The 72,089-nt window shown below is 45.7% G+C and overlaps 3 protein-coding genes, 1 long non-coding RNA gene and 3 other non-coding genes across 7 annotated transcripts; 3 read left to right on the top strand and 4 right to left on the bottom strand.

The window, feature by feature from the left end:
* Positions 1-17,675: 17,675 nt before the first annotated feature.
* On the bottom strand, positions 17,676-19,699 carry LOC121859177 (collagen alpha-1(I) chain-like). Its single transcript, XM_042355927.1, has 3 exons — positions 19,539-19,699; positions 18,710-19,061; positions 17,676-18,620 (listed from the first exon to the last, which is right to left on the bottom strand). Exons 1-3 carry the CDS (start codon positions 19,697-19,699, stop codon positions 17,676-17,678), a joined length of 1,458 nt encoding a protein of 485 aa, XP_042211861.1.
* Positions 19,700-19,812: 113 nt separating this feature from the next.
* Positions 19,813-20,265, bottom strand: LOC121859176 (basic salivary proline-rich protein 2-like). The gene has a single exon (XM_042355926.1). The coding sequence runs from the start codon at positions 20,263-20,265 to the stop codon at positions 19,813-19,815; it is 453 nt and encodes a 150-aa protein (XP_042211860.1).
* Positions 20,266-29,710: 9,445 nt separating this feature from the next.
* On the bottom strand, positions 29,711-40,553 carry LOC121859108. Its single transcript, XR_006087607.1, has 3 exons — positions 40,453-40,553; positions 30,978-31,044; positions 29,711-30,338 (listed from the first exon to the last, which is right to left on the bottom strand). It is a non-coding gene; the product is annotated as an uncharacterized LOC121859108 (long non-coding RNA).
* Positions 36,555-36,627, top strand: Trnar-acg. Its single transcript has one exon. It is a non-coding gene; the product is annotated as a tRNA-Arg (tRNA).
* On the bottom strand, positions 38,593-38,665 carry Trnar-acg. Its single transcript has one exon. It is a non-coding gene; the product is annotated as a tRNA-Arg (tRNA).
* Positions 39,092-39,164, top strand: Trnar-acg. The gene has a single exon. It is a non-coding gene; the product is annotated as a tRNA-Arg (tRNA).
* Positions 39,553-44,474, top strand: LOC121859107. Its single transcript, XM_042355798.1, has 3 exons — positions 39,553-41,188; positions 42,875-43,066; positions 43,908-44,474. Exons 1-3 carry the CDS (start codon positions 39,923-39,925, stop codon positions 44,091-44,093), a joined length of 1,644 nt encoding a protein of 547 aa, XP_042211732.1. The 5' UTR covers positions 39,553-39,922; the 3' UTR covers positions 44,094-44,474.
* The last annotated feature ends 27,615 nt before the right edge of the window (positions 44,475-72,089 follow it).

Genomic DNA, 72,089 nt, shown 5'->3' with positions numbered 1-72,089 from the left:
TTGAAATGCCCTGTAGTATGACCTTCTCCCCACCTAGTTATTATATATCATATTTGTATCATTTATGTTACTTGTATATTATTTGTCAATCAAGAGACCCATTCACCAATTATTTAACTGTATATTTTCAGCCTTCCGGCTGCCATGCTCTTTCAATAAACCGTTTATTATTATTGTTATTATGATTATTATTATTATTATTATTATTATTATTATTATTATTATTATTATTATTATTATTATTATTATTATTATTATTATTATTATTATTATTATTATTACACACACTTATATTGCCTCCCAAGCTCACCTATGCCTCCCCCACCTGGTCTTCCTCCCTAAATGCCGCACAACGTAAACACGTAGAAAATGTGCAAAAAAGGGCATGCAAGATTATTCTCTCCCCTTCCTACTCCACATATCAAGAAGCGCTCAACACACTGACCCTTTCGACTCTCACTGACCATCTCCACGACCTCATCTGCAAATTTGGTAAGAAGCTTCTACACCATCCTCGACACCGGCTCCTACTACCACCTGAGATCCCTAGCCCGAGAATTGCTGTTGGACACGACAACCGCATCCAGCCCATACGTGCACGAACTGATCGCTATAAGAACAGCCCAGTCCCAAACATTGTAAAAATTATCAATAACTTGTAATAAACCAGTGTATTCACTCCCAGTAAACACTACTCCTTGCATTGTCACTATGTTGAAATGCCCTGTAGTTTGAGCTTTTCCCCATCTAGTTATTATATATCTTATTTGTGTCACTTATGTTACTTGTATATTACTTGTAATTCGAAACCCATTCCCCAGATATATAACTGTATATTTTCAGCCTTCTGGCTGCCAAGCTCTTTCAATAAACCGTGAATTATTATTATTATTTTTATTATTAAGTTACCCTTTATGTGTAGAACTAAACAAAGAGTTTATCTAAAATACTGTGTAACATTTAATGCCATAATATCCTGGCCACGGGGGTTAGTTATACTGACCCGTTGTAAACTCTACTCTGTAATCCTTTTGTGCTACCGCTCACAGGATGAGTGTGGGGTGTACAATAAACTAGCTGCTTTAAGTGGCAAAATAAAATTAAAGAACTCAAAGCTCAATTTGCAGCTCGATCTGATATGTTAAAGAGCTACTGTGATACACTACAGAAAAAGAACACCACTAACACAGTGCAGCAGCTATGGAAAGATTACAATCAAACTGAAGACATTCAAACGTCAGTACCAGATGTGGAACTCAAGGTCCACCAGGAACTAGTAACCACACAGAGGAGAACAATAATACTGGAAGCAGTTTTACTGATGCTCCTGTGATCATAGTCAGTGAAGGTAAACAGATAATACCAGACAATTGTGATGATGTAGAGTGCGACAATAACTAGTGTGCGAGTCTTGTGGTGAAATAAATCAATTGTTGATTAGTATACAGTATGTTCCAGAGCTGTTACAGGAAAACTAAGACTCCTTCTGCCTAAGATGGGGACAGACAGCACATAAAATGATGCCATCTTAAAGTGTCATCCTTTCACATGATGACCAGTGTTAATACGAGATAGACATATAGAGACCATTATTGGCACTGTACAATATGAGTCATGCCGAGGGCCAACTACCCACATCATGGACCAGCAGTATTGTTGTACCAATACCGAAACCAGGACAGCCTGATGCTTTTCGTCCCATATCACTAACCAGCTGCCTGTGTAAAACCTTTGAGAGGATGGTTCTTGGCAGACTCTTATATAGAATCAGAGAACACATGTCTCCTAACATAAATGGCTTCACCCATGGTAAAGGTGTACATAATTGCATCACCACATTCCTAACTGTGCATGGTGATGAAAGGCACAGATACACCACATTTCTTGACCTAAAAGTTACATTTGATATTGCCAATAGGCAACTGATATTGTACGATCTAGCCAAAATGGATCAAGGAGGTCGACTGTTACACTGGATAAGTGGTTACCTCACTAACAGAAGAGCTTCTGCACAAAAGCGAAGTTATAGATATGCAACTTGCCACCCCGAAGGTTGAATACTTGGTCCCACTTTGTTCAATGTTCTTATGAATGCATTATTAAATTCAATCCCAGACAACCCCAGCAATATCACAATCAGCTATGCTGATGATATTCTTATACATACTAAAACTCGTCTTGAAATGCACACCGCCCTAAACCATGTATACGCAGCCTGTGAGAACCTCGGTCTTATTATCTCCACTGATAAAACTAAGGTGTTCAACAAACAAGCTGGTAACCGCAAACGCGGCCCCGCCAGGTTCAAGATAGGTAACAACACTATTGACTATGTTTCTTCTTTTAAATATCTTGGTGTTTCCGTCCCTTGTACCCTACCTGCCATACAACAGCTAACCCGCCAATGTACTGACAGACTGAGACCTCTTAGAAGTGTAGCGGGGTACAGCCCGCACTATGGTGCTAATATTATAATTGTTAAAACAATGTACCTAGGCTATATAAGATCTCTGATAGATTACCACGCACCAGCCCTGGTCATTCGTGACAGGAAAGGCGTTGACAAGCTCGAGAAAATGCAAAATAAAGCCCTCAGAATTATCCTAGGATGTCCCATGAGAACTAAAGTACTTAATATGAGGAAAGAACTAGGTATACCCAGTAGGGTGTGTCATAGGAGGGAAGATCAGCTAAAACTAATGGCCCATCACTTTTTTGGTAGATTTTAGTGTATATAAACAGAAAATAATTTCAGTTTCAATATTTTGCAACCTTTTGCTAGGTAAATTTTAGCGTGAAATTTATCGAAAATCTAACATACAGCTGCATTAGTGCATTACAATTAAATAGTGAACATTGCTTTCTGACTTCATTCTTTAACAACCCAACTAACAATATTTTTTCTGTTTCAGATTCTGATGCATTTATAAGTTGATAATATTTGCGATGGCTGCTTGTGTCAGGACGAGGAACCAAAAATCCAGCCATCTCAGTCACTATCTTGGGTCTGGGAGAGAGCTCCTGAAGTCGGAGTTGCCTACATTGAGAGATGCTTTGAGATACGGTGTTTTAATCAGGCAAATCAGTGAAAAGAACCAAAGAACTTACACAAACAAAGACATTGCCAGTGATATGACCAAAGCTGTCTTGGCACAGTACACTCTGGCTAACGCTCAGTTCAAGCCTCCAGTCATAACAAGTCAGAAGAAGATTAGTGAGAGACTGCTAGCCAGTTGGGAAAAGGCAAGAGATATCTCTTGGGAGAGGAAAACTTGCAGTTAAGGACAGCTTTGCCAAGCAACTGGACCAGTTATTTGACATAATTACTTGCAAGTGCCCAATTGTTCTCTGTCCTGAGTTTGGATGCGATCGTGACTGTAAATCCGAGGCCCACATCTCTGTATTTGCAAGCGTGAACTGAAGATTCCTGTGATCGAACTGGCATTTGTCAAAGCACAGAGAGAGAAGACTGGCAGTATAGGGGGCTCTCATGATTTCTAGCCAAGATATTCCGGAGTCCAAGAGACAGGAGGCTGCCACAGAGAGACAGAAGAGGAGAAGAGTTGCCGAGGAAAAGAGACTTGAGAAGGCCCAGGGTGAGGTAAAAAAGGCCGATGATTGGAGTCAAGCTGATTCAGAGTTTAATGACTTCCCCATGGCTGATCCGAGTGCTGACCAGGAGAATGGTGACTTTGTCCCTAACCCAGAAAATAATGATCCCAAACCTTCCAGGCATAAGATTCGAAATAGGAAAGATATCCTGAGCATAGCTCTGGCCAGCATGCGACACCACACTGCTCTCAGAGAAACTGCAGAGATAGCAACAGCTGCCTGGGTTGACGGTGGTTTGATAACACCTGTTGATGTTCACCTGGTGATAGATCATAACAAAGTAAGGAGAGCTCAGGAGAAACTTGTCAGTAACCTAGAAGAGGAGTTTGATAAGGGGATAAGAGAAAATGGAATCAATTGTTTGTTCTTTGATGGGAGATGGGATGACACTAAAGTGTTCATGAAAGTTGGAGATTCTGACAAGTTGTTCCCTGCCATGGTGAAGGAGGCAGAACACTACCCTGCTGCAGTGAACCAGGAGGGAAGTATTTGTGGCATTTCACTCAGAGAAAGATGACATCAGGAAACCAGCTGAGATAGTGGCAGATAACATTGTGAACTGGCTCAGAGAGAGAGGAACGTGGGAGACCAGACCCTGCAGGCCATTGAGGACAGCACCAACACGAACACAGGGTGGCAGCAATACAGTGGTATAGAGCGGAAGATTGGGAGGAAGCTGGTCTGGATTGTTTGTGACCTCCACACCAACGAGCGCTGCCACTCAGACATCTGGATCCAGGTGTTGGATGGCAAGACTCTTCTCAAACAACAGATGGTCTGGTCCTCTTGGCAATATGCTGGACTCTGCCATTGAGTTAGAAATAAATCCGAGCTTTGGAAAAAATCACAGTTGGCCCTCCACTCGTTGAGTTTGCACATACTGTCATTGACGACCTGAGTACTGACCAGTACCATGGTTACATGATTTGCAGTGCCATCAAAACTGGGGTCATGCCTGATAGACTTGCTTACCTGCAGATAGGTCCAGTCTCACATTCTAGGTGGCTCACAACGGCTCTCAGGTTCTGCAGAATTTGGGTCGCTCATCATAAACTGAAAGGGAACCAGCTTCACAACCTGAGACTTATTGTCCAATTCATCGTGAGTGTCTACTTGCCAAATTGGTTCAACACCAAGGTCAAGTCATCATCGTTCTCCGAAGGTCCAAGGCATGTTCTCTTCCAGCTTGAGCTCCTGAGGAGTCAGCCAAGGAAGGTTGTTCAGATTGTGGAGCAGACTGTGAGGAGATCTTCCTGGTATGCTCATCCCGAGGCAGTTCTGCAGACAATGCTCTGCAGTAAGGATGAGGAGGAGAAAAGAGTGGCAATCAAAAAGATCTTGGATATGAGACTTATGAGAGGATCTGGGCATGACGAATCAGTTGGTGACGATTCCTTCAGGGTCAGGAAGACTCCTGAAGTCAATCTAGATGCCAAGACCCTCACTGATCTCATAGATCTGGATAACATCCAGGCTGGCAGTGAGCCCCCTCTTACCTGCAGCCTCACCAATGTTCAAGTCAGAGCTTTCCTGGACAACCCCATGCATGTCCCTGCCTGGCCCTCGCACACCCAGAGTATAGAGCGTTGTGTACAGCAAGTGAGCGAGGCCAGCAGTCACGTGTACAGCCAGGAGAGGAGGGAAGGCTACATCCGAGCTCAGGTGGTCAGCAGGGAGGTGATGAGTAGAAACAGAAGCAAGAAAGACATGTTCTCTATGGTGTGCAGCAACACCGGGTCGTAGTAGTAAAACCGGTTTTTGTATTTGATGATTTTGTTTTCTAAAGGAATATTAAATTTAATAAATGTGTCAAGATCATTCGTTTCACTATTCTGGATCATTTTCATCCTAATAAATTAACCTGATACATTTACTTTACTTTAAATAAGCTATTTAGTGGTGTTGGTAAAAGGGTGGGAATACTGAATTTTCATAAGATTTCAAGTTAAAATTTACCTAGCAAAAAATGAAAACTTTTCAAATCTGAAGATATCACATGATTCTGCACATAGAACTACATCATTAATACCATGGGCCGATTTTTCAAACTAAAAAAAAAAAAATTCGCCTCCGTATGACACACCCTAATACCCAGTGTTAAAGATAGAATAATTGAAGTCAACCTCATAATAGCCCTGAGGCTTCTGCGTGGTGATCCTGATAACATTGTTTCCTTAAAATTGCTAGAATGTATGAACCATGGGACTAATGAGTCTAAATGGATCCAAACTACAGCTACACATATGAAGATATTTGGACTAGACCACCTGTACAAAGTTGAGACACAACAGCGCTTCCTGCCACCCTGGCGGACAATTCCCTTCGATGCAATACCGACGTATCCGCCTAAAAAATTAATTATATAAAGCATTTATCTCCAACACACTGTCAAAGTGAGAGCTCTTGAACACATACACACTCTACAGACTGATGATAATATCACACAGACCATCTACACTGATGGATCTCTAAACACCGCCTGTGGGAAGGCTGGAAGTGCTATTGTTATGACTCAACCTGACGGTAATGTAATGAGAAAGGAGTTAAAATTAACAACTGGGCATCCACTCTACAAACTGAATAAAAATTATTTAAACCACTGTCACTGTCACTGTCTCATCATTACTGATTTTCTGTCCTCACTACTTGCCCTTGACACTCTTAACTTAAGTTGTCACGCGCTTGTCTCTGAAGCCAGACACAAATATGCGTACCTTGTTGACCGGGGTGTCAAGGTCAAACTGTTGTGGATCCCCTCTCACATAGGCCTCATAAAACATGACAGAGTTTATCCCCTCTCCAGACCCGCTGGCGCTTGTCTGCCTCGGTATGCAGTCGGACTAACTCGAAATTATTGACACCTTGTGTGGTGCTCCTCCAAGCGTTACGGTGTGGAGTGATCGTCTCCCAGGTGAGGGGGTCGATTTGGCACTTTTTCGGGTCTGTCTTAAGACTATCCTTATACCTTTTTCGTTACCTGCCGGTGTTACGTTTACCATTCGTTAGGTGACTGTCAAGTAGCTCCTTTGGCAGTCTACATGCCGGTTCTACCATTTATCCTCTTGCCCTCCAGGTGGACTCGGGGTGAAACGTAGACAACATTGGTGTAAGTTTTCAAGTGTCTTGAGGTGCCTCCTGTATGTGACCCATGTCTCCCTGTATAAAGATAATTTCCTGTTTGATAGAAAACTATCAGTTATTGTGATATTTTTTCAAGATTTTATCCCAATTCATCTGTACAGTGAGTTCATCACTGTCATAACAAAATTATAATACCTAATGCTGTACTTTGGTATATTCTACTGACTTCATCCACAGAACAGGCCATAGTTCTCTTTATTACACTCACCCAACCCCAAGTTCATGACAAACTTATTACTTTATTGTTAGATTTAATAAGGATAAAGAAGAAAGGAACAGATATTACACTCAATTCCTACGTTTTTATGGTTGTCACAGGCTTTATTTACCTATATTCACTGTAAATGATCGAATTTTATTCCCAGAATTGGCTTATAATCCAAGAAAATAGGAAAATGAGGAGCACCTTAGCTTGGGATTCAAGTTTTTTATGCTCGTAAATCGTGTAGCAAGAGCAAACGTTTCGTGCCACTGACAACGTTTTCAGGGTGCAAGCATACCAAGCCCCAAGTCTTCCGCCATTGTATTACCACCGCCGGGATACCATGGCATGGTGTACACCACGGCTGATCTTGCATTTGGGCCTAAATCTGACGACTACTCCGCAAAACTACAGGAAGATCTAAACACATTTTTCGAATGGTCTGAAAAATGGCAGATGAAATTCAATGTGGACAAATGTAAAGTACTCAGTGTAGGAGATGTAAACAGGGACACCAGATACCAGATGAACAACGATGTTATAGAAAAATCCGATTGTGAGAAAGATTTAGGAGTAATGATAAGTAGGAATCTTAAGCCAAGTATACAATGTGTATTTGCTTGAGACAAGGCTCATAAAGTACTTGCGTTCATGCAACGGAGTGTTAGTTACAAGACTAGCGAGGTCATCCTAAAACTATATCTTGCGCTGTGAGACCTCACCTGGATTACGCAGTTCAATTCTGGTCACCGTCCTAACAGACCCAGTCCTAACAGACCCCAGTCCTAACAGACCCCAGTCCTAACAGACCCCAGTGCTAACAGACCCCAGTGCTAACAGACCCCAGTGCAAACGGGCCCCAGTGCTTCAACAGACCCAGTCCTAACAGACCCCAATTTCTTAGACCCCAGTGCTAACAGACCCCAGTCCTAACAAGGAGCCATAAAGACATACAGGTGAGCTAATGACAGGCAGGTAAGTTAATGACAGACAGGTGAGTTAATGACAGGCAGGCCAGGTTAATGACAGACAGGTGAGTTAATGACAGATTGGGTGAGTTAATGACAGACAGGTGAGTTAAAGACAGGCAGGTGAGTTAATGACCGACTGGTGAGTTAATGACAGACAGGTGAGTTAATGACAGGCAGGTGAGTTAATGACAGACAGGTGAGTTAATGACAGACAAGTGAGTTAATGACAGACAGGTGAGTTAATGACAGACAGGTGAGTTAATGACAGACAGGTGAGTTAATGACCGACTGGTCGGTCAATGACAGACAGGTGAGTTAATGACCGAATGGTGAGTTAATGACAGACAGGTGAGTTAATGACAGACAGGTGAGTTAATGATAGACAGTGAGTAAGTGACAGGCAGGTGAGTTAATGTCAGACTGGCGAGTTAATGACCGACTGGTGAGTTAATGACAGACAGGTGAGTTAATGACAGACAGGTGATTAATGAGGCAAGGTGGTTAATGACCGACTGGTGAGTTAACTGACAGACAGGTGAGTTAATGACAGACAGGTGAGTTAATGACAGACAGTGAGTTAATGACAGGCAGGTGAGTTAATGACAGACAGGTGAGTTAATGACCGACTGGTGAGTTAATGACAGACAGGTGAGTTAATGAGCAGACAGGTGAGTTAATGACAGACAGTGAGAGTTAATGACAAACAGGTGACTTAATGACAGACAGGTGAGTTAATGACAGACAGGTGAGTTAATGACCGACAAGTGAGTTAATGACAGGCAAGGTGAGTTAATGACAGGCAGGTGAGTTGGCTTGACCGACAGGTGAGTTAATGACCGACAGGAAAGTTAGTGACAGACAGGTGAGTTAATGACAGACAGGTGAGTTAATGACAGGCAGGTGAGTTAATGGCAGACAGGTGAGTCTATGACAGGCAGGTGAGTTAATGACAGGCAGGTGAGTTAATGACAGACAGGTGAGTCTATGACAGGCAGGTGAGTTAATGACAGACAGGTGAGTTAATGACCGACTGGTGAGTTAATGACCGACTGGGGAGTTTATGACAGACAGGTGAGTTAATGACCGACAGGTGAGTTAGTGACAGGCAGGTGAGTTAATGACCGACAGGTGAGTTAATGACCGACTGGTGAGTTTATGACAGACAGGTGAGTTAATGACAGACAGGTGAGTTAATGACAGACAGGTGAGTTAATGACAGGCAGGAGAGTTAATGACAGACAGGTGAGTTAATGACCGACAGGTGAGTTAATGACAGACAGGTGAGTTAATGACAGACTGGTGGCTGTGACGAACAGGTGAGTTAATGACAAACAGGTGAGTAAATGACGAGCAGGTGAGTTAATGACCGACTGGTGAGTTAATCAGAGACAGGTGAGTTAATGACCGACTGGTGAGTTAATGACAGGCAGGTGAGTTAATAACGAACAGGTAGAGTTAATGACAGGCAGGTGAGTTAATGACAGACAGGTGAGTTAGCGTGACAGACAGGTGAGTTAATGGCTGACAGGTGAGTTATGACGAGCAGGTGAGTTAATGACGAACGGGTGAGTTAATGACCGACAGGTGAGTTAATGACAAACTGGTGAGTTAATGGCCGAACAGGTGAGTTAAAGGGCAGGTGAGTTAATGACCGACAGGAAGATTTGGTGACAGACAGGTGAATTAATGACAGACAGGTGAGTTAATGACAGGCAAGGTGAGTTAATGACAGACCGGTGAGTTAATGACGAACCAGATGAATTAATGACGAACAGGTGAGTTAATGACAGGCAGGTGAGTTGAAGCCGACAGGTGAGTTAATGACAAACTGGTGAGTTAATCACAGGCAATGGGTTAATGACAGTCAGGTGAGTTAATGACCGACTGCTGGAGTTAATGACAGACAGGTGAGTTAATGACAGACAGGTGAGTTAATGACCGACAGGTGAGTTAATGACAGGCAGGTGAGTTAATGACAGGCAGGTGAGTTAATGACCGACAGGTGAGTTAATGTCCGACTGGTGAGTTAATGACAGACAGGTGAGTTAATGACAGACAGGTGAGTTAATGAGACAGGTGATTTACTGACCGACAGGAAAGTTAGTGACAGACGGTGAGTAATGACAGGCAGGTGAGAGTTAATGACAAGACAGGTGAATTAATGACAGACAGGTGAGTTAATGACAGGCAGGTGAGTTAATGACGAACCGGGTGTGAATTAATGACGAACAGGTGAGTTAATGACAGACAGGAGCGGAGTTAATGACAGGCAGGTGAGTTAATGACAGACCGGTGAGTTAATGACGAACAGGTGAATTGGCGACAGACAGGTGAGTTAATGACAGGCAGGTGAGTTAATGATAGACGGGTGGAGTTAATGACCGACAGGTGAGTTAATGACCGACTGGTGAGTTAATGACAGGCAGGTGAGTTAATGACAGACAGGTGAGTTAATGACCGACTGGTGAGTTAATGACGAACGGGTGAGTTAATGACCGACTGGTGGAGTTAATGATGACGAGCAGGTATTGAGGTTAATGATAAGCAGACAGGTGAGTTAATGATCGACTGGTGAGTTAATGATCTCGACTGGTGAGTTAATGACAGACAGGTAGCGGAGTTTAATGACAGGCAGATGAGTTAAAGACAGACAGTGAGTTAATGACGAACCAGGTGAGTTAATGACAGACAGGTGAGTTAATGATCGACTGGTGATTAATGATCGACTGGTGAGTTAATGACAGACAGGTGAGTTAATGACGGGCAGGTGAGTTAATGACAGACAGTGAGTTAATGACAGACAGGGTAGGATAATGACAGAGCAGGTGAGTTAATGACTTGAACAGGTGAATTAATGACAGACAGGTGAGTTAATGACATGCAGGTGAGTTAATGACGAACGGTGATTAATGACAGACAGGTGAGTTAATGAAGACAGGTGAGTTAATGACAAGTGAGTTAATGACAGGCAGGTGAGTTAATGATGACAGGCAGGTGAGTTAATGACCGACCAGTGAGTTGAAGTGACAGGCAGGTGAGTTCGCGAGCAGGCAGGTGAGTTAATGACCGACAGGTGAGGTTTGCACTTGACCGACTGGTGAGTTTATGACAGACAGGCGAGTTAATGACAGACAGGTGAGTTAATTAGACAGGTGAGTTAATGACCGACAGGAAGTTAGTGACAGACAAGGTGAGTTAGTGACAGACGGTGAGTGAATGACAGGCAGGAGAGTTAATGACAGACAGGTGAGTTAATGACCGACTGGTGAGTTAACCGAACAGGTGAGTTAATGACAGACGGAATTGAGTTAATGACGAATGGGTGAGTTAATGACAGACAGGTAAGTTAATGACCGACTGGTGAGTTAATGACAGACAGGTGAGTTTATGACAGACGGGTGAGTAAATGACGAACAGGTGATTAATGACCGGCTGTTGAGTTAATGACAGACAGGTGAGTTAATGAGACAGGTGAGTTAATTAGAGACAGGTGAGTTAATGACAGGAAGGGTGGGTTAATGATAGACAGGTGAGTTATTGTTGACAGGCAGGTATGATTCAATGACAGACAGGTGAATTAATGACAGACAGGTGAGTTAATGGCTGACAAGTGAGGTTATGACAGACAGATGGAGTTGATGACAGGGTTGTGAGGTTAATGATAATGCAGTTGAGTTAATGACAGGCAGGTGAGTTAATGGCAGACAGGTGAGTCTATGAAGCAGGCAGGTGGAGTTAATGACAGACAGGTGAGTTAATGACATACAGGTGAGTCTATGATGACAGGCAGGTGAGTTAATGGCAGACAGGTTGAGTCTATGAAGGCAGGTGAGTTAATGACAGGGGTGTGTGTTAATGACAGACAGGTGAGTCTATGACAGGCAGGTGAGTTAATGACAGACAGGTGAGTTAATGACTGACTGGTGAGTAATGACCGACTGGGGAGTTGTTGACAGACAGGTGGGTTAGTTATGACACAGGTGAGTTAGTGACAGGCAGGTGAGTTAATGACCGACAGGTGAGTTAATGACCGACTGGTGAGTTTATGAATGTGAGTTAATGACAGAAGGTGAGTTAATGACAGACAGGTGAGTTAATGACAGGCAGTGAGAGTTAATGACAGACAGGTGAGTTAATGACTGACTGGTGAGTTAATGACAGACAGGTGAGTTAATGATTGACAGGTGGACAGGTGAGTTAATGACAGGCAGGTGAGTTAATGACAGAAAGGTGAGTCTATGACAGGCAGGAGTTAATGACAGGCAGGTCAATTAATGAGAGACAGGATGAGTTAATGAGAGACAGGTGAGTCTATGACAGGCAGGTGAGTTAATGACAGGCAGGTGAGTTAATGAGAGACAGGTGAGTTAATGAGAGACAGGTGAGTTATGACAGACAGGTGAGTTAATGACAGGCAGGTGAGTTAATGACAGAGAGGTGAGTTGTTGACAGACAGGTGAGTTAATGACAGACAGTGAGTTAATGACAGGCAGGTGAGTTAATGAGAGACAGGTGAGATGACAGACAGGTGAGTTAATGACAGGGTTGAGTTAATGACAGACAGGTGAGGTAATGACCGACAGGTGAGTTAATGACAGGCAGGTGAGTTAATGACAGACAGGTGAGTTAATGACAGACAGGTGAGTTAACGATAGGCAGGTGAGTTAATGACAGACATGTGAGTTAATGACCGACTGGTGAGTTAATGACAGACAGGTGAGTTAATGACAGACAGGTGAGTAAATGACAGAAAGTGAGTTAATGACAGACAGGTGAGTTAATGGCTGACAGGTGAGTGATGACAGACAGGTGAGTTAATGACAGGGTGGTGAGTTAATGATAATGCAGTTGAGTTAATGACAGGCAGGTGAGTTAATGGCAGACAGGTGAGTCTATGACAGGCAGGTGAGTTAATGACAGACAGGTGAGTTAATGACAGACAGGTGAGTCTATGACAGGCAGGTGAGTTAATGGCAGACAGGTGAGTCTAGTGACGGGCAGGTGAGTTTAGCAATAGTGAAATTAATGACGAACAAGTAGAGTCTATGAGCAGGTAGGTGTAACGAACAAGTGAGTTAACCGACTACTAGGACAACCAAACTGAAGTGTATGACAGACAGCAGGTGAGTTAATGACCGACCGGTGTGAGTTAGTGACAGGCAGGTGAGTTAATGACCGACGGGTGAGTTATTGACCGACTGGTGAGTTTATGACAGACGGGCGGAGTTAATGACAGACGGGTGAGGTTAATGACAGACAGGTGAGGTTATTGACGGGCGGGAGGTTAATGACCAGACAGGTGAGTTGATGACCGACTGGTGAGTTAATGACAGAAAGGTGAGTTAATGACAGACAGGTGAGTTAATGACAGATGGTGGTGTGACGGGCGGGTGAGTTAATGACAGACAGGTGAGTTGGCAGGCGGGTGGAGTTGTGACAGAAGGTGGAGTCTGTGACAGGAGGCAGGTGGGTTAATGACGAGGCCCAGGTGGAGTGTGAGAGACAGGATGAGTTAATGAGAGACAGGTGAGTCTATGACGGGTAGGTGAGTTAATGACAGGCCAGGTGGGTTAATGAGAGACAGGTGAGTTAATGAGACTGGGTGAGTTGTGACAGACAGGTGAGATTAATGACGGGCAGGTGAGTTAATGACAGAGGTGAGTTATTGACAGACAGGTGAGTTAATGACAGACAGTGAAAGGTTAATAAAGGCAAGGTGAGTTAATGAGGGGAGCAATTGAGTTATGACAGACAGGTGAGTTAATGACAGGGTGGCGAGTTATTGATGGACAGGTGAGAATGTGGCAAACAGGTGTTGAGGTTAATGACGAGGCAGGGTGAGTTGACGAAGGCAGACGGGTGAGGTTAATGACGAAGACAGGTGAGGTTAACGACGAACTGAATTGAGTTAATGACGGACATGTGGAGTTATTGAAATGGGCTGGTGAGGTTAATGACAGTTAGGTGAGTTAATGACCAGACGGGTGGTGAAATGACAGACAGGTGAGTTAATGACAGACGGGTGAGGTTAATGGCGACCCAGGTGAGTGATGACAGACAGGTGAGTTATTGTGAAGAGCAGAATTGGTGAGGTTAATGATAATGCAGTTGAGGTTAATGACGGGCAAGGGTGGAGTTAATGGCAGACAGGTGGCAGGTCTGTGACGGGCAGGTGAGTTAATATGACAGACAGGTGAGTTAATGACAGGCAGGTGAGTCTGTGGGCAGGTGAGTTAATGGCGAACAGGTGGAGTCTGTGACGGGCAGGTAAGTTAATGACAGGCAGGTGAGTTATTGACGGGCAGGTGGAGTTAATGAGGAGACGGGTGAGTTGACCGACAGGTGAGGAGTTGGTGACGGGCGGGTGAGTTAATGACCCGACAGGTGAGTTAATGACAGGCAGGTGAGTTAATGACAGACAGGTGAGTTAATGACAGACGGTGAGTTAATGACGGGCGGGTGGAGTTGACTGGCAGACGGGTGAGGTCTGTGACGGGCAGGTGAGTTAATGACGGGCTTGTGAGTTAATGACAGACCCAGGTGAGTTAATGACAGGCAGGTGAGTTAATGACGAACTTGTGGAGTTAATGACAGGCAGGTGGATAATGCCAGACAGGTGAGTTAATGAACGGCGGGTTAATGAGAGGCAGGTGAGTTGTGAGCAGACTTGTGAAAGGTTAATGACAGGCAGGTGAGTTAATGACAGACAGGTGGAGTTAATGACAGACTTGTGAGTTAATGACAGGCAGGTGAGTTAATGACAGACAGGTGAGTTAATGACAGACTTGTGAAAGGTTATTGACAGGCAGGTGAGGTTAATGACAGACTTGTGAGTTAATGACGGGCGGGTGAGGTTAATGACAGACAGGTGAGTTAATGACAGACAGGTGAGTTAATATGGCTGACGGGTAAGTTATGACGAACAGGTGAGTTAATGACAGGGAGGTGGAGTTGAAAGCGAAGCAATGCAGTTGAGTTAATGACAGGCGGGTGAGTTAATGACAGACGGGTGAATTTATGACAGACAGGTGGTGTGACAGACGGTGAGTTAATGACGGGTAGGTGAGTTAATGACAGACAGGTGAGTTATTGAGAGACTGGTGAGTTAATGACGAACCAGGTGAGTTAATGACCGACAGGTGAGTTAATGACAGACAGGTAGGATTGTTGACAGACAGATGAGTTATTGACCGACTGGTGAGTAAATGACAGACGGGTGAGTTAATGACACACGGGTGAGTTAATGACAGACGGGTGAGTTAATGACAGGCAGGTAAGGTTAATGACAGGCAGGTGAGTTAATGACGGGCGGCTGGAGTTAAGCCAGAGAGACGGGTGAGTTAATGACAGACGGGTGAGTTAATGACAGACGGTGAGTTAATGACGGGCAGGTGAGTTACTGAGAGACAGGTGAGTTATGACGAACCCAGGTGAGTTAATGACAGAAGGGTGGCGATTGTGACAGACGGGTGAGTTGTGAGAGACAGGATGGCAGGTTAATGACAGGCAGGTGAGGAGTTGATGACCCAGACGGTACAGGTTAATTACCAGATGACCGTTGAGTTAATGACAGGCAGGTGAGTTATTGACCAAACGGGTGAGGTTAATGACAGACACGTTGGTTAATGACGAACGGGTGAGTTAATGACCGACCGGTGAGGTTAATGACAGACGGGTGAGTTAATGACGAGCAGGTGGGTTAATGACCGACAGGTGAGGTTATTGACAGACCCGTTGGTGGCAAACAGACAGGTGAGTTAATGACCAAACCATTGAGTTAATGACAGACAGGTGAGTTAATGACAGACCGGTGAGTTAATGACAGACAGGTGAGTTAATGACGAACACGTGAGTGTGACCGACCGGTGAGTTAATGACGAACAGGTGAGTTAATGACGAACCAGGTGAGTTAATGACAGACAGGTGGTGAGTTAATGACGGGCGGGTGAGTTAATGACCGACAGGTGAGGTTAATGACCGACCCGGTGAGTTAATGACCGACAGGTGAGTTAATGACGAACAGGTGAGTTAACCCAGACCGGTGAGTTAATGACAGACAGGTGAGTTAATGACGAACGGGTAAAGGTTAATGACGGGCGGGTGAGTTAATGACAGCAGACAGGTGAGGAGTTGACGGGCAGGTGAGTTAATGACCGACAGGTGAGTTAATGACGAACCGGTGAGTTAATGACGAACAGGTGAGTTAATGACAGACGGGTGAGTTAATGACCGACCGATGAGTTAATGACAGACAGGTGAGTTAATGACGAACAGGTGAGTTGACAGACGGGTGAGTTGACGGCGGGCAGGTGAGTTGTGGCCGACCCGGTGAGTTGTGACCCGACAGGTAGGTTAATGACGAACAGGTGAGTTAATGACAGACAGGTAAGTTAATGACGAAGCAGACAGGTGAGTTAATGACATACCCAGGTGAGTTAACTGACCGACCGGTGAGTTAATGACAGACAGGTGAGTTAATGACAGACAGGTGAGTTAATGACAGACAGGTAGGTTATTGACGGGCAGGTGAGTTAATGACCGACGGGTGAAGGTTAATGACCAAACCGGTGAGTTAATGACAGACAGGTGAGTTAATGACGAAGACGGGTAAGGTTAATGACCGACCGGTGAGTTATTGACGAACGGGTGAGTTGACGATGACGAATTGGTGAGTTAATGACAGACAGGTGAGTTAATGACAGACAGGTGAGTTAATGACAGGCAGGTGAGTTAATGACCGACAGGTGAGTTAATGACCGACAGGTGAGTTAATGACCGACAGGTGAGTTAATGACCGACAGGTGAGTTAATGACAGACAGGTGAGTTAATGACCGACAGGTGAGTTAATGACAGACAGGTGAGTTAATGACAGACAGGTGAGTTAATGACAGACAGGTGAGTTAATGACAGACAGGTAAGTTAATTACCGTAAACCTGTCGTCGCTGGTGTAGGTGAAGATGCCGACCGTCAGGATGTGGAGGTCACGCTTCCTGATCCATGACACCTGAAGAAGCAACAGGTATTTAACATTACTCCCTGACCAACACAACACACACACACACCACGTCAGGCCCCTCATAACACCTTCTGTGAAGGAGTTACTACACTACGTGTCTGCTGTTCAACACATCAGCGCACAAGATATATGTGACCTCCGCTGTAAACATTAATCTGTATGTTCACTGTATGTTCCTTTACCTTTCTCTAATGAAGGCTTTGTTAAACCACCAATGCATGCAAAAAGTCATTTATGTCCAATGTATATTTTCAGCCTTCGGGCTGCAGAACTTTTTCAATACACCGTTAATTATTATTATTATCATTATTTCCTTACGGCCAGCAATACACATATGTTTAAGGACGAGATAGACAGACAGACAGACAGACAGTTAAACTTAGGAGAATATAAAGAAAGGTTTCCTTGGGTGTAACTAGAAGTAGGAAGGATTAACTATGATTTTGGTCTGTTAACCAAGGCTGTTATTTCAGAATATGTTGAGGCGCTGCTGCTATAGTAGTGGCCGTCACACAACACAGTCCTAACCACCACACCAATAAAATAACTATTTGACTTTTGGTTAGGTTAGTTTCAGTTTGGTTCGGTTAAGTTAGGTTATGTTAGGTTAGGGGCGCCGCCGTCCCTTGCAGGGCCCTTGGGAGCGCCGCCGTCCCTGGGAGGACCCCTGGCGTCGCCGCTGGAGGCACCCCTAGGCTCGCCGCTGGAGGCTTCAACGCCCCTGTCAGGGGCTACTGGGGGCGCTGCCGTCCCTGGGAAGGCCCCTGATAGCTGTCCATAGGGGAACCCTGGTGGTGGCAGCGCCTCTGGCAGGGCTCCTGAAGGCGCCGCTGTCGTTGGGAGGGCCCCTGGAAGTGCTGCTGTTCCAGGGAGAGCCGCTGTCTCTGGGAAAGCCCCTGAAGTGCCAGAGCCCCTGGCAGGGCCCTCTGGGGGCGCCGCCGTCCCTGGGGGCCGTCTCCATCCTTAGGAGAGCCCCTGGGGCCGTCGATGTCCCTGGAAGGGCCCCAGGTGGCGTCACCGTCCCTGTGGTAGTCGCCGTCCCTGAGAGGAACCGCTGGAGGTAACAGCGGCCCTGACTGGGCCCCTGGGGGCGCAGCCATCCCTGAAAAGGACTCTGGGAGCTCCACTGTCCCTGGGAGAGCCCCCGGGGGAGTCAGCGTTCCTGGAAGGGCTCCTGGGAGGGGCCCAGACCCTGGGAGGGGCCCTGGGGTCGCCGCCAACCCTAAGAGGGCTCCTAGGAGCACCGCTGTCCCCGGAAGAGCCCCTAGGGGCGGCACCGCCCATGCCAGGGTCCCTGGGCGCGTCGTCATCCCTGGGGACCCCTGGGAGTGCCGCTGTCCCTGGCATAGCTCCTGAAATCGCCGCTGTCCCTGCGAGATCCCCTGGGGGCGCGGCTGTCCCTGGGAGGGACCTTGGGGCTCTAGAGCCTCTAGCAGGGCCCTTGGGGTCACCACCACCTCTGGCAGGCCCCTTGGGGCGCCATCGCTCCTGGCAAAACCCCTGGGGTTGCCGGCGTCCCTGGGAGAGCCCCTGAAGGGCCACCGTTGCTGTATGGGCCCCTGAGGGCACCGCCGGCCGTGGCACGGCCTCTGGGAGCGCTGCCATGCCTCAGAAAATTCCTGGGGGCGCCACCGTCCCCGGGAGGGCACCTGGAAGCAAACGCCCTTGGCTGGCTCCTGGAGGCGCAAGCGAACTTGTCTGGCCCTTGGGGGCGCTGTTGTAACCGCGAGAGACCCTGGGGGAGCCAGCGCTCAAGGTAGTGCACCTGAGGTGCCACTGCCCCTTGCAGGGCCCCTGGGGGCACCAATGCCCCTGTCACGGCCCCAGGGGGTGCCGCTGTCCCTGGCATGAACCTTGTGGGCGCCGCCGTCCTTCGGAGGGCCTCTGGGGATGCTTCGATTCCTAAGAGGGCTCTTAGGATCACCACTGTCCCTGAGAGAGCCACTGGGGTCGCCAGCGCCGCTAGCAGGTCATCTGACAGGGCACTTGGGGGCGTAAGCGCCGTTGGATGAGTCCCTGGGGGCACCGCCGACCGTGGGATGGCCATTGGGAGCGCGAGTGTCCTTGGGAGAGCCCCTGGATGGCCTCTGTGGGCGCCACCGACCCTCGGAGGGCCCCTGGTAAAGTGGTTATCCCTGGAAGTGCCGCTTGCCCGCACTACAACAACCCAACCCGCGACCCATCTATGTCCGCCACAGTGATCCACCTTAGATTAAAACTTAGATGATATAAATTCACATTTAACAAGTCACAATCAAGTGAGTCCATAACGTAATACAGCATAAGATGTTAATAAACTTGTAATTGTAAAATCAATCTAGTCATTGTCTACTAAAATAACCATTTTGCAACCTCATTCTAAATCCTAGGTTAGCTTAGTTAGCCAACAAACTCTGTAATATGTAAATCAAGGGGTGTCGTCCTCCCGCTGTTTAACTCATTAAACTTCTTTTCCAACCTTTCCCCCCACGACTATATGTTGTGACTTCTCCGTCCCTCATGTCTGGCTGTGCCTTGAGCCCCAGCATGCCTTCCATTCTTTCCCCACCTTAACCTAAAAAAAAAAAAAAAAAAAGTGCGTTGGAAGCCAGCGCCCTGGTAAAGCTCCTGGGGACGCTGTCCCTAGCAGGGCCTTTGGGGGCGCCGCCGTCCCTCGGAGGGCCCCTGGGAGGGCCACTGGCATCGCCGCTGTCCCCAGCAGGGCCTTTGGGGGCGCCGCCGTCCCTCGGAGGGCCCCTGGGAGGGCCACTGGCATCGCCGCTGTCCCTAGAATAACCCCTGAGAAGGACTCTAGGGGCACCAGCGCTCCTGGAACGGCTCCTGGGAGACCCGCCGTCCCTACGAGAGCCCCTGGGGACGCCAATGCCCCTAACAGGGCCCCTGGGAGCACCGCCGTCTCTGTGAGGGCCCCTGGGGGCGTCGAAGTTCCTGGGATGTCCCCTGGGGGCGCTTCCGCCCGTGGGTGGGCCCCTGGCAGCACCGCTGTTCCTGGGAGGTCCCGTGGGGGCACTGCCGTCCCTTGGAGGGCCCCTGGGGGTGCCACCGCCCCTGGGACGGCCCCTGGGAAGGCTCCTGGAGCGCCACTGTTCCTGGCATGGCCTCTGGGGACGCCGCCTTCCTTGGGAGGGCCCTGGGAGAGCCCTTGGGGGCGCCGCTGTCACTGGGAGGGCTCCTGGAGCACCACTGTTCCTTGCAGGGCTCCTGGGAGTGCTGCTGTTCCTGCGAGGGCCCCTGGGGGGGGAGGGAGCCACCGCTGTCCCTGGGAGGGCCCTTGGGGGCGCTACCGTCCCTGGGAGCACCGCTGTCCCTGGGAGAGAACATGGGTTCGCCATCGCCCGTGGTACGACACCTTGGGTGTCAGGGGTCCTGGCACGGCACCTGGGGGCCCCATGGACCCTGGGAGGGACCCTGGGATCCCTACCGCCCCTGGGAGGGACCCTGGGGGCGTCTCCGCTCTTGTCAGGGTACCCCTGGGAGATGCATTGGGAGCGCCAGTGCCCCTGGCAGGGATCCTGGGGTCGGCAGCGCAGCTGGTAAGTCCCCTAGCAGGGCAGTCTCTGGGAGGGCCCCTGGGAGCACTGCTATCCTTGAGAGAGCCTTGGGGGCGCCAGCGTGCCAGGCAGGGCTCCTGGGAGCGCTGCCGTCCCTGGGAGGGCCCCTGGGGTTACTTCCGTACGTGGGAGGGCCACTGGGAGCCCCGGTGTCCCTGGAAGAGCCCCTGGAGGCGCCAGCGCCTCTGTCAGGGCACGTGGGGGCGTCCCATCCCTAAGAGGGCAGGGTCTCTGGGGGCGCCATCGCCCCTGTCAGGGCAGTTGGGAGCGTCGCCGTCCATGGGAGGGCCCGTGGGAGTGCCTCTTTCCTTGGCATGGACCTTGGGGGTGCCACCGCCCCTGAGAGGGCCCCTGGGAGCACCCCTGTCCCTCGGAGGGCACCTAGTAGCGCGGCTGTCCCTGGCATGGCCCCTGGGGGCTCCAACACTACTAAAAGTGATCCTGAGAGCGCTGCTGTCCCTGGGAGAGCCCCTGGAGGTGCAGCCGTCCCTGGGAGGGACTATGGGGGCGCCAGAGCCTCTGGCAGGGCCCCTGGGAGCGCCACCACCTCTGGCAGCGCCCCTATAACCGCCACCGCCCCTGGCAGGGCCCATAGAGGCGAGATCCGTAACTGTGACGGTCTCTGGGGGCGGCACCGCCCCTGGCAGAGTCCATGGGTCGCTGCCATCCATGGGAGGGACACTGAGGGCGCCACCGTCCATGGGAGCACCGATGTCCCTAAGAGAGTTCCTGGGGTCGCCAGCGCCTTCGACTGACCCCTGCGGGTGACACTTCCCCTGGCAGGGTACCCGGGGGCGCCTCGTTTCGCTGGGAAAGACCCTGGGTGCGACCCTGGGGGTGCCACCGCCCTTTCACTGCCTCTGGAAGTGCCCCTGGGGGCGCCAATGCCCATGGCAGGGCCTCTGGGGTCGCCAGCGCCGCTGGAAGGGACTCTGGGAGGGCCCTTAGGAGCGCCGCTGTCCTTGGGAGGGCCCCTGTAGGCACCAGAGACGCCGCCGTCCCTAGGAGGTCCCGTAGATGCGCCAGCGCCCGTGGCAGCGCCCTTGAGGACTCCGGCGTCCCTCGGAGGGCTCCTGGGGCGCTTTTTATCCCTGGGACGGCACATCTGTCCCTAGGAGAGTACCTGGGGAGCTGCTGGCCCTGAGAGCACATCTGACCCTGAGAGACCACTTGGGCGCTGCCGTCCCCGGGAGGGTCTCTGGGAGCACCGGTGTCCCTAGGAGATCCCCTGCCGGAGTCAGCGTACTTGGAAGAGCTCCTGGAAGAGACCCCGTCCCTTGGAGGGGCCCTGGGGGGCGCTTCTATCCCTGGGAGGGCTCTTAGGAGGACTACTGTCCCTAGGATAGCCCTTGAAAGCGCCAGCGCCCTTGGCAGGGTCCCTGGGAGCGCTACCGTCCCTAGGAGCGCCCCTGGCGACTCCGCCGTCTCTGGGAGCTCCTCTGGCGGCGCCACCGACCCTTCAAGGGCCCCAGAGAGCGCCGCCGTCCATATCATGGCCCCAGTGGATGTCACCGTTCCTGTGAGAGCCCCGGGGAGCGCCGCCGTCTGTGGGAGAATAGGGTAGGAGTCCGACCTCGAAGATGGTAGGTGTATGTATATTATGTATGTGCTCCATTTGTGTATTATTTGTTCAGCCTAGCTAGCAGTGTGTGGCAATGTTATTACCATATCCCACATGCTTAATTAATGTGCTTGGCGACGTATGGAAGCTGCTAATGTATCACTTGCCATACGTCGTCTATAGCAGTTGACCAGGAGCCTAGCTAGGGAGGAGTGCTACCCCCCCTCTGTGTACATACTCTTATCCAGTAAACCGAACCTACAAAACTATACAGGTGTTTGTGTTCTCTCCTGTATATAGAACTTATTACCCAGAACACCTAACATGGCGCAGTGCGTAATCTTACTGGATAATTACGAGTGATTAGTGCAAGTTTGTGAAAGCCGGCTTATGGACTCCTTCCCTGTGTCTACCAACCGCCGCCCGTCATCCCTCCTCGAAGAATTTAGCAACTTTGAGCAGTGTCAGTGACAGTGATTTTCTGTGAAGTGTTTAGTGCATTGTGTGTTTCGTGCCATTCATGTGTGACCTTGTTCGAACGGATTCCCAAGGTATACGGCATGTTCTGGGCATTTGTTGGGAGTAGAGTTCAGTGCACCCTTCTCTAACCGCGTCCTGAGGGTAACTGGACGGACTGAGAGTCGCCGCACTCCCCAACCCCCCCTCACAGCGCCGCCTCCACCCCCCCTCACAGCTGGGGCGAGACGCTTTGCCCGCCCGACACACACACACACATACATGCACTAACACTTGCTGACCGCGCGGCTTCATTATATATATTTTATATATATAACCTACTTATCTGTGTATTTAATTAAATTTTTTTGTCTGAAATCTTGTTGATACGACGGGCTGACCGGTCAACACTGATTTAAGACACAGTACACAGAGGAAGTAGTTATGTCTCATGCCTTACGTAGCCGTGGACCCAGCGCCTGGATGAGTCAAGCGGATGATAGTCCCACAGAGATGGATGACCAGGCCGGCCACGACGCTCCAGCTCCCACAACATCGCGCAGCCCTTCACCTCAACATTCAGCGTTTGGCGGATGAGCACAGAAGGCAAGCAGAGGCAGAACGAGACCACCAACGGAGAGTGGAAGACAGTGCACGGTTTGAAGCCTTGATATCTCGCCTCACTGTTAACCAAGCCCCTGGCTCTAACACTGCCTCGGTACTGACTGGTTCAGATACCTCATCCATGCTTCCTTCACGCCCCCCAGCCCCACCTAAAGCAGCAGCTCAAACACCGCCCATCTTGAAGCCTGATGTGAATTTCCAGACTTTTCGTGAATGGCGGCGGCGGTGGGCTGATTATTCTACAATGGTGGATCTCCAGAGTTTGTCACAGCCTAAACAACTCATCCAGCTGCGTATGTGCCTGTCCTTGGAAGTTCAGCGTGTCTTAGAACATACGTTGCAGGTACCCCCAACCTCTTTGCTGTCTGTAGAGGAGGTACTGGACATTCTACAACGGCACATCAAAGGACAGCAGAATGAAGCTCTGCGCAGGAGGGAACTGTTTAGCTGCAGACAGATGGAAGGTGAGACTTTTGACGCCTTTTATGTACGTCTTAAGAGAGCCTCGGAAGAGGTAGATATATGTTTAGGCCACCACCAGCAGTGCGAGGAGACCCAGTTGAAGCAGGTGATCTTGATGGGTGTTAAGGACGAGGAACTTGTCCAACGCCTCACCTCCCTCGACTCTTCCTCTTCTCTTCAGGATGTGTTGACGATATGTCGCTCCTATGAGGCTGCCAGGTGTGCCACCTCTGCCATCCGAGCTCCCCCTACAGCTGTACGCGCTGTGTCCCGGTACAAGAAGGACAAGAAGTCTGCTCCTACGCCTTCGCCCACCACGTCCACGCCCGGTTCATTTTGCAACAACTGTGGTAAGCAGCACGGAACACAGGTGTGTCCAGCTGCTGAGTCTACCTGCAACAGTTGTGACCGTAAGGGCCACTGGTCACTCACAGTGCGGTGCCCAGCTAAGTACGTCCAGTGCAATGTGTGCGGTCGCCTGGGCCACTATGACAAGTGTTGCCCTTCCAACAAACCCAAGGGACAGCGTCGGCGGAAGCTTCAGCGCCCTTCCACCAGAGAGGGCCGCCCACAGTCTTCCAATCAGAGGCACGACGACCCTGGACAACGCCCGACCCATTTTAGGAGGGTGTACTCCTCGCATCCCAGGACCAAAGTTCCCCAGTACATCAGTGTCATCGTGACCTACGGCGGTGTGTCATCCCGTCTTCAGATGTTGCCCGACACCGGCGCTGATGCTACAGTCATCGGTCCCCAGCATTTGCGATGCTTGGGGCTCTCTCCAAGCGATCTAGGACCGCCTCCCGAGGACCTCTGCGTCACGGCAGATGGTTCACAGATGGCCCCAGCCCTGGGTTCACTCTATGCACATGTCACCTTTGGCAACAGGTCGTGTCAGGCCTGGATTGACGTGCATAATGGTGTCCCGACTCCTTTGCTGTCCTACAGACATTGTCAAGAGTTGGCCATCATCTCCCAGGACTTCCCAACACCGATTCTCGAGGTAAAATACGCCAACAGGGTGCACGAAGGGAGCAGCAACTACCCTGCTGCCACCCTACCCCTACCTCTGGCCAGTGACACCTCTCCTTCGGTAGTTGTCCCTGCTGCTTCACGTCCCCACGCCTTGGCTCGCCTCCACGACAGTCACTGTGGAGCCGAGGCCACCAAACGGCGTGCAAGACAGACTGTGTTCCGGCCTGGCATCGACCCCGACATCTCCAATGCTGTCCAGGTGTGTAAGCCCCGCCAAGTATTACAACCCAGCCAGCAGCAGGAACCCTTCATGAGTGACGACAACCCCACCCGCCCCTTTGAGTCTGTGTCGGCCGACTTTTTCTGTGTGTCAGGAAAGTCCTTCCTCGTTATCGTCGACCGTCTCTCTGGTTGGCCGGTTGTCATCAAGTGCGGTAATGACACGACGTCTGCCGCCACCATCAGCAAGTTCCGCCACTACTTCCGTGACGTGGGCGTTCCTGTACGCCTGCGAACCGACGGAGGGCCTCAGTTTACAAGCCGGGACTTTGCTGTATTCCTTGACCGATGGGGAGTCCGGCATGTGTTGTCATCGCCCCATTACCCGCAGTCCAACGGCCACGCTGAGGCTGCTGTCAAATCCTTGAAGCACCTCATCCTTAAGGTGGCCCCTTCTGGGAACATTGACTGCGAGGCCTTCGACCGGGGTCTTCTTGAACTCCGCAACACACCTAACTACACCGGACGCTCCCCTGCCCAGGTTTTGTATGGACGCCCCCTTCGTTCTTGTGTCCCTGCTCACCCTCAATCCTTCTCCAAGGAGTGGCAGGCCAAGACAGAGGATTGTGATCGCCGAGCCGCCGAACGTGTTCAGGACGTCGTCGCCCGCTACAACGACCACGCCCGTTCTCTCCCCAGGTTGAGTGTCGGCACCCAAGTCCGTGTTCAGGACCCGACCTCCCTACGTTGGGACAAAGTAGGCGTAGTCATGGGTCTCGGCAGGTCACGGGACTACCAGGTGCGGTTACCCAGTGGTCGTGTGTGGTGGAGGAACCGCCGTTTTCTCCGCCCCGTAACAATGCCTTCTGCTGGCCCCGCCACCAGTGTTGAGTCCCACACCCTTCCCAGTGATGAAGTCCCTCGACGCTCAGAACGGATCCAGAAGAAGAGGTCCGCTCAAGACTTTGCTATGAGCGTATAGGGGGGAGGGAGGTGTATGTATATTATGTATGCTGGATTATATATTATGTATGTATATTATGTATGTGCTCCATTTGTGTATTATTTGTTCAGCCTAGCTAGCAGTGTGTGGCAATGTATTTAAGATATCCCACATGCTTAATTAATGTGCATGGCGACGTATGGAAGCTGCTAATGTATCACTTGCCATACGTCGTCTATAGCAGTTGACAAGGAGCCTAGCTGAGGAGTGCTACCCCCCCCCTCTGTGTACATACTCTTATCCAGTAAACCGAACCTACAAAACTATACAGGTGTTTGTGTTCTCTCCTGTATATAGAACTTATTACCCAGAACACCTAACAGTAGGAATCCGCCCCAGAAGGCGGTAGGATTCTGCCCCAGAATAGGGTAGGATTCCGCCCCAGAATAGGGTAGGATTCCGCCCCAAAATAGGGTAGGATTCCGCCCCAGAATAGGATAGGGTTCCGCCCGAAATACAGGAGGAATTTGCCCCAGGAAACGATAGGATTCCGACACAGAATACGTTAAGATATCGCTCCAGAAAACGGTAGGTTTCTGCGTAATGAAACTGTAGGATTCTGTCCCCAAAGACATTAAGACTGTGTCCTAGAAAACGGTCGGATTCCGCCCATAATACGGTACGATTCCGCTCCAGAATACGGTAGGATTCTGCCCTCGAAGGTGGTAAGAATCCGCCCCAGAAGACGGTAGGATTCTTCCCAAGAATACGGTAGGATCCAGCCCCAGAAGATGGTAGGGTTCTGCCCCAGAAGAGGGTAGGATTCCGCGGCAGAATAGGGTAAAATTCCGCCCAAAATACGGTAGGATTCTGTCCCAGGGGACGGTAGGATTCTGCCTCAGAATACGGTATGATTTCACCCCAGAAGACGGTAGGATTCTGCCCCAGAATATGGTTGGATTCTGCGCCAGAAAACGGTAGGATTCTGCGCCAGAATTCGGTAGGATTTCGCCCTAGAAGAAGTTATGATTTTGCCATAAACAACGGCAGGATTCTGCGCTCTAAAACGGTTGGATTTCGCCTCAGAAGACAGTAGGATTCCGCCCCAGAAGACGGTAGGATTTCGTCCCCAAAGACGGTAAGAATGTGCCCCAGAAAACGGACGGATTCCGCCCACAATACGGTAGGATTCCGCTCCAGAATACGGTAGAATTCTGCCCCAGAATACGGTAGGATTCTGCACCAGAATACGGTAGGATTCCGCCCTCAAAGATGGTAGGAATCCGCCCCAGAAAACTGTAGGATTCTGCGCCAGCAGACGGTAGGATTCTGTCCCCAAAGACGGTAAGATTCTGCCCCTAAAACGGTAGGATTCTGCCCCAGAATACGGTAGGATTCCGCCCCAGAATACGGTAGGATTCCGCCCTAGTAGATGGAAGGAATCCGCCCCAGAAGATGGTAGGATTTTACCCCAGAATACGGTAGGATCCCGCCCCAGACGATGGAAGGGTTCTGCCCCAGAATACGGTAGGATTCAGCGCCAGAATATGGTAAGATTCCGCCCAAGTAGATGGAAGGAACCCGCCCCAGAAGACGGTAGGGTTCTGCCCCAGAATAGGGTAGGATTCCATCTAAGAGTAGCGTAGGATTCCACCCCAGAATAGGGTAGGATTCCGCCCAAAATACGGTAGGATTCTGTCCCAGGAGACGGTAGGATTCCGCCTCAGAATACGGTATGATCCCACCCCAGAAGACGGTAGGATTGTGGCCCAGAATATGGCAGGATTCTGCGCCAGAAAACGGCAGGATTCTGCGCCCTAAAACGGTAGGATTTCACCCCAGAAGACAGTAGGATTCCGCCCAGAAGACGGTAGGATGTCGTCCCTAAAGATGGGGGAATTTCGCCAGAGAAAACGGTAAGATTCCGCCCAAAAAGACAGTAGGATATCGCCCCAGAAAACGGTAGTAGTTCCCTCCAGAAGACAGTAGGATTATGCCATAGAAGATGGCAGGACAGTGCTCCAGAATACGGTAGGAATCCGCCCCAGAAGACGGTAGGATTCTGCCCCAGATAACGGTAGGATTCAGCTCTCGCAGACGGTAGGATTCTGTCCCCAAAGACGGTAAGATTGTGCCCCAGAAAACTGTCGGATTCCGCCCACAAAACGGTAGGAATCCACTCCAGAATACGAACGAATTCTGCCCCAGAATACGGTAGGATTCTGCGCCAGAATTCAGTAGGATTCCCACCTCGAACATGGAAGGAATCCGCCTCAGAAGACGGTAAGATTCTGTCCCAGAATACGGTAGGATCCCGCCCCAGAAGATGGTAGGGTTCTGCCTCAGAATAGGGTAGGATTCCGCCCCAGAATAGGGTAGCATTCCGCATCAGAATAGGGTAGGATTCCGCCCCAGAATAGGATAAGATTCCGCCCAAAATACGGTAGGTTTCTGCCCCAGGAGACGGTAGGATTCCGCCTCGGAATAAGGTAGGATTCTGCGCAAGAAGACGGTGGGATATTAGGGTGAAGACGGTATGATTCCGCCCCAGAAGACGGTATGATTCCGCCCCAGTAGAAGGTAGGATTTCGTCCCAAAAGACGGTAGATTTCCACCCTCAAAAAACTCAGATAACCTTAATACATATCTGTCGTTCAGACTGTCAAGCAAGAAAAAAAACAAACATATAAAGCAAGCATAATAAGCATTAATTTAGGAATGTAAGCATAAATTGAAAGTTATTCACCAGTGTTGGAGCATTGAGTCCATGTTGAGTCATCATTCCTCCTCACAGCCAGCCTCTCTGGTTGAAGGGATGGCTGATGCTTTGGCCACTGTTTCTGCCATTAAGAGGTTTATAAGATATCCCACACATTTCAAAAACAATTACGGGCAACATTTTTCAAAGATGTACAGCTGTTACCCAAAACACACCACAGTATGTCTTACAAATGAGATGGAATACACCAAATTACATAATAAACATGAGTGTATAAGAAACTGGCAAGTACATAATGGCATTGGACAACTGCTAGTGAGCCATGATGCACATCTTATACAAGTGAATTTAAGTATCAAGAACAAAAGAACATATGGGAAAAATAGGGTTTGGCTTAGGGGTATCGAGATATTAATGTTGTCTAGCACTCAGGATGGAAGGAAACTCTAATGTGGTTTTCTTGTATAATATATAAGTTATATGATAGACAGTCTGGTGCTGGAGGTGCCGTGTGGTGAGGGGCTGCTCAGTAGAAGCGTTCGGTGAGTAGCGTGTTGTAGGAGGTAGATGTGCAGGAGCTTCGTTAGAGAAGATGTTGCCTGTTGCTGGCCTCCTGGTTGAATAAATGTTGACAGCGTGGAGCTTGCTGGAGGAGGTGTTGCTTGTTCAGGAAGATGGGCAGAATGAGAGTTGGTTGGTGAGGAAGCTCAGAGAAGGACAGCTGGTGGGTCGCCATGCTCGCTGGCGGGAGCGAGGACCGCCAGGCAGGCGAGGAGAAGCGAAGGCAGCCAGGCAGCGGCGGAGGAGGAGGTGTTGCTTGTTCAAGAAGAATGGTCAGAATGAATCTCAATGGAGAGACAGAGCTTATATACCCAGCAGCAGCCGCCAGTCCTCTATGAATCATGTTGGGAAAACCCAGAAAGTTGCCGGTGACTAGTTTCGTTGCTAAGCAACGGTAACATCTGGGGACAGCTCTCGCTTGGTTGCTAGGCAACGGCACGTTGGAATGTGGTGGCAGGTGGTGGCTGTGGCTACGCAGTTGTAAGCAGTTGTAGGGGAGACGTCCACCAGGCTCCCAATAACAAAAATACCCCCAAAAAACACTAAATGAGTTCACAAACAAGAACAAAACCTAACTAACAAATGATAAATAGTACACAACTTACATGAAATTACTACCCAACACTAGAAAAAAATAAATACTGATTAACTTTGGTACATTGTCTTATGGAAGGGCAGTCTCCTCCCCCAAAATGGCCACACAGCTTACTCTTGGCACGTGTTTCAGAACAACAGAATCTCAAACAATTATTCCACTTTACATTGTACCCTCGTTAATTTGAATCTTCATAATTCGGATTTCAGATTATTGTAATTGGAAGTTTTTTAAACGAATTAAACAATTTGAATTCGGAAAGAATCTGAAATAACGGTGCAGTTCTGAAAAGTTGATTATTATTATTACGGGTATATGAATATATTATGAAATAGATTAAGATGAATTAATTATAGGAATATAATATGAATTATATTATGATACTGTATAAGACTATGTTTGGGTGTGTAGCCGGGGAGAGGAGGAACGGACAACTCACCACCTCCCGTTCTCATCAGCCCACGATCCCTTTATGGCAGTATTGTACTGTATACAATTTCACAATAATTCCCATATTTTTGTTCATTTAGTCCCGGGTTAATAAAACAGTGGTGCCAGTGGTGATAGTTCCATGGTGGTGATAGTTCCATGGTGGTGATAGTTCCATGGTGGTGATAGTGCCATGGTGGTGGTGCGGTGTTGGTGGTAGCTTTTGTTCCATGCTCCAGGTGATCATTTACAGATGTGATGGTGCAGTTCAATTTCCCAAAGTTCTGTTGTAATATCTCCTGTAAAAAACAAAATATATTTACTATAAAGAACTTCGGGAGGTTAGATTAGGAAAGGTTAGAATAGGTTGGATAAGGTTAAATTAATGTTATATTATACAGTATGTTCTGAGAGAAAAACCTGGATGGTGGCAGCTACCGTGAGTAAGCCCTAGGTCAGAATATAACTAGAACAGAGGAAAGTAACAGAGAACAGAAAAGAGAGAAAGAATAAATAAATAATATCTAAAAAAAGAGAAAAAATACCTTGAGAAGATAAAGAAAGAATTAAAGAGGAAAAGAAGTAAATTCCTTCTATACAAATGGGTAACAGCAGTGGGAATACAGTATATAAAACCCATCATTCTTTCCCCCTATACAAATTAGGTTAGGTTACGTTAGGTTAGATTAGTACGAGGGTGTTTAATCACCAGGTGAAATAAGCTGGAGTCCCTAACCTTCATGTTATCCATTTTTTCACCCGAGGGTCTACTACCTATGGCCAGTAATGAAAGTCAATGACATGGTAACAAACCTCTAAGTTGAGCAATTTAGCCTAGTGACATAAACAGAGCCAACAGAGGGCAATGTATGATCATTCAATTTACATCATGAAGTAAAATACTGCAGAGAGGTGAAGGTTAGGTTAGGTTAGCTTACTTCAAAGTCACGGCTATATTGTAGGATGTGGATACGAATTTCCAGCTGGGCACACTGGAAGTTTCATCTGTGGAAAAAATGGGTAATTATTGGTTCATGTTTTTTACATGAAAACCAATTTTTCTGGTGTATTTTGGTGTGTTTTCTTCAAATATGATCTTCATTCCACCAGACTGGTGTCTGCACTTCAGCACTTCAACTACCCTGAGAGATTGGAGCGCCTGAACTTGCCTAGCTTATACTACAGACGGGCAAGGGGTGACCTAATTGAGGTATATAAGCATCTCAAGGGGCACTACTCAGTCGAGTGTCCTTGCTTGGAGCTGGCGGACGCTCGCCCCACAAAGGGTCACAGCTCAAGATTGAAGAAGCCGCAAGTCCAGAAAAGTGTGAGGGCAAACTTTTTCGGAGTGAGAGTTGTGAACTCTTATGGAAATGAAAGTCAAATTTGCCAGAAACACAACAAAATACACCAGAAAAATAGGTTTTCATGTTAAGAACACCAAACAAAGGTTAACGTGTAGATTATTGCTGCCAACGATTCTAGCAAGAACACACACTGCTTTTCCACCATAATTTTTGTTCTCTTTTGGGGAAGTGTTTCTTTTTTATAATTTATACTATAATAAGCCATGGGAGGGGTAGTGCGCAGGTCGTCTGAATCGCATTACCATGCTATATAATACATGACCCAACTCTAAAAAAATAGTGTTTCGCAATAGGGGAATACGTTATGTTAGGTTAAATAGGGATAAGTTAAACACTGACATTATATAACCACTCAAGGGGGTAGAGGAATGGCACAGTCCCCCCCGCTAGAGGGTTAGGTCAGGCTAATGTTTGACCATGATTAAAAACCATTACTTTTTTTCCCAGAGAAAAGTATCTCCGTTGAAAAAAAAAACTAAAATTCATGGAGGATTTTTTTTCTCGTAAAATTGCTTGCAACACTTAAGTAAACGTTTACCCAAACAAACCTTTAAAAACCTTACCTGACCCATAAAAATCCTAAAACTAAAAAGAAATAACCTTATTTCTGTTTTCAGTGTTTAATGAGTTGGTGTAGTTTTCGGTGTTCAAAAGTAGTGATTTGCGATACAAATGAAGATCAGAAATCGTTCAAAACACACACCAAACAAAATAAAAAAACATTAATTTCAACTTCCAAATAAGTCGATGACCAAAACGATAAAATTACCACCCTACCCACTACAGCTATATGATCACATAGACAAAAAAATAAATAAAAAATACTTAACTAAAAAATATATTTGGGTGAATTTATAGTATCACACTAGTATTTATTTCCGTATTAAAAATATGTATCTAATAATGTTTATATAATTCTAAGACATTTTTCTTTATGATATTTCCACCGGAAATTAAGGATAACCGTGATATTAATTTTTCAAGATTATTACTTTCGATCAGTCACAAGTGTCGCTCTTTAAGCGGCTGGAGCATGAACAACGGGTTAGGTTTGGCTATCTTCGTTGGTTGATAATATAATTTATTTATTCTAAAAAACAAATCCAACTTCTTCCGTTACGATTGTTCGGGGAGGGGGGTTATACTATATATAAAAAAACAAACGTGATTTCCAGTGGAAATGAATATCAAATTCGTTCGAAACTCATCAAATACATAGGAAAAACCTATTTTTAATATCGAAATAAAGACCGGTGTGATACTATCAATTGACCAAAATTTGTTGCTTCCTTTAATATGTGTAATTACTATAATGATAAGAACACGTGGAAGAAATTAATGAAATCGAACAACTGGTGGTAGTACTGTTCTCAGAAATTACCAAATTATCGAACTGTAAACATTGCCTTCTGACGCAACGGGCAAGAATTGGCTTACCTCAATAAAGCTCCATGGTTGACCAGGAAAGTAACGACCGACTTAACTTCAGAATTCACAAGAATCGCAGAGTTAACCTGACGATGGTCCGATTGCCACAGATCAGGTCACTGGCATATTAGTCATCGACTTGTTCAACTGCTTCGCTTTCTGATGAGTGAATCCGTTCAAATGAAAACTTAATATTTCCGGATTTATTTTCTTCCCCGTTGCGTTAAAATACAGTAGTGAAAACTGAGAACTATGATTAACCCTCAACACTTCAAAACTTAGTCGGACAAAGTTTAATTTATGTAACATTATTTTTCCGTAGTACCAAAATCCAAATTCATGGTTCGTGAGTCCTCGAAGTGTCGAAAGTTCTCCAGCACAAAGAGACAATCAAACAATGCGCTTACATCCTGACATGTTCTTACTACCACCATGTTATGTGTACTATTCCAGATGATACTAAATGTTACATAATACTTCCTTGAGATAAAAGTACAGTATATATGTCAGGTGCCTTCAAGAGAGCTTAGGCTTTCAACTGGCTTAGCCATGTTAAAAGTTATTATCGGGTCTGTATCTGTGTTTTTCTGGCTAAATAGTTTCAATATCATTATCAATAATATATTTAGAAGAATATAATGATATATTGGTTTTCTCAAAATAATGTCATATACAAGTTAAGATTATTTGTGACCGCTTGAAAATGGTATTGTGAAAGCTCATGCACTAATTGTACTCGTACTATGAAAAAAAAATAGGGATACACCACACGTACTCGGAAAATAGCATTAATTTTTTAGTACCAGGGGCGGATCCAGGAATATCAAAAGGGAGTCAAAGAAGTTGTGGGTGGGGACCATAGCGAGCGCAACGAGCCCACCCAGCTGTGGGGTTAGGCGCCGGCTGGGTCGTGGCAAACAAGGAATATATTACAGGACACACCGCTGTAACGTTCTCTGTTAGAAAGTCAAAAATATATTTTTCTAGTGTATTTATGTGTGTTTAGACCGAATATGACCTTCATTTTTGGCGGAAATTAGCTGTTTTTTTTTGCGATTTTTCTTCGTTGGACGTTTTCCGAAAAAAAAAATCATGGCAAAATACACCAATAAACACAAGAAATACAAAAAACAAACCTAACCTAACCTAACTGACTCTCACCATATGATGGAATCACCTATTTCTTACCTTATTGGGCTGGTTCTTGTTCGTCGTTGGATTCTGAAATTCTTACACAACGCCACATCTGTATGTTGGTCTTTGCGATATTTACAATCAGTCTTGCTCTTAGTACACTTTACTGAGGTTGGAAGAACACCATGCGATCGAAAAAATGCTCTAGTTTCTTCGTTTTTTTCCAAAAAAACTCGCAATCAGCTCCATATAATTTAAGTGACACCCACCACAGACTTCCATGGTCGGAACTGAACTTGAATTTCGAAATATGAGACCCAAAATAAAACTAATTTGATTGGACCAAATATACCGTGAATGAAACCCAAAATCATTTTAATTGGTTGCAAAAACAAAAATGCTTTTTATTGGCCGCGTGACGTGTATGGGAACGCATGCGCGTGATGATTTATGAAGGAGATGCAGGAGACACGCAGTGTTGGAGGAGAGGCAGGCGATAATGGAGGAAGATTAATGGAAGAAAATAGAGAAAATTTTGGATAAGCTATCTCTGTTATTATACATTTCCGCCGGTAATGTAATAGATGAAAATTATCTTATAATTAGACGTCTTATTCGAATATGATAATAGATTAGTGGTAGGAATGAACGGTGTGTAAACGCAATAATACAAAAATTAATGCTTTATGTTCTCATACTCCAAAAAAAATGTGATATAGCAAAAAAAAAAAGAAAAAAAAGAGGCAAAATGTTACAAGGAAACACCCAGGGGGTGCCGGGCAACTCAATTTTTGAGCTTATCAGCAATGCAAAGACTTTCATTTTGCCAGACATGGCAAGGTGAATGTCTGGGAAAATATAAAGCAAAAAGTCTTAGGAATTGTACACTGGTAGTGTGCTGACTATATATTCGAAGTGAAAAGTCCAGCTGTGAAGCCATTACCCTGTGAATAGTGACTATTAAAGGCGACTACAGTGCACAAGTGTGTTTCTGTGACCAGGTGGAAATCTGTCTGCCCGTTGTTTGTCTGAAGAAACTGCACTATTTGACACTGAATGTGAGAAGGACCTAGGTGTGTATGTTGACAAAGCTGAAGTTCTCGGGCCATTGCGAGAAGAAGGTAAATCAGGCAAATAAATTATCAGGTCTTATAAGAAGGTCGTTTAGATATCTAGACGGGTCCCTTGTATCGATCTTCAAGAGTGAAGTGTTTCCCCATCTGGAGTACTATCACCCCGTCTGGTCCCCGAGATATGCTAGGGACTGTCAGTTGGTTGAAAATGTTCAAAGGAGGGCCACCAAACTGGTGCCTGCACTTCGGCACCTCAGCTACCCTGAGAGATTGGAGCGCTTGAACTTGACTAGCTTATACTATAGACGGGTAAGGGGTGACCTAATTGAGGTGTATAAGCATCTCAAGGGGCACTACTCAGTCGAGTGTCCTGACTTGGAGCTGGCGGACGCTCGCCCAACAAGGGGTCACAGCTCAAGATTGAAGAAGCCGCAAGTCCAGAAAACTGTGAGGGCAAACTTTTTCGGAGTGAGAATTGTGAACTCTTGGAACAATCTACCAGAGAGTGTTGTGACGGCACCGAGTGTGAGCTCTTTCAAAACCAGACTTGACCAACACTGGAGCAGGTTTAGGTACATCCAGGAGCCAGTGCATGCCCAGTACTTGCCAACAGTGCGTAACAGAGACGTGACCGATCGCCCAAGCGGCTAACGAGCCGCCGATCAGTGGTGAAGAGGATAAAAGTAAAAGTACACTGATACTGATCGTCGGAAAATTACCGGAGACTGGCGGGACAGCCAGTGGTAATTCGACGACTCTTGTGAGATATCTACTGCTTCTGTACATACGACCCTGACCGCTGGTAACCAGTGGTGGAAGCTGGGTGGGCAGTGAAAGGAGGGTCGTAACACATTCAAGCACTTTAAGAAGTAAACTTCAAAATTTATAAACAACAAAACTTGTAAACTTTTAAACAAGTAAATTCCTACACGCATAAACATAAAAAGTTAAACCTCTAAACACTTACAGTATGTCAATCAACTATGGAAGAAGAACAAGTTTAATTTATAGAATACCAACACACAGAGTACATGAGTTACTACCTATGTAACAAATATGCTTGAGTTACCAGATGTGAGTAACTGTGTCGGTGAGTTACCATGTGACTAAGTGTTTGTAAATTACCCTGTGTGTGTGTGTGTGTGTGTGTGAGAAAGAGTAACCATCGTCTCTGTGAATAACTACGTGTAATTATCTTGACGCAGTCCTACTTTTCCTGGGTCCCAGTTTGTCTCTTCCTTCCAGCTTCTCACACATAGTTCCGTCCCATATAATAAATAAACTCTGGCTAGTTCTGTAAGACACTACTACCCCTAGAGGATCAGTGAGTCATTCTCCTGGTGATAGTACGGGAGAAAATATGTACAGTAGTTTGGTTGTGTCACACTGGACAACAGTTTTTTCAATTCGACCCGAGCGCTATATTGCTGTACAACCAGTAACACCCACACGAGAGAGAGGAGAGGTAAAGAGAAAACGATTAAATTAAAGAAAAGGAATAATAAGAAATACTGGCCTTGTGGCGCAACGGATAACGCGTCTGACTACGGATCAGAAGATTCCAGGTTCGAATCCTGGCAAGGTCGTATATAACTTTTAAAATCGCACTAATATCGAAAAAAATTACTTACAAACAATGCCAGCTACTGTACCAAAATCTCGTAACCTAGTGAAGAATATTAGATACATCACCAAGACGTTAGTACTGACCCTGGCTGTGACCAAATATTTGATTCACAGGCCCATCCACAAACACTAACTGTACCAACTTGCAGAGAATACCGATGTAAATTGTCACAGATAAGTCATTTTATAAACTAATGGTGAATTAAGACAGACAAACAATCTGATTGCTATATACATCCATGGTTTCTTTGGGTCGCAATATTGTCAACGTCGGGCTAATTCCTTAAGTCTGATGGTTTAACCTTTTGAGTATGACGATTTAACTAATGGAGGAAGGTGTTTTAGCGCTTTGAGTATGCAGGTTCAACCTCTTAAAGATAATGGTTCAACTCTTTTGATGATGATGATGATGATGATGATGATGATGATGATGATGATGATGATGATGAAGGCGGCTTAACCCTCTGAGGAGGTTGTTTTAACTCTAAAGACACATTAAAAACAAGGAGCCACTTACAGCTATTACTAAAAAAAAATATCATCGAACCATTCCATTAATCAGTGATGGGTATTTCTGTATTTCTTGGCACTTGTGGAGGACCATAAGAGTGTGTGTGTGTGTGGACTGCCAACACCATATGCTCGATCAGGTACCTAACATGTGGTCAATATCAGAAGTCTTTTGCACTTGTTTGTGAGTGTGTGTGTGTGTATGTGTGTGTGTGTGTTTAGTCAATGTGTTTGGAAAGCGTGTCTATATCTAGTTTGAGTGTATGTATATGGGTTTGTGAATGTGTGTATTAGTGTGCGTATAACTTTAAATATTCCAACACGAATTAAAAACAAACACCTAAGCACCCCCTATACACTCACACCAAACAACTACACTCATACACACAAATATTAAAACATCAGATAAAACTAAATCACTTCCTAAAATTTTTTTATTTCAGTACAAGTTAATTTTAGCAATACATCGCGTACTAGACAAACTACATAATTTCGTGCGGCGTCCGAGTGGATTCCTCGCTCGCCATCAGTACTAAGGGTCGGTGGTTCGCATCCACAATCGACACTAGCGGGACAACAACTTCGATGCCGTAAGTGAGAGAAAAACACCGTCTTGATAATCTCAATCTAAAACTGACACTTTTGTGCTGTCGGTCTGTTTGATAAGTTACGGGAAAAAGAGGAAGAATGATGGAAGAGGAAGTATGGGAGGAGAGGAAGTATGGGAGGAGAGGAAGTATGGGAGGAGAGGAAGTATGGAAGGAGAGGAAGAATGAACGAAGATGATGTAGAAGAACCAACGCCAGAAGACGAACACCAGTAAGAAGATGGGAACTAACCAATAAAGTAACGTAAAACCTAAGTAATACACAACCTTTCCTCACCTCAGCAGTGACCGCCTCGCTGTGCCTCATAACTATACCATCTACCTCCCTTTCCAGTGCTCACGGCCGCCCCTCGTGGAATCAAGAAGTATAATTACATACAAATCTGTTGCTATGGTAGATAAAGTCATCTCTATTGCTTAAATAAGGTTCAACCAACACTATAGTTGTCAGGGACTGTCTAAACAAACCGGGTTAAGGAAAATGTGCTTATGTTTGAGGAGATTGGAAAACAGTAGAGGGTGAACTGGACTTCTGCCGAGAGCCTCTTAACGAGACATATTGTGATAAGGAAAATTACTATAGTAGTTTGTTTTATATACATGTTTGTGACGTGTGCTACTGGTGCTGTAATGAACACGAGGGGCTGTAGTAAAGATGTCTGGATGAAACCCGAGTGCATGATAAATTCACCTTACGAATATCATCAAGAGTCTTACCTAAAATTTATGTCAAGACACTGGCACTTATCGTCTCAGGAACTTATAAATCTGTTAAAAGAATGAATTATTGGGATCTAAAAACTATGTACGACCTTGCCAGGATTCGAACCTGGAATCTTCTGATCCGTAGTCAGACGCGTTATCCGTTGCGCCACAAGGCCGGTGATAAAAGCCTTTCCATCCTTAAATTAACTCTCTCTCACACACGCGTGCACGCACAAGCAAACAAGTGCGTGCATGCGTGCACACACACATACACACACTCTTGACTTCATCCTATCATGTTTCAAAGTATAATTATTCCCTTTTGTTAGCATGTTAGTGTGGTGGTCACCTCCAGTATCAACACACCTACACACACGTGGCGTGAAAGTCGGCCCTCAGGTGCGTGGACTTCCCAACCGGTCACTGGTGTGGCGTGTGTCCTAATTATTTTATGATCTCTCTCAAGATGTTCCCGTTAGACATTATTCTTGGAAGAACCTGATTACTGAAGACATTGATGTACCCTGATATAGTAGATGAGGTTATATATTTGAGAGAGAGAGAGAGAAGGATTTTTAAAAATAGAAAGTTAAGATTTCATCGGCCTTGTGGCGCAACGGATAACGCGTCTGACTACGGATCAGAAGATTCCAGGTTCGAATCCTGGCAAGGTCGTACATAGCTTTTAGATCCCAATAATTCATTCTTTAAACAGATTTATAAGTTCCTGAGACGATAAGTGCCAGTGTCTTGACATAAATTTTAGCTAAGACTCTTGATGATATTCGTAGGAGAGAGATGGTGGGTGAGGGCCATGGTACATACAGGTTAATCTGTGTTAATTGCACGTACAGGTACGTAAACACAACGTGTAACTCATAAGTCTAACCAACCTATTGAACAGATCTTACTGTGGTCACGTCAGTTATTTTCGTTTGTTCGCGTGCAATTGTTGGCCGGGAGCCCCCTACCGCCCCCGAAAGTCCCTCCCCTCCTCGGGTGGTGCGGGGCCACTGTTGGCAGCCCTCTCCGCCCTTCCTGCTGGCAGCGATATATTTACCTCACCACAGTTACTCAGGAAGCGAGGTGGTGTTACCCCTCACTGAACACCCCTGGCTGTCTTCACCTCACGCACCACCCCCCAGGGTACGCTGGGCCCCACACTACCCTAGTGAGCGCCCCCTTCAGCATGATGGGGAGACAACCACCTGTGTGTGTGTGTGTGTGTCGCCTCCGTCCCGCTACTCGTGAACTAGGTCATGTGTGGCATAAGTGAGGTGGTGAGGCGAGAGAGTGTAGGGTTGTGGTCAGAGTGTTGTGTGGTGCTCCTGAAGTATCGACAACCGCCTGCTGTTAGTGTGACATATGAAACAATTACTTAACAATAATATAGAACAAAACTTAGAAAGTGGTGGTGAGTGTTGTGGTGAGCGATGGCGTTGGTGAACATGTATGCGCCGCGGCTGCCGCTGGCACTAGCACGGCACCAGGAGTCTCTGCCTCTGCCGCCTCACCGGGCAGCCCCGCCCCCCTCTGTGGCCCCGACCGTCATAACCCTCAAACAAATGTGCAGTAAGTACTGGCTGGAGCGCGTACAGTACGTACTGCGACGAGACGTGCCCAAACAGCAAGTATTCGCCGTGCAGAGGTTCTTGGAAGACTTGCCCCGAGACCTGCGGGCCATGATGGTACACAACGCCCTCAAGGCGGGCGGACTCCACCTGAAGCACGGCAGCAGGGAGCTGGCGGCCATCAACCGTGCCCTGGTGCTGCTCACCCCCGAGGTGACGGTGGTGGAGCCTGTGTACGTCACACTGCCCCGCCCCGGCCCCACTCCCTCTGATTGGCCCCTCGACATAGAGTTAATACTATACAACGGTGACGGCCTGACACATCTCGTCCTCACCATGCCGCCGCTCCTCACAGACACCGTCAAGAAGGTTTTCACTGATCTATGTCGCACCTGTAAGAAACTCCGTCGTGTCCGCCTCGCCAACGCCTCCGATGATACCATCACTCTCCTCACGCGACACTGCCGCCTCCTCACGCACCTCGACGTGTCGGGGTCCGCAGGCGTCACTGACGACGGGATCAACCGCATCATCGTCAACCTGCGGTGGGGAGGAGGCGAGGACTCGGAGGTGCGGCTGCGTCACATAGACGTGGGGGAGACCAGCGTGACGCAAGAGGGTGTATGTGCCCTCCTGACCCGGGTACCAGAGCTCACCAGCCTCGGGTCGACGGACGTAGTTGAGGCCCTCAAGATGATGGACGAGCTGGGGGACGCGGGGGTGGTGACGGCCCTGGAGGAGGTCAACGTGCGCTGTGTGACTGTGGGTAACCTGCAGCTGTTGCGCCGCGCGTGTCCGGCGCTCATCAACATCAACGCCATCATCAACTTCGCTGGCGTCACCATCAACGACCTCCGCCTTCTCCCTGGCTTACGACACCTGCGGCTCTCGGTGCGGGAGCCTTATTTACTCTCCCCTACAGCCATGTACGAGTTCTCGTGGGCGGTGGGCTCACAGCTGGTGACGTTGAGGGTGGAGGGCGACGTGTACTGGGAGGCGGACCTGGGGGCACTGGCGGGCAACTGTCCCCACCTGGAAGAGCTTGCCCTCCCCGCCGTCACCGTCCCCGCCAAGGACTCCCTCACCACCCTCACCAACAAGGACAGCATCGCCCTCACCAAGCTTAAGGTCACTCAATAGGGGGAGGGTTAGGTCAGAGGGAAGGTTAGTCCTCATGGGGAAGAAAGGAAGGAAGCAGAGGGTCGAGCCTGAAAGAGAGGGGAAGAGTAATACCAGAGGGGGGAGAGAGGGAGGAAAGGGAGAGTCGGTCCAGAGGGGAAGGGACGAACAGTTGGGCAGGGGGGAGAGAACTGCTCTGCCCTCACTACTCATATATATTAATACGTGTTCAGGATCAATGGATGGAGACTAAATATCTCCTGAAATCATGCACCTTATATATATATATATATATATATATATATATATATATATATATATATATATATATATATATATATATATATATATATATATATATATATATATATATGTGTGTGTGTGTGTGTGTGTGTGTGTCAGTTAAGTTTACCAAGCCTAACAACGTCATATACATCATTTCTTTTTTTAAGATTTACTCGCGAGGGGGCTAGTTTATTGGGCACCCCCTTGCATCCTGTGCAAGACGAAGCGCAAAAGCGTTTACAGCGCCGAACAGGGAAGAATGCGCAGTTCCTGACTTATGCATTAAGGGCGTAAGTGCCTGAATGGTCATGGGTTAACTCGGCAAGTTACATATAGTGACAGGAGGAGGAGTGTGGGGGGGAATTGTCGGTATAGTTCATCTGTTCATGGCAAGGCGTGGCAGGTCCTTAATAAGTCAAGTGCCAGGCCTGTCTGGAGGAGGAGGGATATTTGGTCAGGAGGAAGGGGTGTTGGTGACGGCTGGGGACTGTGCTGTGGTGGGATCGGCACGGAGGGGGCACATAGACACTGACAGAATAATTGTAGAAACTAAACTTTTCAACACAAGTCAGCTAAGTCACCAACAACACTACTGACGAAGGGGTATGACTCCTCTGCTACAGATATACTAGCTGTGTGTTTACGTCAGTTGTTGGTATATACTACAACACACCGACGAGGCGCAGGTGGTTCTGAAATGTGTTCAGATAACTCAAACAAACAACAATGGGTCTTAATGAAACGTTGTCCGCAGCAGGTGTAAACCAACGATATCTTAGGCGAGTTTAATAATTTCGTGTTTTTCCTTCATATTTTGCAGAGTTCTGATCCGTTTCGTTTCTATGGCGGTGGAGGATTGTACTCTTGCAATCGACTTGTTTTTATAAATATGGCAAGTTAGATTAAAATGGATTTCCACACAGAGGGAAGTAAGCCGTAACTTGCGTACCATAAACAATGGTTCTTTAAGGCATTTTAGGGAACTCTGACCATGATTATCCTTAACTGCTGTGTTCTTGAGATAAAAGGTCAAAGGTCTGGGTCATGTAATCCATAATTAGAGCTGGATATTGAGTAATTTAAAGGAGTCTTTTGTTGATATAATTACCACCTGTATATAATACAATTTCCTCCTTAAACATCTTCAGTATATCAATGTTCTTGCCAAGTTTCAACAAATGTTTAACACCTGCCCATCGCCAACACCTGTGTTTGACATCGGTTTCATCTCACATAACTATAGTTCTCAAGATATATTTGCATAATATACAACATATTCTTATGGTCTAACAGGTACCTAACATACACCAAGTTCTCAGAGTATCATACGTCACACCCGATATTTTCGTGACATTTTTACCTAACACACAACAAGTTCTCATGGTATACTGACACACATGACTCCCTCAGGTGCTGGAGCTGGATTGCATGACGGGCGTGGGACCTAAGGCGTGGGCTAAGGACTTCTGCCTGGTGCGTCAGGGTCTAGTGGCCGCCCTCAAGAAGTGTGTGTTGCTGCGGAGGCTGGTGTGTCGTCCTACCACCCTCGTCGAGAACGACCTCCTCGAGATTCTGGCTGTAAACAGGATGAAACGCCTCGAGGTGATCCTTGAGTATTTGAAGGCGATGATTTAACCCTTTTAAGACGATAGTTTCTAACCCTTTTATATCCATGGTTTAACCTTACGATTATGGTTTAACCCTTCTATGACTATAATTTAACCTTTATGACTATTATTTAACCCTTTATGTATATGATTTAAACCTTTATGACTATGATTTAACTCTTTATGTATATGATTCAAACATTTATGGCGATCATATGACCTTTTGATGACGGTAGTCTAACTATCCCTTTCATAGGTAATCCCCTGAGAACGATAACAACTCCCTGAATACAATGAATTAGCTGTGTAAGAGAACCTAACCCCTTGACTACACTGTTTTATACCTTTGTTACGATGACACTGTACTCAGGGGGCTGAATTTGGTGGTACAGTCGGGGTCAAGAGTTCTTTCCCTCCTAAAACACAGCAGCGTCGACCGCGAATGAGATCAAACAACACACCCGCACCAGATGACAGTCAGGGTGAGTCAGTTAGGAGACTCATTCCCGTGACTCAGTTTCACCACCAAGAGTGAACTTTTGTCCCCGACTGTACAGTACATATCCATTGACTTCCCTTTTATCCTTCATTGGTGATTAGCACTACCCAACAGGTGACTGACGCGTGTCCAGTAGGTAACCAACATGTCTAACAAATGACTATCACATCTTCCAGAGGGGATTAACACGTACCGAACACGAACGAAACAGGTGATTAACATAAATACAACAGCTAACAAACACAACTCCAAATAGGTAAATTAAACGTGTCCAACAGTTAACAAATACAACCCAACAGGTGACTAACACATGTCTTCCCCCACCCAAACATGACAGGTGCTTGAGCTGTACAACTGTGTGCTGGGGTTAACGGCGGCTAAGCTGATGGTAGACACGTGTGAGAACCTCCACGTGATGAAGGGATTAAGGACGTGGCGAGGGCTGACCCTGCATGACCTGGTCCTCATCAGGAAGCATACTAGAGGTCACCGCCGCACTGCAGAGCTCAAGATACTACCATGACCTGACCCCGGATCACCAACTACCCTCTCTTTCCTCTTCTGTTCGTTACCTTTATTTTCGTTCTTCCTTTTTTCATTTGTTGTATATATGTTTCTTTTTTATTTCTTGTGTTCTATATATCCCTTTATTTTTGCATTGTTTTTCTTTTCAGTGTTGTTCGTTCTTTCTTTTCCATTCTTTTTATCGTTTCTATTTTGGTTTTGGTATATTATTTCCTCCTTTCTTGTTCTTTTACCCTTTATCTCTCGTATCATTCTTCTTCCTTTATCATATTTTATCTAAAACTATATTTGTGGCCCATGAAGGCAGCAAGGGTAATCCCACATTTTACACTTGAAGACCTGAAGGTTACAGAAGGAAGGAAGGAAGGAAGGAAGGGAGGGAGGGAGGGAGGGTGGGTGAACCAGAACATGTGAGGGAATTGAAGGTTCACGCTGATCAAATAATTGTTTTTGACCTTGAGTTAAAGTGATGATAAAAAAACCTGATAAGTTAATTATAACATTTATCTATAACTTTATTAATTATATTGTTTCTTTTTCATTATTTTTTACATTCAATTAAATATAGTCTACATTAAGGGTGAGTTATGTAGTTCGTCTATTTAGTTTACGTAGAAGCAAAACAAAAGACAAACGTATGAATGAGAGCAACAGGTGTGTCTGTGAGTGATAATAAGGCTTGGTGTTACTGTACTGTACGGCTCTCAGATACTGTAGCTGTTTACTGTGATAAGTCCGTCTGTACACACACCATACCACACCACATCAGACCACACCACACCACACCACAACACATCAGACCACACCACACCACACCACAACACATCAGACCACACCACACCGCACCACACCACACCACAACACATCAGACCACACCACACCGCACCACACCACACCACCAGCTGGTTAGAAGAGTAAGTGTCTACAACCACAATCAGTTAACTGTTTAACTCTACGGCATGAATGATAGTTGTGTGCATAACTCCAAACTGAAACACGTCTCTCCATTACGCACAAGAGACAAAACACCCGTACTTTAACTACCGCACTGTTGTCTGTTACCAGGTCAAATTGGCCCTGCCGTCCTAAGGCAAAGCAACACCACGAAAAATACATTGTAGATCATATATGTGAATTAAACATGTTGAAATAATTAATTCTGAGAGTTAAACACTTACAATGATCTATACCAGACATGTAATGACGAATAAACGTCACGATAACATATATAACGGGATAAATTTACCTGGTCAAGAACTACTCCACATAAGACACTAAGACAGCTATACAAGGGTCCACCACGTTTCTAAATAATGTCCACAGCTTGAAGTCTGATACAAATCACACAACCACTATTTCAAATTAACAACCAAATACTGTACAATACCGTGTGTAACTTGATTGTATAATAATGCAGAATGTTTGTTTTAATATATATATATATATATATATATATATATATATATATATATATATATATATATATATATATATATATATATATATATATATATATATATATATATTCACAACTTAATGAGTTGTGATGTCAGTTTTTGTAATATAAGAGTTACAGTTCTCTAACAATAATAACAGTTGTAAATAGGCTTAAGTTTTCTATGTACTGTACTGTATGACGTCTACTTTTGTACAACTCTCTGTGATAAAGTATTGATTTTAGTAAGTTTGTTTTCAGAACTAAATATAACTTAGTTCAAATGCGTTTGTTTTTGTTCCTGTTCCAATATCATGGGCAATTTGAGGCAATTTTGAAGTCATGTGCACTTGATATTAGGAGATATTCTGAGGTCAATAGTAATTACGTTTTACTATACAAAAATACCTGAGTACAATACTGCATTAAAGAAAGAGTCTAGATTACCGTATACAGGCATCTCAAGCAAAGGTGCAACACAGAGCGACTAAGATGATTCCGGAATTACTTCATCTCGATTATCCAAGTAGAGTGAGGGCCTTAGGACTAACAACCCTTCACACAAGGCACAATAGGGCAGATCTCATTGAAACTTTCAAAATCCTGAGAGATGGAAAACGTGAACCTGGGCTATTTTTTTGTGATGTCACGCACCACCAACACGAGGGGACATAACTACTTGCTCCCCAAGTTATCATGCACAGTATAAGGAAATAATTCATCAGAGGGTGGTAGACCAGACCAGACCAGACCAAACCAAACCTAACCTAACCTGCTCTAACCTAACCTAACCACCCCACTTAGATATGGTGTTTAATCATCAGTTAAAACAAGCGGATGGTTCCTAATCTTCATGGAATCTTATTTTAACAAAACCAAAACTAAATATTCAAAGTCATTTTTCCTTGTCTTGAAATTTCTTGTTTTTCTTTATATGCCGTTAGATGCATTTGTGTCTAAATTTATTAATGGACATAAATATATGAAATCTTAGTTAAGTTGAAGTATTAAAGGTTCACTCTCTACTTACACGGTCCCAGTTTTCTGTGTGACAAACTCTACCTGAACTCCAACCTGCTGTAACCATGAAAAATCACGCAAAGAACTGCCAATGGTTCACTTGATTACAGACGCGATTCCTTAAGTGACCTGTGTATATAGGACAGTAAATATGGCAGCGGAGGAGACGTGAAAACAGACACCACCTGAAGATTATCCCCCCAGTTTATTCTACCTTAACTTAACCTAACCTAACATAGCTTAACTTCATCTTAACCATAACCCCCACCCCTCAGGTAGCATAGGGGTGTTTAATTATCAAATGAAATAAGCTCGGGTCTAATCTTGAGGTAAACAAAAGAAAACACAAAACAAAGTACAGTCATTCTACACAGTCACCATGCCATCAACAATACACAAACCTCAGAGAGACACCCAACCAAGACCTGTGACAAACGTGGTAATCTTGAGCTTCCCGTTGTACAGTTCTTGGATACTGGAGACGAAATGAGAGGAAAGGAGGGAAGAGGAAAGGGTGGAAAGGTGGGGGAAAAGGGTGTTTAATATACCTCCTTGGGTACTCGGTGGTGTCATAATAGATTTTATCCGACGTCTACCAGCCTGACAAGGTAGTATGCAGCAACGCCACGTAAAACACACTAAGATAAGGATATGGGCGGTCTCTCTTTTGAGGTGGGTATTTGGTGGTTTATCTTCATGGTAGTGGTTTAAGTTCATAGAGGTTTAGGTTTACTCTCCTGATGGTTTAAGTTCATGCGGGTTTACTCTCCTGATGGTTTAAGTTCATGTAGGTTTACTCTCCTGATGGTTTAAGTTCATGCAGGTTTACTCTCCTGGTGGTTTAAGTTCATGGAGGTTTACTCCCCCGGTGGTTTAAGTTCATTCAGGTTTACTCTCCTGGTGGTTTAAGTTCATGGAGGTTTACTCTCCTAGCGTCGTGTTACCTCGCTCATGACCACACACACTCGAGGGCTCCACTCCATCACCGTCAACCTTGGGTTATAAATAGCTTTATGACGATACTGATTATAGTAGTGCTGTGTGTGTGTGTGGTTTACATAACAGGTGTAGTGGCAGTCTACAGCACTTAAGTGCGTCAACAGCAAGTGATGAAGAGTGGGTGAGGTGTTCCCACATTAACCTTCTCACCTGTGACGTAACAACAGCAGTAAGTTCACTCACCCCTCCATCCCTTCCTCTGGTATATTGACCATGATTTAATGATTTATTACAGTTTATTTCATCTAATGATTAAACACCCCAATTAACTGGGGGGTTATACGTTAAGTGAGATTATATAGTTTAATCATAGGTGAAATAAGCTGGGGGACAAGTTTTAATGTGATCCTTAAAAATTAATAACCATTAAAACAAAACTGATGAGTGATCATCATGTGGGCATACTCTTATGTCCAGTGTAGTCATCTGTACCCACTGTGCGCACGTCCCCAACCTGTATCCAATGAATATAGAGTATATCTGTCCAATTGATGTATACTATGCATGTGCATGTTTAATTTCCGCATGTCCAAGTTAATTCAATCCCTGTGTGTGTACCTATCTAGAGAACGCACAAGGAAAGCGCTCATGGATGAGGGACGCATGTGTGTTTCGTACGCACAGATAAGAGCGTCTCGCCACCAACCCACAGGTAAGCCAACCAGTATCACACGAACTTATCTGCAGCACCTTGTCCGCTACTGCCCACACCTTGACCTGGCCTACGGCATCAGGTCACTTTGTCTGCACTTCCACACTTCCTGACCTGAACTTCCTGTAACCCTTTGCCTCTTGGGCCCTTCGTAAGCCGGCAACTTTGCAAGACGCGAACTTCGAAGGTTGCACCTCTGCTAGACGTCAACTCACGAGACAACAGCTTTACGAGACACCAACTTATTGATACTAACTTAAGGGAATGCTAATATGGCGAAACATTAACCTTGTGAAGCCCAAAATAACTGAGGAGAGTTTCTGGACTTTACTAGGTAACATTATAGCCATGACCCCCAGCCCACGACTAACAGTGTCCTGGGACTGCTGTGAGTAACTGACCTCACTACACCAAGCTGGGCATCATGCATTATGATTTCTCCTTAATATATATAACGGTAACATCTAAACCATAGTGGTGTAAAAGAGTTTATATGTCTTAATTGTATCAAGTAACACATGTTGATGATATGAGTTAATACGTATTAATGTTATGAGACAGCACGGTGTTAATGTTATCACTCGTGAATGATTAACTCGGTGAAACAATCATGAAGAGCGAAATCCTCTCCGTTAAAGTCTGTGTAGTTCTCCTCGTGTTAGTCTCGCTGTCAGAAGGTGATTATAAGCCACACCCTCACGGCTCAGAGGAAAGCATCGAGAGAGATGAAGTACACGAGAGAACCTTCCCTCCGTCACCCCATCACACTAGCCAGCCAACGGCGACGAAGAGAAGGTCGCCACCATCGGGTAAGTCCAGCGCTCCATCACTCCAACAACCAACACGGATCTTCCACAACACTCCTTCATCAGCCTCCACCACTGCCTCCAGTCAAATAAGTGGTGTAAATAGACAGCCTCTGAAGAAATATCGAAATATTCTTACTTTGAAGTTACTTTATGGTCATAACGGCGATAAATATGCCTCTGAAGAATGTGGACTAAAGCAAATGACCTCATTATATATTACAAATTATATCTTAACAGACGAGAAAAAGATGAAAGAAATAAAAAAATTATGTCCTAGAATCCTCCGTCTTCCAACACTTCCTGAAGATGGGGCTAAACCTAATGATTTTTCACACAACGGCATTATAAACTCTGACACTCTCAAAGGCGGTGTGGATCATATAGATTTACCAGATAAGAGTATCGATCATCCCACAGTGTCACCCATCAGTCCCGGCGACAATGACCCTCATGAGAGCAGCAGGAGTCATCACCCTCCACACCATAACAGATCCACCAACCATTTACCCACAACACTCGTCCACAACACTCCCACAACACTCGTCCACAACACTCCCACAACCAGCAGCGACAAGTATCCACTCCCTGCTTGCTGTAACCGCCTCTTCCGTAAGTGTTTACAACCGCTGAGCTTCCCACCTCATGCTCTGATGGCCCGGACCGCTGAAGCCCTAGTTAACGCCCGACGAAGAAGACGCCCTCTTCCTCCTCCCGACCAGACAGACCCACACCACTCCGGGGACGAGACATCAGGGCATAGTATAAAAGTTTACTCGGCTGTGTGTCCCACGGCAGAGAGCCCAGCTAATATGACTCACTGGTCGAGGTTTCGGGGTATGGTGGAGGACTGGATGTACCCTCACTGTGTGCTGCTTGACGAGTGTATTCTGGACGTGTCACACAGACTACACACCTGCATCAACGGTAATCTGTGTAAGTTCTTCAAAAGGGGAAAAGAAATCCAGGATCACCTGAAGATTAACCCCCAGCTTATTTCACCTGATGATTAAACACCCTGACGCTGCCTAGGAGATAGGTTAGGTTAGGTTAGATTGGGTTAAATTATGTTAGGTTAATCTCCACTAGCAAATAAAATGAATATCTGCTTTATTTACCATTATTTTCTGATACTTAACGTAAATGTTATTCAGATAATTATGTGATAGATTCCCTGAAAAGAAACACGAAAAAAAAGTTGAATACTATTTTCAGAAGAGGGAACTACAGTACGTTTTCTCTTTCTACCACGTTTTCTTAATTTCTACTCTCCATCTCTATTATTTCCGACATTTGCTCATATTTTTCATCTCAGTAGACCAACTTCTCCATATTTCACATTACTACTAGAAATTGGCTATTCTTACACTACAACAACCAGATAAATTGATTTGACGTCACTCTCCACCTCCTCAGAACCAAACTTCACCATTTCACCCTATTTTTCTCATCATCACCTCAAAATTGGTTCTATTTACACTTCAAACTAAAATTTCACCCCATTTTATACCATTACCACCATGAAATTGGCCTTTTCTTACACTACAACTTCCAAATAAGCAAATCTCACGTCACTTCATCTCCCAAGACTAATTTCACTCTATTTTCCGCCACCACCACCACCAAATGGTTATTGTTAAACTACAGGTTGCATATAAACAAGTCTAGCGTCACTCTCCTGCACCTCCCTCAGACCAGTCGCCATGGGATGAGAAGGTCGTCATCACTGTATGTATGGACTTCCCCAACGCCATCTGGGTACACAAGAGCCCCACAGAGGTCATTCTGAAGACCTTGCTTATGCTTCCCATCACTGTGGTCAGTATTACCACCACTAAGAACATTGAGAACATTTATATGGCAGTGTATACGTTTTTATATGTAATGGGAAAAATTTCTATATGGTGAAAACATTTTCTATGCACTGATAACATTTTTGTATTCACTGGCAGGAATTATAATGTACCGGGAATATTTGTACATTAGTGATAATATTTCTACATGTACTAATAATATGGCACTATATAATGATGTTTATTTTGTACATACAGTGACAACACCTTCACATATATTGTCAACTTGCATATATTGAAATTTTTACAGGACATAAATTGATAATATATTCACTCATCTGACAACACTGCTACAAATGCTTTCAACACACACTAGATAATTATATACTGTAGGAGAAGGTAAAACATGCTCAACACATTATAATGAAAGCCCTGTACATTTCGACCGTAATCTACTGTCCTGTTGAAGATAGCCGTAGGTTATTGAAATACAGATATACAAGGCTCTCGTTATTATGTGTTTTATACATACACCAGTTACGCTACTAAATCCCTTAAAAACGGGATATTTAATTCTGAAGATTCGGACTTGGATTCAGAAATAGGTGCTATTTTGAGGATAAGGATACCAATCTAAGCAAATCTGCAACCGTATCAGAATCTACATTGTATCTCAAAAAAAGAATACATGGAGATCGCGTGAATCCTTGAATTACAACAACATCGTCGCACATCAACAACATTTTTCTGAGACACCCTGTATATTGTCGCGGCTATAGGTCGGTGTGGTGGCCAACGCGGCGCTCCTGTGGGTACTGGCCCGACACAAGCGCCTCCACACCTCCATCAACCTCTTCATCGGGAACCTAGCAGTAGCTGACCTTCTGCTGGCGGCGTCCTGTCCAACACTCTTCATTCTGGAGGACTTCTACCAGAACTACATCCTGGGTGCCATAGGATGTAGACTTCAGGGCTTCATACAAAGTGAGTGTCAGCTAACTTCATAACCTAGTCCCTGACCACTTAAAACACTCAACAAATTTACCGATAAGAGAATTATTATCTTTCAGGGCCTCGCTGACGAACTACTTCAGGTAGATAACGTTCAGCTAACCTTTACAATCTACTTAAAGGGCCACTTGTTATATATTGTGGCCCGCTACACCCTAATATGTGGCCCAATAGAAATATAAGTAGTACCCACCACCACCACCACCCCCCCTCCCCAGTCTACTTCAGGGACCACTTACAAATGTAGTATAGTACCACTTAAACTGTTACGACTTATAACTGGACAAAGTTACACACGCAAACACAAACACACACACACACACACACACACACACACACACACACACACACACACACACACTGCACGTAAAGATAATTTTTGTTCGTGAATAGAACAATTTCCACGTAGTGATATAATAACAAAATCAACACACACGAGGTAAAGTATAATGTTAGTTTAACCGTAACAATAAGACCAACTAATTTTACAAATTGTGATGATAAAACACTTTTATAAGATGTTATTCTTCCTTACGTAGTAATAATCAACATATTGTTCTCTCAATATATCACGTCCGTCACCGTCAGCGTTCCTGATGATGGTGTCCGTGCTGAGCCTGACGCTGGTGGCTGGGGAGCGTCTGGCGTTGGTGACGGGGGAGAGGCTGGGGGCGGTGGCCACCCCTCAGAGGAAGCGACTGTCCCTCAGGGTGGCCGTGGCAGCCTGCTGCCTGACGTGGCTCATGAGTGCCATCGTCGCCGCCCCCCTCGGTATCTACCGCTTCTTTGTCGTGAGTACCGACCGTGACATCTCGCCCATCACAGTCATATTGCTGTCTACTATGAGTGTAAACATTGTTCAGTAGTGTGTGCGTCGCTCCCGTTAACATGTACTCGTCCTCGTTCTAATAGTCTGTCTTTAAGGAAGTAACAAACTCTCCCATACTGTCTCACACCCACTTGTTTGTTTGAGTGTTTTTTGTTGACAATTTTTTTTTTACCCCTCGAGTTCTTTTGACCAAGGGGTATTCTCATCACCCACATAGTCTATAACAGTCTTGAAAGGGTTAGACTACTACTACTACTTTGCTGTCACTTAGTACCACCCAAACACACAAATGTACCTTTCTGGAGGGTCACAGGGTCAACGTTCAATGTCAGAGTAGCAGAAAACTTGGCCTTGGGATCCTCCATGAACTTTAAATGTTCTCTCTCTCTCTCTCCCCAGGACCGTCTTTGGCTGGACTACGAGGAGACATTCTGTGCGGAGAGGACGTGGGTGACGGAGGAGTACTGGCCCTTCCTGGTGGTGGTGCTCATCTGGTTCCCCATGATCTTCCTCATCGTCTCCTACATGATCATCTTCTGTAAGGTGAGTCAGTAGCCTCCGTATCATGCCTGGACCTCACCACGACCAATACTATACTGCCATACGTTTTACCTTTGTCCAACAGTGTGAGGCTTTGCTTGGAATATTGTTCAGTGTTTCAATATAGTGTCATATACTAAACAATGTTCCATATGTTATAAAAATACTATAGAGAACTGACTTTCCCTCATACCTAACACTCTGAGGCTCAACATCCATTGCTCAGTCAACATCAGGATAATTCTTCTTAAATCATCAGAAAGAAGAACCACGAATTATTGCTTGCTTGCTGCTTTACGTCACATAAAAAATGATTATTTGCAAAGTAACGTCATTTGTCTAATTACGTAATTATTTAGACTTTTGGGTAATTAAGGAAAAAAAGAGTTCTTTTGTTGTGACGGATGGGTCAGTTTACTATAAAAAGTCCAGTTCCAAGTAGACATTAAGTTCCCATTCCACAGAGCTCCTCGAGAGTAAGATAACACTACATTTTATTTTTCTGTCACAACTGGATTATATCTTGTAGAAATATAGGACGAAAATTCTTTAGTGTTGTATAATGTTTCCTGTTGCAGCTGACACAAGTCTCGCAAAAACATGAAAGAGGAATTCTATGTTTATATTTATCAGCCGAGTGTTAGTCTCGTGAACCCACACATAACAGGACTCCTTTGTTTACATCCATCAGCTGGACAAGTACGAGGCGGGGTTGAGGGGTCGTGGACATCCCTCAGCCAGGAGGAAACGTCGTCGTCTGCTCTCGCTCACGTTCGTCGTTCTACTCGTCTTCGTCGTCTGTTACACTCCCTTCACCATCTTCCTCATTGTCAGGGCCGTCCTTGTTGTGAATTCTGAGCAGGCAAGTACTGTAGCTTTCAAAACATTTAAAGCACATATAAATCTGCAGATTGTATTTATTTTTGCATTTGTGTTTTTTTTAAATATCTACGTGTTACATATTACCACGTATAGTACATTAGGCTACACCCTACTGGACAACATAAACACTATACATTAAGCTAAGACCAATAAAACACTTTATATTAAGTTTGTACCAATTGGCTAGTTCAGGACGTGATCTGTTGAGCTCTGAGACCACCACCAGGACCTTACACTCACGGCCTACACTGGTACCTACAGGTGGACGTATATTTCGACTTCCTGTGGTGGACGTCACACTGGCTGGCCTATCTCAACTCGGCCATCAACCCGCTCATTTACGGCCTCACAAACAAGGGCTTCCTGAGGGCGTTGCGGTCCTCCTGTACCATCTGTGTAGCGAGTCGCAGAGCTGTAGCACCAGCCACTGATGACCACCACCATCCTCCACACCCACATCACGCCCACGTCCACCGCGCCCACTCTCACCACACCCTCCCTGATCAAGAGTACTTGCCACATCTTGGTACTCGTCAACAGTGTCGCCCTAGGACACCCTTGGCAGTCGAGGCTCTGAGGGGTAACGGTGAGTAGCGTGCTAGTTGAGGTGCCGCCTTGGGGGAACTGTCTTGTTTTGCATTTGGCAGACAGACAAACTGATAGCCAGAGAAGACTGACTGACTGACAGATCAACAAATATTCGGTAAAATTTTCATACAAATTCACATTGGCTCATTATGTACATTTGCGGATCAAAAAAAAATCAGCAGAGAGGGAGGGAGGTTATGAACAGGAGGGTGGAGACTTGACACGTCGCATATGGGAAAAACGTTTATGGAGGCGGCGCTGGCTGTCAAGAAGAGACCAACAGGACAAAAGTGTACAGTATTTAGAAAGTTAGTGCGGGAGGAGCTCTAAAAGATCACAGACAATGGCTATGGCTGAAATCAAATGACAGTTTATTAACATTCAGGTAAATAGTAATTAAACCGTTAATATTCCCCACAGTCCTTATTGCTTACTAATTATACCAGGTTAAAGACAATAGTTATCAGATATTTTATTCAAAATCAGAGTTAGTGAAGAGTTTCATATGATCCCGGTCATCTGCCAAGCTACCTGGAGAACGGCGAAAATGTCGTAAATGTTGAAAGTTTAAGGAGACTTTTCACCGCCACCCTGCTTCTATGTGTCAAGTCTCCACCTACACCCCCCCCTACCTGCCGTATCCTTTTTGTCCACAACTGTATATAGAGAGAGAGTAAATATAGACAAAGGTCGAGAGCAAGTTAATTTAACCAATGATGACCCAAGGGACAGTTAGAAGCAGAGATAACTTTCGTAGCTCCTCCTGATTAACATAAAATCAATTAACGCGGAATGTTTTAATCCTAACACACTTCAGTGACGTTATCTGGCCGGTTTCCACAACACAGAATAGATACAAGGTAATACTCTGGGTTGAGGCCACGAGTTAACCAGCAATTTTAGAAAGATTTTATACAAATTAAAACTTTTTTCTTACCTCAACAATATCCCGGCATGACGAGGATTTACATTTTTCCTAAAGCACTGTTATTTTCCGTAGCTCTTGTTATAAGGTAGGTAGTAGGCAGCTACCAAACAGGGAGGTACTACCGCCTGGGAAGATATTGGAAGCATAATGTGTTGTCTAATGGTAGACCCTGCTGCCATATGGCATCACGAAAATTGTGACCAAGTCCCAGGTTGCTGATCTGACTTTCTGCCTCATTTACACACAATTGCAGAGTCTCAATTGTTTCTCATATTTAACAACGCTCTCACTCGATCTGTTTTTTTTTACATTTATTTATGGTAAAAAAAATTGCCTCCGTAAAATAAAGATCAATATATATCTTATGGATTACAGGTTCATCGTCCAAGAGGTCCAGTACACCACACGACAGAACGTCCTTAGTTAAAGGAAAGAAAACATCACGAATTTCACTGTGTGGAGACTCTTGTCCTGAAGGCTGCCTCCACACGCGTGATGAGGGGACTACACAGGATGGCGGGAGTAATGAAACTAAACACCAAGGCCTCTCAAGGACCAGGAGTTCCGAGCCAGAGATCTTTGTCACAGAAACATCGAGGTATATCCTGTCGTCCAGAGAAAACTCCCAGGGAAGTATATTAAAAGAAAACGATAAAACAACCGATATTTAATGGTAATCTTAAATAGTTTTTTTTAGTTATTGAATTCAAATTTCTTTGGTGTCGGATTTTAGCTGCGATCTTTATTGAGAATTAAAAAGACTAAATATACCGAAGATACGAAGCATTAAGGCTGAGAAGTTCAACGGTGTGATTTATCATTTATGTATGTATGTACTGTATGTACTTTAACCCTTAGGTAAATTAACACCAGATTCACTTCTTGTTATGGAACAGGTGAAAAGCGAGGTGAGAATAATGAATAGTTCCACATAAGTTTTATCGAGACTGACTTTGTTAAACTTAGATAGATAGATAGATAGATAGATAACCATACAAGTTAACATGTTTACAACCAAAACTGTGTTGGATAGGGATATTAAAAGTTGGATGTTGTCATATTTGTCGACAGAAGACAGTGGTCTTAATACACACACTCACCCTCAATTGAAAACATTGCATCCAGTCCAGTATGAATATTCACAATATTTCTGATCTACGAAAGTTAGCAAATTCTAAATACATATAGACGATATGAACGTATGGGCATTGTTGTATATTCTGTTAAAAGTTAATATAATAGACATAGCGTACAGGTAGGCTTAGTTCGCAAATAACTATGAATTAAGTTATAACCATTACGTTTGTTATCTATGTTAAAATATTTACATTATTACGGAAGAAAAACTAATATATTTTCTCAAGGAATTATTTACCATATATGAAGGTTTTATCTACTTGTTTTAGTAAAGGTCTAAAATTATCTATCTGGGGTAAATTTTCAACATAATAATTTCATCAACCTGTAAATTTAATCGATATTTTGCTCTTAATAAATATGTACAAACAACGTCATTGCAAATTCTTTATATGTGACTAAATTCCGTATTTAATATTATATACAATATCCATTAAGTGTATTAACAAATAATACAGACTTTCCAGGTAAATTAAATTTACGAGTTTCATTCATTAATAGGGTAATCAATACCATAACCAGTGTTTAGCGTTATTTAGTCACATTTCCCGTAGTTCCCCTCAAATGATAAAACTCGTGCCCTTTAAACGTCTACAACACAGAAAACGTATTCTCTGGAAGGCTTACTCAAATTTCATCATAATGACCAAATACTGTACCTTACTTTACCCTCTTTAACATTGATCGGCCTGTTAGCCGCTTGGACGGTCGGTCACGTCACTGTTACGCACTGTTGGCAAGTCCTAGGCATATACTGGCCCCCATAATGTAATTTTACCTGCGCCAGTGTTTGGTCAAGTCTGGTCTTGAAAGAGCTCACACTCGGTGCCGTCACAACACTCTCTGGCAGATTGTTCAAAAAGTTCAAAACTATCGCTAAAAAAAATGTTTGCCCTGACAATTTTCTGAACCTAGTGGGGCGGGTATCCGCTAGTTCCAGGAATGAACACTCGACTGAGTATGTCCTCCGAGATGTTATAGATTCTATTAAGTCATGCCTTGCCTGCCTATGGTAGACAACTGCAGGCGTTCTACTCTCTCCTCATGAACCTCGAACCCCAGGATTCAGACTTGTGAATCCGAGCCTTTATGAACAGAATAATGTATCAATGTCTACTGCCTCGGGTTCACGAGTCTGAATCTCGAGGTTCGTGGAACAACAGGAGAGGCGATAGGACTTTTGTGAGTGACTGTACCGGAGGTGCCGGACTACAGGCACCAGCCTGTGGTGGCCCTTTGGGTATTTTCAATCAAGTGACAGTCTCCAGTATATCTCGGGGGGCCAGGAGGTGAGACAGTACTCCAAGAGGGAGAGCCCCTGGTTCCATCTGATGGCATCATATTTGTTGTTTTGTACAGGATTGTTGCGATTTTAGTAGTGTGTGATTTTCTGCCGGTGTCTATGTTAGTTCCAGGTTGTAAAGTGTTTTGACTTTGTAAGATTTCCCTTTCTATGATTCAGTGCATGTGTTATTACAATAAGGAACACGCCATCTAGGTATGTGAGCGACCTTCTTATAAGACTTAAGACTAGCTTATTTGCTTGATTTACCTTTTCACATGGCCAAGAACTTCAGTTCGTTGTCAACATACACACCCAGGACATTTTCACAACTAGTCTCCGTTAAATATGTTCCTCGTCCCGTTCGGACTTATGACATGCCTCCTTACTTCTGCATTTCGTGACGTTAAAACTTAACAGCCATTCCTTTGATCATTCCTGAAGCTGACAGAGATCCTTCTGTAGCATTTCGCGGTTTGTTTGGTTTTTAATTTCCTGAATAACTTTGCATCGTCCGCAAACATTTGTATGGCGGATTGTACAACTTCTGGCATTATTTAACATTTTACCACTTATCAGTTTTCCAGTCGTTCAGGCGGTTGATATGTTCTTTGTTACTCTGTTATGAACTTTACTGTCCAGTGTTAGTACAGGAGGAAACCAGCGATGTTTGGTAGTGTTACACTGGATAACACTCTTCTCACATGTGTCCGGGCTAATCCGTGACATACAGTAGCGTTGGGAGATACGCGTGTTACCACTGTACTACCAACACCGAGACTAACCTGTAATCAAGTCTAAAACGAAGATACACTTTATTGGACTAACAATGTAAACGAACTATGTGTAAGCAGTAGACAGAAGTCGCGTCGTCTTAGCTGTTCAGAGCATACTCCTACTAATAACATTACGGCGTTATCTGGTTAAGGGTGAGAAGTAGGAATAAGCATAGAAGTGCTGACATGACCTGACCCCGAACACGCAAGTTTACGAGGTCACTGCATCATTACTGACACTTACCCTACCACCATTCCTCATTACCACAAGTCTTACGATTACCAAAGTTCGTTACCATCATTCGCCAATATCACCATTCCTAATTACCATCATTTCACACTACTATTATTTCAGACTATTCCCAACATCACTACCACCAATCCACACAACCACACCACTAACCATCGCAGTCATTATTCACCACTGCACCACTAGACTGTACAGTACATCACATTACTGTCATTATGTACAGTTACTTCAAAAATCCTTGTCCTCGGCAATCAGAATGAACCACTGGAGTGAACCCTGAGTAATCTGGTTCAGTTCTGATATTCAACCCACGAATTAAACAACACGGCGTATAGTGTAGTTGGCGAGTGTCCCAACAGGTGGATCTATTCACACCTGGCGACTTTATACACAAATCACTAATGTCAGACTAAATTTAAATCATAATAAAAACGTATCAAGAGACCAACACTGTATAAAACAATATTTGGTCACAATACTTCATTGTCGTGAATGTGTAGAGAAACGTGACCAGGTAAGTTTCCAATTGATTGTATTTATTTTTTGACAAATCATACCTGTCATTAATGTTATGTTGTAATCAAGAAATGTATCAAGATTTTATTACATTGTTTGTATACCTACACTGTATGTATGTACGTTGTTTATATACCTGCAATGTGTATGTGCATTGTTTGTATACCTGCTGAACCAATGTAAAGTAGTATGATGACTTTCTTGAATAAACCTCCATCAATCACTCATCATACTTTATCTATATATCCACCTACATATACTTTATATTTACCTATCTTGACATGTTGGTCACGTGATCTTGACCTCCTGGTAGGTGGGGGTCACGTGTTTCACCTGCTAAAAGCGACGATGTGAACGAAAAACAGACCCTTAAATAAGACAGTGATGACAGTCAGAGAAACGAGATCCCACACCCAGAATAACAGTGGTGTTATTCTGGGTGTGGTGGGGGGGGGAGGGAGAGATGGAGGGAGGGAGGGAGAGAGGGAGAGAGGGAAAGAGGGAGGGAGGGAGGGAGGGTAACAGGCACGCAGGCAGGGAGGTAGTGACCTCTAGTTCCCTCTGTTATCTCACCTTTATTAACCTGCTGGGTCGGCGCGCGTCGGGTCCCTCACCTCGCGACTAGCTTGGGTCCTCTCTCTCTCTCTCTCTCTCTCTCTCTCTCTCTCTCTTTATTCCCAGAACGTCTCCACCTCTCTTTCTACGTGTGCTTTTTATTCCTAATTAATCAATCAGTCTTTCTCCCTTTATTTCTTTATCTCTCTCCCCCTCTTTCTCTTATCCTTATCAATTCTTTTTTCTGTCCGTCTCCCTCTATTCCTATATTTCACTTTATTTTATCCCTGACACATTTCTCTCTCCTTCAACTCCCCTCTCACACATACACACTAATTAATGGTCTCTCTCTCTCTCTCTCTCTCTCTCTCTCTCTCTCTCTCTCTCTTTATCGACTGGCGTTACTCCCTTCATGGCTGGTCCCCTGCTGACGGCCTTCCCTTGTTTCGTTTCTATTTTCACGCGTTTTCTCTCATTTATGCTTCGTTGTATTCCGCGTTTCATTTTCAGGGCCAACTCCTCCAATTTTAGTCTCTCTCTCTCTCTGTCTGTCTCTCTCTTGTCTGTCTCATTCTCTTCGTTCATTCGTCATTGTGTCTTCTTCTCTTTGTTATTTCCTCTTCTCCCATTCTCTCTCATATGTAGGTTTCTCTCCCCCTTCTCCCCTAAGCTCCCCATGTCTCCCCAGTTTCTTTCACTAGTCTTCCTAGTCTCTCTATCTCCCCGGCCCTTTCCTCCTCTTCCAAATTTCCTTCCTCTAACCCAAACACCCCCTTCACGTCTCACAAATACCTCCCCTCTCATCCCCCCAACACTTCCCCCTCACCCAAACACCCCCCCTCTTCCCCTCGCCTCCTCTCCTCACCGCCCAAACCTCCGCATCCACTCCCCTCGGCTGCCCTTGAACCAGCGCTGACCTTAGCCTGCGTTATAAGAACTATGACGTCACAGCGATGAGAAGAGATAGGAGGGGGGTGAGAGGCGGGGGAGGGGGGGTGAGAGGTGGAGGGGGGAGGGGTGAGAGGCGGGGGAGGGGGGAGGGGTGTTAGAGAGAGTGACAGAGAGCGAGGTGGGGTGCATTGATCCAGCCCAGGTTGGTAGAGGCAACAGCAGCACCACCGCCGCTTCTGAGAACTAGTGAATGGACTCCAAACTTTCCTCTCGCTGAAAGGTCAAATGCTATTCTGAGGGCGGCATCACGTGACCCGACCCTCTCCCCTCATAGCATCCCCTCCTTCATGATGGGGTCGTATTTACCTCTCCCATCTTCTTCTTTTTTCTCTTGCTTGCTTTTACATCTACCCATTTTTATTATCGTCTATTGTCATATATGCATCTGTTCTGTTACCTCTCTCTCTCTCTCTCTCTCTCTCTCTCTCTCTCTCTCTCTCTCTCTCTCTCTCCCTTTATATACTTATCTATTTAGTTATCCATCGCTTTATCAGCCAATCAAAATAACAGTTCATCCATCCATAAGTCTTTCTCAATATAAATGTATATATAACGATCTGTCTCTCTGTCTGTCTCTCTGTCTGTCTCTCTGTCTGTCTGTCTGTCAGGAGCCATAGATTGACGGCTTGTTGCCTTTACCATACCATAAAGTAGGGACAGGAGGAAAAGACAAAGAGAAGAAGGAATACGGTAAAAGTAGACGGGAAACAGACAGAGACAGCAGTAGGGGAAAAGTAGATACATGCAAGAGGAGAAGGGAAACAGAGGGTAAGAGGAGAAGGGAAACAGAGGGTAAGAGGAGAAGGGAAACAGGGTAAGAGGAGAAGGGGAAACAGAGGGCAAGAGGAAAAGGGAAACAGATGGGCAAGAGGAGAAGGGAAACAGAGGGTAAGAGGAGAAGGGAAACAGATGGCAAGAGGAGAAGGGAAACAAAGGGCAAGAGGAGAAGGGAAACAGAGGGCAAGAGGAGAAGGGAAACAGAGGTGCGAGGAGAAGGGAACAGAGGGTAAGAGGAGAAGGGAAACAGAGGGCAAGAGGAAAAGGGAAAGGGCAGAGGGAACAGAGGGCAAGAGGAGAAGGGAAACAGAGGGTGGAGAGGAGAAGGGAAACAGAGGGTAAGAGGAGAAGGGAAACAGAGGAACAGAGAGCAAGAGAAGGGAACAGAGGGTAAGAGGAGAAGGGAAACAGAGAAGGCAAAGAGGGCAAGAAGGGAAACAGAGGGCAAGAGGAGAAGGGAAACAGAGGGCAAGAGGGAGAAGGGAAACAAAGGGAAACAAGAGGAGAAGGGAACAGAGGGAAACAGAGGGAAGAGGAGAAGGGAAACAGAGGGCAAGAGAAGGGAAACAGAGGGCAAGAGAAGGGAAACAGAGGGCAAGAGGAGAAGGGAAACAGAGGGTAAGAGAAGGGAAACAGAGGGCAAGAGAAGGAAACAGAGGCAAGAGGAGAAGGGAAACGGAGGGTAAGAGGAGAAGGGAAACAGGGTAAGAGGAGAAGGGAACAAGAGGGCAAGAGGAGAAGGGAAACAAAGGGCAAGAGGAGAAGGGAAACAAAGGGCAAGAGAAGGAAACAGAGGGCAAGAGAGGAGAAGGAAACAGAGGGCAAGAGGAGAAGGAAACAGAGGGCAAGAGAAGAAGGGAAACAGAGGGCAAGAGAAGAAGGGAAACAAAGGGCAAGAGGAAATGCGTAGTAGAGCGTGAGAGAGGGTGAGCAACGGGTGGCACCTCACCTGCCCACCACACCCTGGCACTGTTGCAGGCGCTGACGTCATAGCCCTCCCCTTCTACAGGTACCTCGTTTAAACCCCCCTCTCTCTCTTCTCTTCCCTCTCTCTCTCGCTCTGCTTCTCTCTCTTCTCTTGCACACACACACACGTAGTAACAGTCCGAGCGCCGTTTAACAAGGGTTCAAAGCGGTGACCCTCCCCTAAATATAACCTCCCGTAAACAACCTTGACCTTGGCTAACCTAAACTACAATACGTTAGGTTTAATGACGTATGTGCTTGTGGGGGGGGGTCTGGTTTAAGGTTTTCTTTTGGGTTTTAATTAATAAAGTGAAGGTTTGAGGGGGAAGGGGGAAACCGCTTCATTCTGCTAATATGACTTGGTTTATATGATAGATTTTATTAATTTTTGTTAACTAATTAATAATACACAGAAGATCCAAGCTACCATGAAGCAGCGACATCCCAGTGAACGGTACTTGTGTGTAAAAGGTTCGGTAGCGTCGGTACCTTTGTTTTATGATAATATAAAACAACATTCAGCAGTGTAGAGAAAACAACAACAAAACAGTCATTCTAAACAACATTCTGACCTCCCAAACAACATTCTACCCTCTCAAAACAACATTCTATCTCCCTCATTCAAGACAACCTCCTGCCTCCGTCTGGTTCATACAGGCAGTAAGTGAGTTTGAGAGGGAAGAACCTGTTGGGACTAGAGGTGACCACATGAGGAGACGAGGCGGTGGACCGTGAGGGGATGGGTGGCGGTAATGGTGGTGGGTGGTGGGTGGTGGTATGGTGGTGGTGGTGGTGGTGGGTGGTGGTGGGTGGTGGTGGTGGTGGTGGTGGGTGGTGGTGGTGGTGGTGGGTGGTGGTGGTGGGTGGTGGTGGGTGGTAGGTGGTGGGTGGTGGGTGGTGGTGGTGGTGGGTGGTGGGTGGTGGTGGGTGGTGTGGTGGTGGGGGATGGTGGGTAGTGTGGGTGGGTGGGTGTGGTGGTGGTGGTGTGTGTAGTGGTAGTGGTGGGTGTGGTGGTGGTGGTGGTGGTGGGTGGGTGGGTGTGGTGGTGGTGGTGGGTGGTGGGTGGTGGTGGGTAGTGTGGTGGGTGGTAGTGGTGGGTGGTAGTGGTGGTGGTGGTGGTGGTGGTGGTGGTGGTGGTGGTGGTGTGTGGTGGGGTGGTGGTGGTGGTGGTGGTGGGTTGGGTGGTGGTGGTGGTGGTGGTAGGTGGTGGTGGGTGGTGGTGGGTGGTGGGTAGGTGGTGGTGGTGGTGGTGGTGGTAGTGGGTAGGTGGTGGTGGTGGTGGTGGTGGTGGTGGTGGGTGGTGGGTGGTGGTGTGTGTGGGTGGGTAGTGTGTGTGGTGGTGGTGGTGTGGTGGTGGTGGGTGGTGGTGGTGGTGGTGGGTGGTGGGTGGTAGGTGGTGGTGCTGGGAGAGATTGGGAGATAAAACGATTGGTGGATTGGAAGGGTAAGACTGGAAGATTGAAGCGATAGCGAGAAAGATTAGAAGATAGTTTTACCCTAAGAAGTTAAAACCCGATTTTGTTTTAAAGATTTAATGTTTTTTGGAAATTTTAAAGGGAATTTTTGCTTTTAAAAATACAAAATTTAAACCTAAACCTAACTTAAACCTAACCTAAACCTAACCAATCCTAAACCTAACCTAACCTAAACCTAACCAATCCTAAACCTAAACCTAACCAATCCTAAACCTAAACCTAACCTAAACCTAACCTAACCTAACCTAACCTTTACTACACTCACCCAATGAGAGTTAGGAGTTAATATTAATATAAAAGTGATTATCTATATTACTGTTACCTCCTACATGGTTGTTAAGGGAACGTATTTATCTAGTTAAGGTTCGGTCTTGTCCTTGAATAAACAAAACCCAACTACTTAAACAAATAATTCTCCCCTTAAGAGATAACTCAATTACTTAAACAAGAGACTAGTCATTGAAAAACAAAATTCCAGTACTGAAAACAAAATCCCAATTACTTAAAATACCCGTCTGGCAAAACACGACCCCATGACCACAACAGGTTCCTCCACAACACACGCGGGGTCATCCTAGGACTTGTTACCTTTCCTTCCTTAAAAAAAAATATATTAACTTCAGGCAATAAGGACACGTAATTATCCTTTTAACCAGGAGGACACTTGATCCACATCCTACTGAATCCCTCCTTGAGTTTAGCCTGAAGGATTTTATATCCTTCCCTTGAGAGAGAGAGAGAGAGAGAGAGAGAGAACTTGCGTCACCTAATAATTAATCACTCTACTGTTAACCTAACCTAACCTAACCCTCAATTAACCTAACATAACCCAACCCAGGTAGCATTAGGGTATTTAATCTTCAGGTGAAATAAGCTGGGGTACCTAATCTTCAAGTGAAATAAGCTGGGGTACCTAATCTTCAAGTGAAATAAGCTGGGGTACCTAATCTTCAGGTGAAATAAGCTGGGGTACCTAATCTTCAGGTGAAATAAGCTGGGGTACCTAATCTTCAAGTGAAATAAGCTGGGGTACCTAATCTTCATGTGAAATAAGCTGGGGTACCTAATCTTCAGGTGAAATAAGCTGGGGTACCTAATCTTCATAAGCTGGGGTACTCCTGGGGTACCTAATCTTCAAGTGAAATAAGCTGGGGTACCTAATCTTCAGGTGAAATAAGCTGGGGTACCTAATCTTCAGGTGAAATAAGCTGGGGTACCTAATCTTCAAGTGAAATAAGCTGGGGTACCTAATCTTCATGTGAAATAAGCTGGGGTACCTAATCTTCAGGTGAAATAAGCTGGGGTACCTAATCTTCATGTGACTCCTATACTCCAATAGTGGGCGGTAGTTTGACACATGTATTGAGAGTAGGAAGGGTGGGTGAGGGATTTTTTCCATATGGACACGCAATAAGAATTATATAGGAGCTAGAAGTAAAAATTACGTGAAACACCTGGACCACTGGACAAAATCACACCAGACAACTTCCCGCTGGACAAAATCACACCAGACAACTTCCTCCTGGACAAAATCACACCAGGCAACTTCCCGCTGGACAAAATCTCACCAGACAACTTCCCGCTGGACAAAATCTCACCAGACAACTCCCTCCTGGACAAAATCACACCAGACAACTTCCCGCTGGACAAAATACTGTTAGCTCACCTCCTTGAAATTGTTGATACCCTGTTAGGTTAGGTTAGGTTAGGTTAGGTTAGGTTAGGTTAGGTTAAGTGAGATTAGGTTAAATTCGGGACATATTGTGCAAGATTAGGAAACTTTAGATTAAGTTTGGTTACGTTAGGAAAGAATATGTTAGGCAACGTTGCGTTATGTTACGTTACGTTAGACCTAAGATAAGTTGGGGTAGGTTAGGTTAAGTTATGATGGGTTAGGTTAGGATGTGAGGGTAAATTAGGATAACTCAGGCTGGGTTTTGTCCTATAAGCGACTGAGAAGATCGTTAATGACTAGTAGAGTAGATGGTATCACAGCCAGTATGTAATCCCTGTATACTAACGATACACACGAGAGCTATAAGAGACCCACATTAATACACCCGCCCACTTAACGCCTCCTGAGTCTATCATAAAAGTTCGTCCTCTCCAACACTAAGAAGCTGGAGGAATCAAAGGTTCATAACCCTTGGATGTGGATAAAGTCTAAACAGTATTGAAGAAAGGTAATACTCGACTCTTTTTCTCACCTGGCCTCCTTTTAGCTGGGGGTATCCAAGGTTATGAATACCATCAAAAGAAGTGTCCTTTCAATAGGGGTCTACTGGTGTATTGGGGAGTGTTTCCTGCTTACGTAACAACGACGTCACATTTTGTGTTTACTTTCGAAGCGGTAGACAGATGCGCTGGACTTACACACGGAAGATAAATAATGTTACTATTATAATATACTCTAGAGCCTGTGTCTGATTACCTTCTTAATGACGCGAAAAACAATATAGAGAGAAACTACAATATCTTTCGTCCATGTCGTCAAACAATAATTACTACACTTTCCTCGCATGTTATTGATAAGTGGTGTAAGTGTGTATAATAAGTGCTTCGCTATGTGGACCTTCTGGGTGGTTCAGTACCAGGACGCCTCCACCCAATAGGAGACCTTCGATCACTGGGTATAGCTCATGTGCGTCCTACTCCCCTGTGAGCCATGACCCAGGGCCCACAACTCCCCACTGCCCTCCTTGTTACTGCCATCTAACACTATCACTGCTCTACTAACTCTGTGCCTTCATACTTGTATCGTGCCCGAGACTTCTCCACTCATCACCAACCACGCCTGCTGCTCCAGCCTCTGACCTGGTCCCTCAAGTATTCCCGCTTAATGGGTTCGGGGACCACCCCAGCCACCATGTGCACCTCCAGCACCCTGCCTCCAGGGACACTCATGACGTCCCGCATCACAAATACAGAAAAGTATGCCCTCCCTCGTCACATCCCTCCCTGACCAAATATCCTTCCTCCTAGTGACAGTTCTGGCACTTGACACTATTAGGGACCTAGCACGCTTTGCCTTGAACAGAAGATCTGAATAGGGAACTCTCCCTATATAGAATTGTTCTTCTTCACTACAAGTAACTTACTACCAAAACCAATGGCACCTCCCATGTAACCTTGCCGGTAACTTAAGCCCTGGTCGAGAATCAACAAACACGGGCAGGAGACATATTGTTTGCTTCCCATAAATATGTACGAATCATCACAGATACGAACAATTCAGAACAGAAAAAATAAAAATGTTGTAATATATATAATATATATATTCTATATTCTCAAACTATGACATACAACAGTTAAGAGGTCCTTGTAAACAACCATCCAAAAAGCCACAACATTTCGTGTTCAGGTCTCGTGGATGAAGTGCAAGAATAATATATTAAACAACTCCCTGTGTCGTAATCCTGGCTCTCGCTGTCACCGTCGTCTAACAACACTCGCTATCTACTGTATAAACAATCGTGTCTTCCTCTCTCTTGGCCATGACTTTCACCTCCAAGTATCTGAGTGGACGGTGTACTTTTTGTACCACGATCAATCTATTACTAACCAAACAAACAAACAAATCCACACTTACAGGTAGTGTTGCAGACGGACTTGTGGGTGGCGAGGAGACGGCGCGGCGCAGGTGCTCACAAGACGTGCTGTGGGTGGTAGAGCAGATCCTTATTAATGAGACTACCTGGGTAAGGCTCACTGTTATGTAACCACAACATTAACTCTCTGCCACACTCTCCCTCCCATTCTTAAATCAACTGCAGATGTGGGCGGTGTTATCCCAAGTGACAGTCTTATTTGAGTTCCGGTCTAGTTTAACAGGTCAGTCTAGCTTAAGTGCCATTCATATTTACGTGCCAGTTTTAGTCAGCCTTATTTTGCAGGGTTAAGTAAGTCAAGGGAACATAATACAACTGTCTGTGTCTTCCTGCTGGACACAGACACTACCAGACACACAGACAGACAGATACACAGACTGTCAAATAGTCAGACAGACATATACATACACCAAACATACATATACACACCAACAAACACAGTACAGACATCGAGACAAACACACACACATGTACACACACACACGCATACTGTCTACCCATAGGAGTTCCGTTCAACAGGAAATCTTTATCTCACAATCAACCATTACCGGAAGTGACGTCATTACCAAACACACACAAACAGGGTGACGTGTTTCTGGTGCCACAGATATTCATTTCTTAAAACACGAATAAAATTTAAGTCGATTGATGTGAAAAATAAGGGACATATTATGGGATTATATGAATCTGTATTGTTATTATATTAAGTACAATTCAGGTGTACATTTGTTTATTTAGCACAACTTTATCAGCTAATTGTCATTACAGGTTCGTTTTGCAAATTTAGGAAAATTTTTATTAATTTGTTTGAAAGTCAGAAAAAAATAATTTCTATTGTAAAAACTTGTTACAATTTCAATATATGTTGAAGATTAGGATAATTTGTATATACAGTAGTTGTTAAAAAATTGAAAGATTTAATACATAATTTTTTCAAGACATTCAATCAATTCATCTCACACAGTAAAAAAAAATTCTCAATTAATCGACAAATTTAAACGTCCATGGATCACCAAACTAACACAACCACCGCTTAAATAAAACAAAGAGACGGACTAACTACCACACCTCCTGACTACCTTACACCACCTGCAGTATCGACTAAGACACCTGACCATCTGCGTAAGCGTAGTGACCTTTTACTGACGGTCATCGGCTGCAAGGTCAACACGATCTTCAATACCGCTTTGTTATCAGAGACCAATTTCAGGGATTTTTTCTTTTGTTTTATTATTCACTGACGTAAAGCAGGAGGGTGAGAGGGTGAGGAGGGGTTTAGAGGGGGTGGGAGGGGGAGGAGGGTTAGAGGGGTGAAGGTGATGAAGACGATGATAACCAAGGTGTAGTGATGATGATGGTGACGCTGTTAGTGATGATGATGATGATGATGATAACCAAGATGGTGGTGATAGAGGCGATGAATAAAACGATGATGATGATCATGATGAAGAAAATGAGAGTGAGGACACGTCACCATCAGCCAGAGATCGAAACTTCGTGTACTAAAATAACAAAACGTGACGTAACACAACTGTTGTCAGACACACTCGTACATTGTTAAGTAACGTGTTTGTTCCATCACGAGAGAGAGAGAGAGAGAGAGAGAGAGAGAGAGAGAGAGAGAGAGAGAGAGAGGCTATAAAAATGTTACAGTAGACGGAGGGAGGGAGGGAGGGAGGGAATCGGTGACTCAGGGAAGGCCAAGGTTGCCTCGTGCGTCATGGAGGTTATATATTAATGGTTGTGTGAGGGGAGACGGAGGGAGGGAGGGAGAGGAGTGACACGTAACAGGGTGGAAGTGAGGGGAAAATCAAGGTTGAAGTTCTATGGCTTCATCTAATTTCACACACACACACACACTCACACACACACGCCTATGCCTCCCCTGCCTGGTCTTCCTCCCGAAATGCCACACAACGGAAACAACTAGAAAAAGTGCAGAAGAGGCCATGGAAGATTATTCTCTCCCTCTCCTACTCCACATACCAAGAAGCGCTCAACACACTGACCCTCTTGGCTCTCTCTGATCATCACCACGACCTCATCTGCTAATTGGGTGAAAAGATTGGTGAGGATCTCTTCTTCCACCTGAGATCCCTCGAACGCAAATTGCTGTTCGACACCACAACCGCATCCAGCCCATACGAGCACGTATTGATAAGAACAGCCCAGTCCCAACCATTGTAAAAATCAACAACTCGTAGTCAACCAGTGTGTTCACTCCCAGCCAATCTTACCTTTTTGCACTGTTACTATGTTGAAATGCCCCGTAGTATGACCTTCTCCTCACCTTGTCATTATATATCATATTTGTATCACTTATGTTACTTGGGAGGAAGATAAATATTCATGAGGACAAAAAAAAAAGAGTTTCATGAACATTGGTTATTAGTTTCTGAGTTAGTAAATGACCTCTTGACTAACCTCCGCCCTCCAGTCTCTCTCTCTAGGTTGTTAGGGGGATCGGCTTGTTAGGGGGTCGGTTGTTAGGGGGTTCGGCTTTTAGGGGTCCGGTTAATAGGGGATCGGTTGTTAGGGGTCAATTATAAGGGGTTCGGTTGTTGCAGGGGTCGGTTGTTGGGGGATCGGTTGCTAGGGGGTCGGTTGTTAGGGGTTCGGTTGTTAGGGGTCGGTTGTAAGGGTCGGTTGTTAGGGGGTCGTTTGCTAGGGGGTCGGTTGTAAGGGGGTCGGTTGAGGGGTCGGTTGTTAGGGGTTCGGTTGTTAGGGGGTTCGGTTGTTGGGGGTCGGTTGTTGGGAGGTCGGTTATGGGGGTCGGTTGTTGGGGGCGGTTGTTAGGGGCGGTTGTTAGGGGTCGGTTGTTAGGGGTCGGTTGTTAGAGTCGGTTGTTAGGGGGTCGGTTGTTAGGAGGGTCGGTTGTTAGGGGGTCGGTTGTTGGGGGATCGGTTGTTAGGGGATCGGTTGTTAGGGGGATCGGTTGTTAGGGGAGGGGGTAGGGATTGTTGGGGGGTTGTTAGGGGGTCGGTTGTTAGGGGTCGGTTGTTAGGGGGTCGGTTGTTAGGGGGTCGGTTGTTAGAGTCGGTTGTTAGGGGGTTTCGGTCGGTTGTTAGGGGGTATTATAAGGGGTCGGGGTTGGGGAATTGGTGTTAGGGTTGGTTGTTAGGGGGTCGGCTTGTCGTATTGGGGGTCGGTGTTAGAAGTCGGTTGTTAACAGGTTCGGTTGTAAGGGTCGGTTGTTAGGGGGTCTCATAAGGGCAGGTTGGTTGTTAGGGGCGGTTGTTGGGGGTCGGTTGTTAGGGGTTCGGTTGTTAGGGGTCGATTGTTGTTAGGGGTCGGTTGTTAACGGGTTCGGTTGTAAGGGGGTTGGTTGTAGAGGGGTCGGTTGTAAGGGGGGTCGGTTATTAACGGGTTCGGTGTATGGGGGATCGGTTGTAAGGGGATCGGTTATGAGGTCGGTTTGTAGGGGGGTCGGTTGTAAGGGGGGTCGGTTATTAACGGGTTCGGTTGTAAGGGGTCAGTTGTTGGGGGTCGGTTGTAAGGATCGGTTTATGGGGGGTCAGTTATTAACGGGTTCGGTTGTAAGGGGATCGGTTATGAGATGGTTGTAAGGGAGGTTAGTTTGTAGGGGGAGGTTGGTTGTTAGGGGCGGTTGTTACAGGGGTTCGGTTGTTAGGGGGTTGTGATTTGTTAGGGGGTCGGTTGTAAGAGTCGGTTGTAATGGGGGAGTCGGGTCAGTTTATAGGGGGATTGTAAGGGGGTCGGTTGTAAGGGGAGTCGGTTGTAAGGGGGGTCGGTTGTAAGGGGGGTCGGTTATTAACGGGTTCGGTTGTAAGCGGGGTCGGTTATGAGGGTCAGTTGTAGGGGGGTCAGTTGTAAGGGGTCAGTTGTAAGAGGTCGGTTATTAACGGGTTCGGTTGTAAAGAGGATCGGTTGTAAGGAGGTCGGTTAAGGGGGTCGGTTGTAAGGGAAGTCGGTTGTAAGGAGGGTGATTTGTGAAGTCGGTTGTAAGGGGAGGTCGGTTGTAAGGTAAGAAGTTGTTGGGGGGTCAGTTTGTAAGGGTCGGTTGTAAGGGGTCAGTTTGTAAGGGGGGTCGGTTGTAAGGGGGTCGGTTGTAAGGGGGTCAGTTTATGGGGGGTCGGTTGTAAGGGGGGTCGGTTGTAGGGGAGTCGGTTGTAAGGGGTCGGTTGTAAAGGGGGGTCAGTTGTAAGGGTCAAGGGGGTCGGTTGTAAGGGGGTCCGGTTGTAAGGGGGGTCGGTTGTA

This window comes from Homarus americanus, unplaced genomic scaffold, assembly GCF_018991925.1.
Source record: "Homarus americanus isolate GMGI-L3 unplaced genomic scaffold, GMGI_Hamer_2.0 scaffold50924, whole genome shotgun sequence".
Taxonomy (NCBI): Eukaryota; Metazoa; Arthropoda; class Malacostraca; order Decapoda; family Nephropidae; genus Homarus; species Homarus americanus.
Note: the sequence above shows the minus strand (reverse complement) of the source record. Positions and strands in the feature narration are given on the sequence as shown.

Bases quoted from the DNA above. Each gene is read 5' to 3' on its own strand.
- LOC121859107 (XM_042355798.1), top strand. From the start codon at position 39,923: ATGGCGTTGGTGAACATGTATGCGCCGCGGCTGCCGCTGGCACTAGCA. The intron at 41,189-42,874 runs GTCACTCAATAG...TGACTCCCTCAG, and splicing joins TCGCCCTCACCAAGCTTAAG to GTGCTGGAGCTGGATTGCAT. The intron at 43,067-43,907 runs GTGATCCTTGAG...CAAACATGACAG, and splicing joins ACAGGATGAAACGCCTCGAG to GTGCTTGAGCTGTACAACTG.
- LOC121859176 (XM_042355926.1), bottom strand. From the start codon at position 20,265: ATGTTCTCTCCCAGGGACAGCGGTGCTCCCAGGGACGGTAGCGCCCCC.
- LOC121859177 (XM_042355927.1), bottom strand. From the start codon at position 19,699: ATGCCAGTGGCCCTCCCAGGGGCCCTCCGAGGGACGGCGGCGCCCCCA. The intron at 19,062-19,538 runs GCGCTGGCTTCC...CCACTTTACCAG, and splicing joins TCCCCAGGAGCTTTACCAGG to GGGCCCTCCGAGGGTCGGTG. The intron at 18,621-18,709 runs GTGCACTACCTT...TTGCGCCTCCAG, and splicing joins AAGGGGCAGTGGCACCTCAG to GAGCCAGCCAAGGGCGTTTG.